General features: G+C 46.3%; 2 protein-coding genes across 4 annotated transcripts in view; both read right to left on the bottom strand.

Annotated features, from left to right (window-relative positions):
* Positions 1-13,464: 13,464 nt before the first annotated feature.
* On the bottom strand, positions 13,465-39,687 carry LOC137545316 (E3 ubiquitin-protein ligase TRIM8-like). Its single transcript, XM_068266429.1, has 3 exons — positions 39,090-39,687; positions 13,638-13,712; positions 13,465-13,517 (listed from the first exon to the last, which is right to left on the bottom strand). The coding sequence occupies exons 1-3, from the start codon at positions 39,685-39,687 to the stop codon at positions 13,465-13,467; spliced, it is 726 nt and encodes a 241-aa protein (XP_068122530.1).
* Positions 39,688-67,794: 28,107 nt separating this feature from the next.
* LOC137545197 (uncharacterized) overlaps positions 67,795-72,089 on the bottom strand; it is an 82,366-nt gene continuing 78,071 nt past the window's right edge. For 2 of the 3 annotated variants that reach the window (XM_068266321.1, XM_068266323.1), the window contains 2 exons: positions 71,471-71,539; positions 67,795-68,576 (listed from right to left, as the gene is read on the bottom strand). In XM_068266321.1, coding sequence (XP_068122422.1) covers positions 68,569-68,576; positions 71,471-71,539 — 77 coding nt within the window. In that variant the 3' untranslated portion in view covers positions 67,795-68,568. Of the gene's footprint in view, positions 68,577-68,635; positions 68,657-71,470; positions 71,540-72,089 lie in introns of those variants that run through there. The other variant, XM_068266322.1, reaches the window with a different exon arrangement.

Below are 72,089 nucleotides of genomic sequence, written 5' to 3'. Positions count from 1 at the left end.
GAACCCTCCTGAGGATGCTAAAGGGTTACCCCACCCGGCCAGGCCGTTAATGTAGGCTTTGGCAGGATGTTTCGTTAGAATCATCTGCCAGCACCATCTGGAAGAGGGGGCGTGTCAGGAATATAGTAACTAGTTATGAGGCTGATGATGTAAGGATAACAGGAACATATTTCTATCATTTTTCTATCTGATGTGTTTTATGTCAGCCAATCTGGTTTTGAAGGTAGTGGGGCTAGCTTCATGGGCTGTTAATGTGATTGTGTGTGTGTGTCAATAGACCGACATTAGCATACAGTTCCTCTGGACAGCCAGAAATAGGTAATTAGGTTCCCTTTTGTCTGCCACCCTGCAAATGTGGGGCATTGCTTTGATCTTTTGTATTAATGTAGAGGGCTGCCTGTTGGTCAACACACTATCCGACTAAGTGAGTCTGCCAAGTTCAAAGTGGACAGGAATGTTTGAAATTTACATGACAGCCAGGAAGCTTCACCCAAACTACAGTCTTTTGATGTACAGACTTTTACCGGCTGAAATGTTGAGGAAGACATAATCAATTGTCACCTGGAGTGGGGGAAGTCCTTTTTGATACCATTTTTTACCTGTGGGAATTGAATTATGTCTGAGATTTAATTAAAATGAGTTCCTCCCCTCCCCAAGGAAGTTGCAGCCTCCAGGCGTATATCACAGTATAAAACAGCAGCTAGGATAGCCACAACTAGTAGCTCTCTGGAGATAGCAAGGACGCTAAGGGCTGCCTGACTACTGGTCGAAGCGGCGTTCTCCAGCCAATGACATTCAAACAACGCGGTAACGTTTATTTTTCCCTTTTATTTCGGCAACCTGTCTTGTGTGTATTTATGTAACTTTCATCTTATAACTTTTACTTTGTAACTTTTTTTTACTTTGTTTTTTGTACATCTCTTGTATATATTAATTTCTGCATTGTTCCATGTTTTTCTGGAATATTTAATTGTTATTTAAATAAGCTTGACTTCTGCTGTACTAAACTAACACTCATAGCCTAGAAGAGACTGACGTGTAACTGTGTATAAATCCATGCCTAATTGTACGTTTGAGCAGCCCTACCGTATGAGATTGTAATTGCATTGTGTGTGGGGGCGTTTGTCATACGTTGGCCTAAAGCGCGCAGCTGACCCAACGTACGAAAACGCCAGTGCGAGTAGCTCGACAGCAGAGTAGCTAAAAGTATCGTCCGGAACGACTGTTAGTGGTTTTGCTTCACTACAGTGTAAGATTGCAACTGTGCGTGTGTGTGTGTGTGTGTGGCGTTTCCATATTCGGCCTAAAGCGCAAAGCTGACCCGAATACGAAAACGCGGATTGCGTGCTGAGCACTCAACAGCCGAGTGGACGTGTCTAGCAAACCGCTAGTGGTGGCAGTAAGAAGCTTTTTAGGGGTCACAGCCTTGTTTGTAGCTTGAATAGTGCTGTCCCCCGCTTGATCTGGTCAAACCCGCAGTCGGGAACCATATACGCAGGCGTGCCGCGGGCCGGTTCTTGACAGCGCTCTACAATAGTACAGAATGTGGCAAGCAGGCATGGCCGGAAGAACCCATTTCCGGGACAATTCCGCATACCGTCATACCGAAATTCCGCATACCGGCACATTCCGGCGGTATTCCGCATGTATTTTCCGTAATTTTTATCCAGACTTTCGTAATTTTCAAATGATTGTGTCTATGTTGTCTATTGTCAATAAAGTTGTTGTATATTACTAAAACGTGATTGAAAAGTGTACTTTTGTAAATTTCAGCCTTTTTTTACGGAAATGCTGTTTTTTTTATATGCGCACTGTTTGGGGAGTGGCGCCCAAGCGGAATTTCGCGTCCATGAGCTTATTGTCATGATTGGTCAACTCATTCTGCATCTCCTGATTGGTCAATTCATTCCGATTCCGATTTTGCCGGAATTCCGCATTATTCCGCATTCCGGTTTGACGTTTCCGGATTCCGCGGAACAATGCGGAAACCCCAATTCCGGCGGAATTTTGGTATTTTAGCTTCTGCGGAATTCGGAAGCTCATGCCCTGGTGGCAAGCAATGGGTTACTGACAAATGACAACTGAAGAGGTCAGCGATGCATTTTACATACATGTTTACACAGCAATGCTAGCGCATAATAAGGTGAAGGAGAGGGAGCCCTGCACTAATGAGATCACAGCCTAAGGCCCGGTTCACATTAGCGTTCACTGTCCGGATTCACCAGGGCCGGATCCGGACCGTATTCTGTACAAACGGAACGGACGTTCGGCATAGCAATGCAAAGTCTATGCGGCCGCGCACACACGCGTCCGTTCCGAACGGACCGGAGCTGGACCGGATCCGGACTCCGGACACTTTTCCAACATGCTCTATTTTTTAGGTCCGGATCATCCGGCCGACGCACCCGGACCGGAGCCTGACTGCACCATCCGGAAATAGAAACCAATGGGGTACGGAAAGCACAGAACACACTGGCTATAAAAACAGGACGTTCTACCCAACTTCCTATGCGTTTTCTTTGGTAATAGTGGCCATTTTGGATGGGGACACATGGGCCCAGCATTGTACGTGGAGGGGTTCGAACACCTGAACCGCAGACAGCAAGTGGCAGAGGGTATGTTGACTACAAGTGTTGTTTTGGGGGGCTTGTGGCTTCTCATATGTGTTTTGTTTGATTGTGATGTATTCCACTTTTATATAGTGTGTAATAGTGTGTTAGTGTGTTATAGTGTGTATCTCTTTAAAAAAAACGGATCCGGATCGCAGCCGTATTCATACCTGAAGAAAAACGTATGCAAACGGACCGGATCCGGATAGGAACCGTACGGGTCTGGTCCGGATCCGGTCCGGACATCCGGTCCGTTTTTTCCTCTAAGGCCCGAGACACACTGCCAAGTGTTTTGCGATGTGTTTGCATTTTGAAAGACACATAAATCTACAGATAAATCTTTGTAAAAAAAAAAAAAGGTCACAAAAGACCTCAAAAGATCCAGACCAAAGATATTTATCTCTCAATCTCTCAGATTCATCCTGGTGGATCTGATCTGCAGATGATTAACTTTTCTTAACTCTTGTGGGCACAGGTATGTGTGAAAAAGAAGGAAGTAAATAGATTATAAAAGTATTTTTGGGGGTCTTTTGCAGGAACTGATCTTTTTGCAGCATCTTTAGAAAGATCAGTCTTTCAAGCCTCCCTGACAAACCCCTGTGACAGATACACTCCTCAGTTTGCAAAGATTTTCATTTGATGGGTGTCCTCAGCATGAGAATAGATTGTGTAGGTGTGGCTCTCATACTACATGGAAGGGGATCAAATTTACGGTGACCATACGTCCTGCTTTACCCGTGACGTGTCCCACCTTCGGGGTTCCCTGTCCCAGGCTGCATGAGGTCCTGGGAAACATCCCGCTTTTAGCCGCGGGACATCCCGGCCTCGGGACTCTGGCCACCATTGAATGAACTGGCAGCGGCGTCTAATAGACGCCGTGCCAGTTCATTGCCCACAGCCCCGCTCCAGCCTGAGCCTGCAGTCTTCCGGGTTCCTGCAGGCAGAGCAGGGCTACGGGAAGATGGCTGCCGAAGCCCTGTACTGGAGACTATTTGTGTCTCCAGTACAGGGCTTCGCGCGCCATCTTCCCATAGCCCTGCTATTCAATTCAGCGCGGGAGAATGAGCAGGAGGATCATCGGGGGAGCTGCGTGCCAGATGCCGGCCAGGTGAGGGGACTTCTGTCAGGTGAGTAAATTCCTTTTCTTGCAGGTGAAATGCTGCCCAAATTGCGTATATTTTCTGCTCAAATGTTGCCCATTGCGTTTATTTTGTGCTGACATGTTGCCTCCATTGCATTTATTTTGTGCTGACATGTTGCCCATTGCGTTTATTTTGTACTGACATGTTGCTCCATTGCATTTATTTTGTGCTGACATGTTGCCCATTGCGTTTATTTTGCGCTGACATGTTGCCCACATTGCGTTTATTATGTGCTGAAATGTTGCCCACATTGCACTTATTTTGTGCTGACATGTTGCTCACATTGTGTTTATTTTGTGCTGACATGTTGCCCACATTGCGTTTATTTTGTGCAGACATGTTTGCCCACATTGCGTTTATTTTGTGCTGACATGTTGCCCACATTGCGTTTATTTTGTGCTGAAATGTTGCCCATATTGCGTTTATTTTGTGCTGACATGTTGCCCATTGTGTTTATTTTGTGCTGAAATGTTGCCCACATTGCGTTTATTTTGTGCTGACATGTTGCCCACTGTGTTTATTTTGTGCTGACATGTTGCCAACATTGTGTTTATTTTGTGCTGACATGTTGCCCATTGCATTTATTTTGTGCTGACAAGTTGCCCACATTGCGTTTATTTTGTGCTGACATGCTGCCCACATTGCGTTTATTTTGTGCTGACATGTTTGCCCCCATTGCGTTTATTTTGTGCTGACATGTTGCCCACATTGCGTTTATTTTGTGCTGACATGTTTGCCCCATTGCGTTTATTTTATGCTGACATGTTGCCCACATTGCTTTTATTTTGTGCTGACATGTTGCCCATTGCGTTTATTTTGTGCTGACATGATGCCCACATTGCGTTTATTTTGTGCTAACATGTTGCCCACATTGCGTTTATTTTGTGCTGACATGTTGCCAATTGTGTTTACTTTGTGCTGACTTGTTGCCCACATTGCATTTATTTTGTGCTGACATGTTGCCCACATTGCGTTTATTTTGTGCTGACATGTTGCCCAAATTGCATTTATTTTGTGCTGACATGTTGCCCATTGCGTTTATTTTGTGCTGACATGATGCCCACATTGCGTTTATTTTGTGCTAACATGTTGCCCACATTGCGTTTATTTTGTGCTGACATGTTGCCAATTGTGTTTACTTTGTGCTGACATGTTGCCCACATTGCATTTATTTTGTGCTGACATGTTGCCCACATTGCGTTTATTTTGTGCTGACATGTTGCCCACATTGCATTTATTTTGTGCTGACATGTTGTCCATTGCGTTTATTTTGTGCTGACATGTTGCCCACATTGCGTTTATTTTGTGCTGACATGTTTGCCCCCATTGCGTTTATTTTGTGCTGACATGTTGCCCACATTGCTTTTATTTTGTGCTGACATGTTGCCCGCATTGCGTTTATTTTGTGCTGACATGTTGCCCGCATTGCGTTTATTTTGTGCTGACATGTTGCCCACATTGCGTTTATTTTGTGCTGACATGTTGCCAATTGTGTTTACTTTGTGCTGACATGTTGCCCACATTGAGTTTATTTTGTGCTTGTGCTGACATGTTGCCCATTGCATTTATTTTGTGCTGACATGTTGCCCATTGCGTTTATTTTATGCTGAAATGTTGCCCACATTGCGTTTATTTTGTGCTGACATGTTGCCCACATTGCGTTTATTTTGTACTGACATGTTGCCCACATTGTGTTTGTTTTGTGCTGACATGTTGCCCATTGCGTTTATTTTGTGCTGACATGTTGCCCACATTGCATTTATTTTGTGCTGAAATGTTGCCCACATTGCGTTTGTTTTGTGCTGACATGTTGCCCATTGCGTTTATTTTGTGCTGACATGTTACCCACATTGCATTTATTTTGTGCTGACATGTTGCCCACATTGCGTTTATTTTGTGCTGACTTGTTGCCCATTGTGTTTATTTTGTGCTGACATGTTGCCCACAATGCGGTTATTTTCTGGTGTCTGGGGTAACTGTTGCTGCATTTATTATTTAATGGTCGTAGTTGGTTGTGTTTGCTGCTTTGGGGTTACGGTATACTATTAAATACCATCACACAGTTTCTGCACACCCATGATGCGAATCCTTATATGACCACATCATGGCGTAAACACTACTTTCTTATGCATCGCTGTTACATCATTACGTTAGCTCCGCCCATACAATGTCATGGCCACGCTCATTTTTCGGCGTGGCGCAGCCCCCCATTTTTCGCCGTGGCGCGCCCCCCCCCCCCCAATCACAGGTTGAACCCACAAAAATCTGGTCACTGTATCAAATTGGCCTTTGATCTTTCATTTTCCAAAGACTTTTATCTCATGTGTGTACCTACCTAGCTTTAAGGAGTCTAGTGAACATTCTGATGTGTGGCCATGTCAATTTTGTCCAGGGGGGGGGGGGGGCACAAAAACTGTCTTTGTCCCCTGGTGCTGAAAACCCTAGCTACGCTAGAGCCCTTAACCAGTACACACTATCCAGCCACTGCTAAGTGTGTAACCTCTGCATAAGCCACTGGGTGGTGCATAGGATTGTCTTCACATTTCTCAGAGCCGGAGTCTTTTTGGTGGCACAACAAAAGCTCTGTAAACTTGAATGCAGCATTTTCAGGACCGGAAAAATGGGCACCAGCGGTACTGAGGTAATGGAGGCTGGCACCCTCCTCCAAAACCAAATCCCCCTTAGGCTGCCTACATCAGGGTTTCCCAATCCTGTTCTCAAGTGTCACCAACATTCCATGTTTTGCAGAAAACCACAAACATACACAGGTGAGGTAATTAGTGTCTCAGCAGAACCTGCATTGTGGGGGGTACTTGAAGACAGGGTTGGGAAATCTTGCCCTAAGTGGCTAGTGTTACGCTTTCAATCGCTATATTTCTTGGCATCAGTTGTCATCATCTTTTCTTTTAGTTCATTTTTATTCACCAACAGCATCTTCTCTGGGAAACCTGAGTAATATTCAGGACCTAAATTGTATAATACGTCAAAGAATTGAAGGTTTAAGATTCTATTGTTTTGCATTTATCTTCCTTTATGACCAGTAATAATCCATGGATTGGTGGTATTTGTCTTTTCAGGTGTCCAGGCAGCACTGGTGACCCAGCATCCTCCTGTCCTCCGTGTGTCTGAAGGCCACGTGGCCCACATGATCTGTAACATAACAGGCATTGATAAGCTGAACATTCTGCATCGGTACTGGCATCTGCAGAGATCCCAGAATCCAGGGGTCCTGGAGAATTCATCTAGAGTGGCCATCACCCACAACTCTCTGGTCATCTCCTCTGTCACTCCTGGAGACACTGGACTCTATATCTGCTCCATGCTGGACATGAGCTTCACTCCATTCATGGGAAGCGGCACGTTTCTGTCAGTGACTGGTGAGAAATGACCAGATTTACATAAAATTGAGGAAGCAATTGTGTTTAGCCAGGGCGTAACTAGAAATCACTGGGGCCCCCTGCAAAACTTTGGAGGCAACCCCTCCTCCCCCCCTCCTTTCTGCACAGGTAAACTGAGAACCAGGGCTGGATTTACCATAAGACAGAATAGGCACGTGCCTACATGCGACTGATGATGGAAAGGCGGCACAATCCCCTCCCCAAGTTCCTCCCTCCCTCCTTTCCTAAGTAGAGTCCTGATGACATAGTAAATAGGAGATTACTTAACCCGCTCTCGGCATTCCACTGACGAGATCTCCCTTCAGTCAGGGGCACCAATAGGTACCTGACACTTGGGGACACTTCTAGCTACTTAATACTGAGGTTCTTTTAGCTTCTTAATTCTTGGGGGCACCTCTAGCTACTTAATGTTGAGGAAACGTCTGGCTACCTAATGCTAAGGGACACCTGTAGCTACCTGTGATGGAAAAGGGAAGTAAGGGAGAAGTGACAGCCAGCACACTTGCGGTGCAGTTTGGTGGGAGTTTGTAGATTCCTAGATGGCGAAGTCTAAGGTGCCAGGACATCTGTGCCTATAGGCTCTTCTAAGGTAAATCCGGGCCTGCTGAGAATCAATGTTATTCAGTTGGCTAGTGCACACTTGAATGTATTTTACCCATGCAGATAAACAGACAGCAGTGAAGCACTAGAAGCATTTTCTCTACAAATTACATTCAGTTCTGTGATAAAACATGGATTCCACACATACAGACACACATGGTGTGCGGAAAATGTACACACATAAAACCGACAGACGAGTGTGCTCCCAGCCTCAGCTTATTACACTCACTCTGTCCATCTCTGCAGACTCCTCCAGCATCACTACAGTACAGAGTACTTGGGGAGGGGGTAGAGAGGCTGGGGGTATAGAAGCACTGTACGCAAGACCCTGCTAAACACTGAATAGGGACTGTCTACAAATCGTTTTCTGCAAAACCTTGTATGATCCCTTATCAGTGGCTGAGCAGATGCAGTCATTAGAACAATTGTGCAGAGAGCAGAAAGTTTTTTTCTCTCCGTGCCCTTAGTTGTCAGCCTCTCAAGACAAGGAAAAGAAACTTCTCCCCCCACTGTGCTCTCTGCGGCTTCTGGGCCCCCTGCAGATGCATCCCTTGCAGGGGGTATAGTTACGCCCCTGTGTTTAGTGAAGCTGTGGTGTCTATGCACTGTCATTCCATGCATTGTGTCCACCGATCTGCATGGGAGAAGGGAGGAGGACATCATCACAACATTTTGCTAGTTGGACCCATAATGTACTGCTGAGTCAGCACGATTCAGACGTATGTAATTTACTGTGATTGTGAATTGTACTTTTCTGTGACTTCCTCTTATCCATGCGTTTTCCCAGCAGGTGTCAGCGCTATGATGGTGGCCCAGCATCCCCCCGTCCTGTACCTGTCTGTAGGGGACACAGCGAGAATGTCATGTAACGTGTCTAGTGCCAGCGGGCAGGAGATCCAGAACTATTACTGGAAAGTGGACAGATTGTGGGGTCCCAGATTCCTGGAGAATTCTACCAGAATGACCGTCACACAGAGCTCTGTCCTCATCTCCTCTGTCACGGCTAATGACACTGGAGTTTACATCTGCTACATTCTGGACAAAGACTTCAAAACACACACAGGGACTGGGACTTATTTATCAGTCACAGGTGAGGTCCGGGCCATTGTTATGTCAAATCCATTGTGTACTATGAGAGGTCGGGCCATAAACGCTGCTCATTGCAGTTTGGGGGCACTGGTTGGACACAAAACAGTGCTTACTGACGAATCACCAAACATACCCGCCGCCCTCCTTGGTAACGCCGCAGGATCCTCTTTCTGCCATCGCTATGAAGGCACAGCTCTGTGCACCAGTCAGGAGCCGCTTTCATTGGTTTCTGATCCTGTCCATCAATGTAAGCCTATGTGATTGGCTCACAGTGATCATGGGGTCAGGAACCAAAATTGCCTCCTACTGGCTCACAGAGCTCCGCCATCATACTGACAGCAGGGTGAGTGATCTGCAGCGGGGGCAGAGCGGTGGGACCGCACGGCAGCAATGTTAAAATCTACGTCCTGTCAGAGCTGTGCAGCCACCAGCAGGATGTAGATTTCAACTAGTGCGGTCCGGGAGCAGTTAATCCAAAGGGCTTGCAAAGGGTGAATATTTTGCCTCCCTGCTGTGTGACTCAGAAGCATGTAATATCGTGTGTCTGTTTCTGCAGGTGGCAGCAGAGTGATGGTGACCCGGAGCCCTCCTGTCCTTCACCTGTCTGTAGGGGACACAGCAAGGCTCTCCTGTAACATTACAGATGTAGACCTGATAGAGGTCCAGCACCACTACTGGCATGTGAACAGATCCTGGAGTCCCGAGATTGTGAAGAACTCTACAAGAGTGACCGCCACACACACGTCTCTCCTCATCTCCTCTGTCACTAGCGGTGACGCTGGACTCTATACCTGCTCTGTGCTGGACCGGAACTTCACACCGTACATGGGGAGCAGCACTTACCTGTCTGTATCAGGTGAGGAACAATATCTCTGCAGCATGTAGAGTGCATTATCTGCTATAGTCTGCAGGGCAGAGTGGTCTGGGGATCAGGAGGTCTGACTAAAGGGCAACTGAAGTGAGCAGACTATAGAGGCTGCAATGTTTATTTCCTTTTGAACAATACCAGTTGCCTGACTGCCCTGCTGGTTTGTTTGGCTGAAGAAGTGTCTGAATAACACCTGAAACAAGCATGCACCTAATCTTGTCAGATCTGACAATAATGTCAGAAACACCTGATCTGCTGCATGCTTGTTCGGGGTCTATGGCTACAAATATTAGAGGCAGAGGATCAACAGGATAGCCAGGCAACTGGTATTACTTAAAAGGAAATACTGTAAATATGGCAGCCTCCATATATCTCTCTCTTCAGTTGTCCTTTAAAGCTAGTCATACACTGGTCGATGTGGCCAACAGATGGATCCCTCTCAGATCATTATATTCTCAGATCACAATGCACACAGATTTTCAATAGATTTCTCGGTCTTTCCATCTATGTCCTCCAACCCCCTCCCTCCTCGGGCCATGCAGTGTGTATAAGCAGCAAAGCTTGCACTCAATGTCTGCTGGTGCTTCCTCCTGTGAGTACTCTTCACCATCAGATGCTCCTCTCTCTCTTTTCCCTTCCCTGTGTCCCGTGACAAACACTGGAGGCCAAACACTAGAGCCACTGTGGTACGTACCATGCAGGACCACTAGAGATGTTTGGCCTCTAGCACTGATCACGTGACAGAGGCGCCCCAGGAGAGAAGACGCAGGAGGCAGCGCCAGCTGACAGGCGAGTGTAAGATCTTGCTGCCTACACCCAATATTGGTCGTCCGGAAATTGAACGCCACTATTGTTGCATTCCCGACCCACAGCTGATTGAGCGGTATATTCCGTTTGGTGCAATTGACTGAATGGATCAATTCTTGGCAAAAATAGTTCAATTAATCATTTCCAGTAGCAATTTCTAGGAGATTCGGTCAAATGATTGAAACAGCAAGATATCAATGGAAAAAAAACACCAGTGTGTAGCCCCCTTAAAGTGTACCTGAAGGGAAAAAAGTGCCACTAGGGGGTACTTACCTCTTGCCTCTGGATCCTAAAGAGTCTTCCCCGGGCCTCCTCAGCAGAGGGGATCCAGCGCTGGGATGCCCGAAGACTTACTTGTCGCCGTTTGTCGGGAGCTTCATGCAGGGGCACTAGCGGCTTGTTTATTGGACTTCGGCGGAAGTAGCTGAGCCTGATAAGGTCCACTCTACTGCGCAGACACCTCATCATAAAAATGTACTTAAAGAGACAGCATAACAGCACAAAGTAGAATGTAATGCAGGATATCCATTTTCATGGTAATAATCGAGGTGTCAGCATCAGAAATATTTCCTATATGTATATTGATATGTAACCCCTCCCAGTGAGGTCACAGGCAGCCTAGGCTATGATGCAGTGGTGTAGCTAAGGAACTATGGTCCCCAGTGTGAGTTATATATTGACCCTCGTGTCAGAGGTGTAAGACGGGGATCGGGGAAGAGCTTGTTAAAGAGACTCTGTAACAAAATTTTCAGCCTTATTTCTTCTATCCTATAAGTTCCTATACCTGTTCTAATGTGCTCTGGCTTACTGCAGCCTTTTCTAGTAGCACTGTCTCTGTAATATATCTAATCTTCTTTGCTTTGTCAAGCTTTGTCGACTCAGGGAGGAATGTGCTGTGATGGGGAGAAGTTAGGCACACCCACTCCACGCCTCCTGCAGGCTCTGTGTGTGTGCTGTGTGTATGAGTCACAGCCAGTGTCTCTGCTCTCAGCCAGCATGTCTGTAACCTTGTGAACAGCTGTGAGTGCAGAAAGATCAGTTCAAAGCCCAGACAAGCAGCTAAGGCAACAAGTGGGAGAAACATTCCAGCAGTCAAGTAAGGCTTGAGAGGAGCCTCTGCAAACAGGCTCTGATGATGTATTTCCTGTTTGGCGGCCATCTTCATTGTTTACAAATTTATCCCCAAGAAAGCTGTGGGGAGCAGTGAAAATGTCACAGAAGGGGGCTAGGAGAAGACAACAAACAGGCTGGTACTTTTATTCATGTAAGATTTTCACACTACAGATTCTCTTTAAAGGGGAACTTCAGCCTAAACATACTGTCATTAAGTTACATTAGTTATGTTAATTAGAATAGATAGGTAATATAATTTTTTACTCACCTTGTTTTAAAAGAACAGGCAAATGTTTGTGATTCATGGGGGCTGCCACCTTTGTCATTTGGGCAGCCATCTTTTTGGTTGAAAGGAGGTGACAAGGAGCAGGAGACACCGTTCCAACTATCCTGTGTCCTAATTACCCCTCCCAGCTGCATGTGCTAGGCTTCAAATGTCAAATTCAAAATGTAAAAAAAAAATTGCACCAAAACAGCAGAACGAGAACAACAAAATCAGAAATCCCATCATGCTTTGCACAGCATCAGGGAAAAAAGCCCGGGCAGTTTTCTTCTCTGCATCTAAAAATGAGGCTTGTATAAGAGAAACAACGTTCTGATGCTGTGAAACTGTTAAAGAAACACTAAGCCTTTTCAGTGCTGCTGAGTAGATTTTTATTCTGGAGGTTCACTTTTACAATTACCAATTTGGAAGTGCTGCCAATATCTCCTGTTGTACAAAAATGATTACCACTATTCAAAGCATGCAAAGTAGTGATAATTACCAACTCAGGACCAATAAAGAGCTAATACTGATGTTGATCGAGGGCCCTAGTGCAGCCACAACCTCTGCATCCCCTATTGCTATGCCACTGCTATGATGTAACCACGCCTTCTCCTGCCAGAGCATTGTAGGAGGCCAGGTATATTTTGTACTGGCTTCAGAACAGTAATCAGTAGTGGCGTCCGTTGCAAGCCTTGCAATCAGTCTTGATGCAGTATATAGATGTTCTCATCCAGGCTTACATGATCTCCAGATGTCAGGCTGGCCAGAGGGGGAGACTCATTACCGCTTTTTTCTTTTATGTCCACCTCCACATGCCTTTTCCTAGAAATATTACAGAGTACATATACAGTCTTCTCCTGGCTGGAGGCCACTGACCCTTACTGCCCCCGCTCTGCAGGCGTTGTGTATTGGGGGTGCCTGGCAATGAGACTCTGTGAAGGTAATGCACTTTCTCCCCAATTTCTGGCTGTTAATTATTGCGCCAGTTGGATTTCTGTACACAAGCTGTCCCTGCTAAGGTGGCAATGTCTGGCTGTCAGCGATGCTGATGTTCTGGCCATAATCTAAGGCAGGCCTCTGACTTGCTCCCTTGTGTACTGCTATAGAGATACCCTGCATTGGTTAAAGACAGTATTGAGCAGTTGTGACAATGAGCAATAGTCACGTTATCTAGTGGCGTAGCTAAGGAGCTGTGGGCCCCGGTGTAGGTTTTACACCCCCCCCCCCCCCCCACCCCAGCTCTCTATACAGAACAATTGATACGGAGCACCAAAACCTGCCAAGGACAACTACAGTGTCAGAGGTGCAAGAAGGGGATGGGGAACAGTTTGTTGATGATTACCACTATTCACAGTATCTACAGAAGTGATTATTACCAGCACAGGACCAACCACTAGAGAGCTGGGAATGTGGTTGAGGGAGGAACTCTCAGGGCCCCTCTGGCCCTAGGGCCCCATGCAGTCACAGCCTCTGCACCTCCTATTGCTACACCCGAGTGTGGATTTACATGGAATGATTCCATCACCTCTGAATCTGCAGGAAGTAAAGTAATTCTATTTCTGTTATTTTAATGTTAGACATCAGTTTTAGTGTGAAAGTGATTGGCAGTCTTTTGTCTCTCAGTAACTATAATAGTGAAGTCATGAATTGAGTCACAGCTTTATGAAATTACATTGCAGACGTGTGCTTTTATTAACTTCTGCATATTGTTTGTGTGTGGCAGATTCCGGGGTTCCCCTTTATCACCGGCTGTTTCCTGTGCGGGTTCTGCTGCTCGTCTTATTAGTGATTTGTCCGGTGTCGCTCCATGTATATCGCCACCTATAGGAGAAGGTGAGATCATTCCTTACACACTTACAGGACTGACATATAAACACATCTTACTGCTCTAATCTAACCTAACCTGCAGAACAGAGGCTGTCACATGGCAACTTTCAGGGCCAGGTTTGTACATTTCAATACCCAAGGCTGCCCCCTCCCCCCCCCCCCCACCCCCCACCACCCACCACCACCACCACCACCACCATCTCTGAGGACAGTCAGTGACATGACTATGTACTCTGTAAAGTGCTGCAGAAGATGTCAGTGCTATATAAATACATAATAATAATATGGTAGGACATTAGACTATGACTATGGTAAGATTAGAGTGTGAGCTCCGCTGAGGACAGTCAGTGACGTGATGACTATGTACTCAGTAAAGTGCTGCAGAGGATGTCAGTGCTATATAAATACATAATAATAATATGGTAGGACATTACACTATGACTATGGTAGGATTAGAGTGTGAGCTCCTCTGAGGACAGTCAGTGACATGACTATGTACTCTGTAATGTGCTGCAGAAGATGTCAGTGCTATATAAATACATAATAATAATATGGTAGGACATTAGACTATGACTATGGTAAGATTAGAGTGTGAGCTCCGCTGAGGACAGTCAGTGACGTGATGACTATGTACTCAGTAAAGTGCTGCAGAAGATGTCAGTGCTATATAAATACATAATAATAATATGGTAGGACATTAGACTATGGTAGAATTAGAGTGTGAGCCCCTCTGAGGACAGTCAGTGACATGACTATGTACTCTGTAATATGCTGCAGGAGATGTCAGTGCTATATAAATACATAATAATAATACGAGAGGACAATAGACTATGGCTATGGTAGGATTAGAGTGTGAGCCCCTCTGAGGACAGTCAGTGACATGACTATGTACTCTGTAATGTGCTGCAGAAGATGTCAGTGCTATATAAATACATAATAATAATATGGTAGGACATTAGACTATGACTATGGTAGGATTAGAGTGTGAGCTCCTCTGATGACAGTCAGTGACATGACTATGTACTCTGTAATGTGCTGCAGAAGATGTCAGTGCTATATAAATACATAATAATAATATGGTAGGACATTAGGCTATGACTATGGTAGGATTATAGTGTGAGCCCCTCTGAGGACAGTCAGTGACATGACTATGTACTCTGTAATATGCTGCAGGAGATGTCAGTGCTATATAAATACATAATAATAATATGGTAGGACATAAGACTGACTATGGTAGGATTACATTGTGGGCTCCTCTGAGGACAGTCAGTGACATGACTCTGTACTCTGTAATGTGCTGCAGAAGATGTCAGAGCTATATAAATACATACTAATAATATGGTAGGACATTAGACTATGACTGTGGTAGGATTATAGTGTGAGCTCCTCTGAGGACGGTCAGTGACATGACTATGTACTCTGTAATGTGCTGCAGAAGATGTCAGTGCTATATAAATACATAATAATAATATGGTAGGACATTACGCTATGACTATGGTAGGATTAGAGTGTGAGCTCCTCTGAGGACAGTCAGTGACATGACTATGTACTCTGTAATATGCTGCAGAAGATGTCAGTGCTATATAAATACATAATAATAATATGGTAGGACATTAGACTATGAATATGGTAGGATTAGATTGTGAGCTCCTCTGAGGACAGTCAGTGGCATGACTATGTACTCTGTAATGTGCTGCAGAAGATGTCAGTGCTATATAAATACATAATAATAATATGGTAGGACATTAGACTATGAATATGGTAGGATTAGATTGTGAGCTCCTCTGAGGACAGTCAGTGGCATGACTATGTACTCTGTAATGTGCTGCAGAAGATGTCAGTGCTATATAAATACATAATAATAATAATAATAGCTGTAATATCTTTCAGAGTTCCAGGAAAGAGAATAAATGTCCAGAGATGTGACAGCGGTGGTGGAGGAGAGCTGGAGATCTCAGATGTCACCACAAGAGACACCCAGCAGCCTCCATCTTTCCTCACATGTTCCACCTTCATCTGTGATGCTGAGAAGTTGTTTTATTGCTTTATTCCACAGACTGTACAGAATTCTTCCTTTATTAAAGCCTAGATCCGCCCACATCATTAATTATATGTGGATTGTATACAGAAGGGAAGGATTAGGGAAGCAGGAAATTTGGACACCTGCGGCACCCAATAAATAGCAGGTTCCGGGGCCACGCGCTATGCAAGCTGCAGGTACAAATAGCGGGCAATAGAGGTGAGGGCCAGTTCACATTTATTCATTGCTCTTCAGGGGATTTTGTTAAACATCTATTATGTAAGATTTTGTAACAGTGAAGCAATCATATGCTGTAAAATCTTAGCTAGTGTCTGGTGATGAGTGCGACTTTCACAGAATCCTAATTGTGCATCATAATTTGCAATTACAATGCAAAATCATAATGTGAAAAATCGGAATTAACCAAATCAGGACTCAGCCTTTACCCCCCCTTAACCCATTCAGGTTCCGTGGTTTTCACGAGAGAAATGTTCACCTCCCATTCATTAGCCAATAACTTTATCACTACTTATCACAATGAACTGATCTATATCTTGATTTTTCCGCCACCAATTAGGCTTTCTTTGGGGGGTACATTTTGCTAAGAGCCACTTTACTGTAAACGCATTTTAACAGGAAGAATAAGAAAAAAATGGAAAAATTCATTATTTCTCAGTTTTCAGCCATTATAGTTTTAAAATAATACATGCCTCCATAATTAAAACTCACGTATTGTATATGCCCATATGTCTCGGTTATTACACCGTTAAAATTATGTCCCTATCACAATGTATGGCGACAATATTTTATTTGGAAATAAAGGTGCATTTTTTCCACTTTGCATCTTTCACTATTAACAAGTTTAAAATAAAAAAAAATATAGAAATATTTCATCTTTACATTGATATTTAAAAAGTTTAGACCCTTAGGTAAATATTTACATGTTTTTTTTTTTTTTATTGTAATGGTTTTTTTTTTTTATAGTAAACATTTTATTTGGGTAGTTTTGGGAGGGTGGGGGGTAAACAATAGATTTATAATGTAAATGTGTGTTGATTTTAATTTATTTTTATTTTCAGTTGTAGTATTACTTTTTGGCCATGAGTTTGTTTACATGACGTCACTCTAAGCGTAACACACGCTTAGAGTGGCGCATCGGGAAGGGAACGGCCAGAAAAGGCGCAGCTTCCGAGAGAAGCTGTCGCTTTTTCAGCGGGGGAGAGGAATCAGTGATCGGGCACCATAGCCCGATACATTGATTCCCTGGCTACCGAATCCGCGGCCGGGAGTGCGCGTGCACGCGCGCGATCGGCCGTGGGGGCGCGCGGTAGCGCACATGGTTCCTGGACGTAGTTTCTACGTCCAGGAACCAAAATAGGTTAAGGACCAGCGCTGATTTCGAAGATCTGTGCTGGGTGGGCTCTACAGCCTTCAGCACAGATCAAATAACAGGCAGAGCGACCAGATCGCCCCCCTTTTTTCCCCACTAGGGGGATGATGTGCTGGGGGGGTCTGATCGCTCCTGCCTGCGTGTAGGTGGCGGGGGGCACCTCAAAGCCCCCTCCACCGCAGGATTCCCCCTCTCCCTCTCTTCCCTCCCTTCCCCGGAGATCGGAGGCTGCACAGGAACGGATCTGTCCTGTGCAGCCTCTAACAGGCTCCTGCCTGTAATGTGACAGCGATCCCCGGCCGCTGATTGGCCAGGGATCGCTGATCTGGTACAACGCTGCTACTGTTAGCAGCGTTGTACAAATGTAAACAAAGCGGATTATTTCCGCTTGTGTTTACATTTAGCCTGCGAGCCGCGATCGGCAGCCCGCAGGCTATTCACGGAGCCCCCGCCGTGAATTGACAGGAAGCAGCCGTTCGCGCGAGCGGCTGTTTCCTGATTAATTAGCCTGCAGCCGGTCGCTGGTCCTGCAGCTGCCACTTTGCCGACGCGCGTTATGAGTGGGCGGTCGGCAAGTGGTTAATGTTGTTTGTAACCGTAATCAGGAACTGTAGTTTCACAGTTCTGTGCCGACTTTAGCTGTGCTAATAGCAAAACTGATAGCAGGAAAAAAGGGCGCCAGCTGAGGGTGGACAAAAAGGGCGCCGCCATAAACTTTAACGCAATTATCGTTAATACAGCAAAAAAAGAAGGAAAATGGGCGCAGCGATAAACAACATTAGAACATTAAAGTTTTTGAAGTAGGTTATCGTTTTAGAAGCTTGCAACGTTATCGTTTTTGTTATCATATTATTTAGTTTGTATGTACAGATTTTACATTATCAAAAATATTATCGTTTCCATGTGGAAAAGGGTGTTTCTGCAGAGGGAGTGGTTAGGGTTAGGCACCACCAGAGGGGTGGTTAGGGTTAGGCACCACCTGGGCGGCGGTTAGTTTTAGGCAACACCAGAGGGGGTGGTTAGGGTTAGGCACCACCAGGGGGTTGGGGTTAGGCACCACCGGGGGGGGGGGAAGTGGTTAGAGTTAGGCAACACCAGCACCACCAGGGGAGGGTTCTGTGTAAGAGAAGGGTTGGGTTAAGCTGTATTTTTGAATTACGTAACGATTTTTAATGTTAATATCTTTTCGTTATTATTTCCCATCTGTTTTTACAATGGTATTTATGGTTAACCAAGTCTGACAACAATGTTTATCGTTATCAGATGTTGTTATCCAGCCACGCCATTTCGTTATCCAGCCAGGCCCTTTTTTCACTGTGCCCTTTTTTTCATGCATGCGCAAAACCTCTGTACATGCTATCATCACTGAAATTGCTACATACCGTACATACTCGAGTATAAGCCTACCTGAGTATAGGCCGACCCACAGCATTTAACAAAAAGACAGGGAAAAAAAGGATTGACCCGAGTATAAGCCGAGGGTAGGAAATGCAGCACCTGCTATCCCCCATTCCTCCTCCAGCCCTATAATGAGTGTACTCCCACTGACTACAAGGCACAGGGGCGAAAGCAGAATGGTTCAGGAAAAGCACCAAACGGCCACAATAAAGAAGGTGAGCAGAAAGAGAACACCCTTTGGACCCCTCAATGCTGAAAAGAAAGGTCTGTGGCGCTCTCTGCAAGAAATGCCACTCATAGCAGCTGACTGCTGCTGTCACTAGGTAACTGTACTGAGATTCTTAAATGACAACTGAAGTGAAAGGTTGATGGAAGCTGACATATTTTCTTTCCTGTTAAACAATACCAGTTGCCTGGCAGCCCGTCTGATCTCTCTGGCTGCAGTAGTGTCTGAATCACACCAGAAACAAGCATGCAGCTAATCTTGTCAGATCTGACAAAAATGTCAGAAACATCTGATCTGCTGCATGCTTGTTCAGGGGCTGTGGCTAAACGTATTAGAAGCAGAGGATCAGCAGGACAGCCAGGCAACTGGTATTGCTTAAAGGACAACTGAAGTGAGAGTGATATGGAGGCTGCCATATTTATTTCCTTTCAAACAATACCAGTAACCTGGCAGTCCTGCTGATCTATTTGGCTGCAGTAGTGTCTGAATCACACACCAGAAACAAGCATGCAGCTAATTTTGTCCAATCTGACAATAATGTCAGAAACACCTGACCTGCCGCATGCTTGTTCAGGGGCTATGGCTAAATGTATTGGAGGTAGAGGATCAGCAGGACAGCCAGGCAACTGGTATTACTTAACATGGCAGCCTCCCTATCCCTCTCACTTTAGTTGTCCTTCAAATGCACTTAAAGGACAACTGAAGTGAGAGTGATGTGGAGGCTGACATATTTATTTCCTTTTAAGCAATACCAGTTGCCTGGCTGTCCTGCTGCAGGCAGAAAGCTGAGCAGGGCTGCCAAGCAACTGGTATTGTTTAACAGGAAATAAATATGGAAACCTTGATATTCTTCCCACTTCAGTTTCCCTTTAAAAGGAAATAAATATATCAGCCTCCATATACCTCTCACTACAGTTCTCCTTTAAGTTCAGCCTTCCTGAGGTCCTAATTGCGTTACAAGTCTTAGATGTTCTTGTTCATGATGAGTATAATTTGGAATGTCACATTCAGATTCTGCAATGTCCTCACCAAATGGCAGCAGTTCCGCCTTATCCCTTCGGCTAGGTTTCCTTTGCTGCGAATCCGGGTCGATTCCCCGCCCACGAATACGTGGCTGAGAAAAAAAATCTGAGGCCCTGCAGCACAGGACCGTTTCTTGGGCAGTGCCGGCAGGGCGACCGCCCTGGGTTCAGACTGGCAAGTAGAAGAAGGGGGGCGCGGGCAGAAGGACATAATCGCTAGGGAGCTGGTGACGCGTGGTGCAGCCAAATGGAACAAGAAAGAAGATTACCAGTCCTATTACCTCCTTTGACTCCTCCTGGGCTGCCTGCATCCAACGTCAAGTCATCATTACGTCAGCACCATGTGATGACACCTGATGTCCTGTAGCGGTACTGCAGGCTGTCAGCACCATGTGATGACACCTGATGTCCTGTAGCGGTACTGCAGGCTGTCACCACCGTGTGATGACACCTGATGTCCTGTAGCGGTACTGCAGGCTGTCAGCACCATGTGATGACACCTGATGTCCTGTAGCGGTACTGCAGGCTGTCACCACCGCGTGATGACACCTGATGTCCTGTAGCGGTACTGCAGGCTGTCAGCACCATGTGATGACACCTGATGTCCTGTAGCGGTACTGCAGGCTGTCAGCACCATGTGATGACACCTGATGTCCTGTAGCGCTACTGCAGGCTGTCACCACCGCGTGATGACACCTGATGTCCTGTAGCGGTACTGCAGGCTGTCACCACCATGTGATGACACCTGATGTCCTGTAGCGGTACTGCAGGCTGTCACCACCATGTGATGACACCTGATGTCCTGTAGCGGTACTGCAGGCTGTCAGCACCATGTGATGACACCTGATGTCCTGTAGCGGTACTGCAGGCTGTCACCACCGCGTGATGACACCTGATGTCCTGTAGCGGTACTGCAGGCTGTCAGCACCATGTGATGACACCTGATGTCCTGTAGCGCTACTGCAGGCTGTCAGCACCATGTGATGACACCTGATGTCCTGTAGCGGTACTGCAGGCTGTCAGTGCGCGGCGCCCATGGAGGAGTCGGCTTTCCGGGCTCTCTTCCCCTGTGTGTTCTCCTAGTCCCTGCTTCCTCCTGGATGAGCGGCTGGTCACTACTAAGTTGGCAGATCTACTTGTGACCTGTGGCTGTGTGACTGTCCCTAAAGAGTAAGGGTTCGCGTGTCCATGGGGGGAGGGGGCACAATTTTCACACACTCGCCCTGGGTGCAATTTAGCCTAGAAACTGCCCTGCTGCAGCATAATGCTGTGAGTGACTGTCTGAATCGCAAGAAACATGCCGCGCACAAGTCGAAACGAGCCCTTAATAATTTTTCTTTAGTTTCTGTTTCCTACTCCTCTTACCTCTGCTTATTCATATGACAGCATCCCCCCCTCCCCCCCTGGCTTGTGGCCCCTGCTGGAGGGCTACATGCAAATTACACCGTCCCTCCGCAGTGTGTCCCCTGAGCAGTGGCATAGCTATGAAGCAGTGGGCCCTGGTGCAAGTTTTACATTGGGGCCCCCCAAGCACTATATACGTAGCAATTGATACGGCATACTAGAACCAATCAAGAACAACCCCAGTGTCAGAGCTGCAGGAAGGGGATGGGAAACTGTGTGTTAATGATCACTACTATTCAAAGCATCAATAGAAGTGATTATTATCAGCACAGGGCCAATCGAGAGCTAATACTGTGGGTGAGGGAGGGTCCCACGGGGCTCCTGTAGCCCAAGGGCCCCGATGTGGTCGCAACCTCTGCACCCCCTATTGCCCGAGTGTCTGTGTCACTGTCCCGCCCCCCTTCCCAGGCACTTGCAAAGTCTTCACCCACCATCAGGATTCATCTTCCGCACGTCTATCAAACTCTCATGTCGATGACCACTTGCAGCGGCACTCGTAATGCAAAGCAATTTACAGGATGTCATAGGAATGAAACTGACAAAGATAAGCTGAAGAAGAATCCCGTTGTTGCAGATCGATAAGTGAATGCTTCACTGAGCAAAGGCTTAGCAAATGCCCATGGGCACCAGGCGAGGAGTGGGGAGGGACAATCATTTGCATATACCAACCACTCCAGCAGGGGGAAGGGGGTGGAGATACTGTCATAGGCATTTAACGCTCCAGTGGGGGGTAGAGCAAACATTTAATATCCGATATCACTGCTGCATGTGGCAAGGAGGGGGACACGGACATCGTTGCTGAGGGCTCGTTCACACCTAGGGCGTTTTGTGTTTGTTTTTTTTAAGCGCCTGTGATTTTCAAAATCGCCCTGAAAGCGCTTGTGCAATGAATTCCTATGAGCGTGTTCACATCTGAGCGGTACGATTCCGATCCCCTCAGCAAAGCTTGAAAAAGAGCTTTATGTAGCGATCTCCCCGGCGCTTTCATGAATAAATATATTGTATTTATTAATTTCCGGGTCAAAGAGTGCACTGACTTCAGGAAGTGAAAAAACAAATCGATCTGCAAAAGCGCTTTGAAAAACGCTTTATACGAAACCACAGCGTACAGCTAAGCACTTGGAGGAGAAAAAAAAACGCACAAAAAAAAACAAATCAAAAATCGCTGCCGTCAGCGATTTCAATTTTAGATGTGAACAAAACTTCACCTCTGAGTGAATCAACATGACTCAAGTATAAGCCGAGACCTCCACTTTTGGGCCATTTTTTTGTGCGAAAAAATACGGTTTAAACTTGAGTGTTTGTAGTATGTTAAAGAGAATCTGTGCTCTAAAATTCTTACACTAAAAAGCATACCATTCTATTCATGATGTTCTCCTGGGCCCCTCTGTGCTGTCTCTGCCACTCCCTGCTGCAATCCTGGCTTGTAATTGCCAGTTTTAGGCAGTGTTTACAAACAAACTAACCAGCTTGTGACAGGCTCAGAAAAGCTCAGTCTGTGACTCACAGAGCCTGGAGGGGGCTTGGAGAGGGTGTGTATAGCGTCTGCCTATAACAGCAGATGGCACATTCCTGCCTGAGCCCAACAAAGCCGTCAAAGGAAAGGAGATTAGATTAGATAACAGAGATATTGTAGCGACTGTGCTACTAGGAAAGGCTGCTGTAAGCCAGAGCACATTAGAACAGGTATAGGAACTTATAGGATAGAAGAAATAAGGCTGACATTTTTGTTACAGAGTCTCTTTAAAGGGAATAGTGGGAACAAGTAAAAAAAATTCAAAAAGACCTTGTAGTTTTTAAGAAAATCGATTTTTAAAATGCAAAGGAAAAATGTTTTGTAAACTGTCAGTTTTCCAAGTTTAAAAAAAAGAAATTTTGCTTTGTATATTTTAAATTGATTTTCTCAAAAACTACAAGGTCTTTTTGAATTTTTTTTTTTTACTTGTTCCCACTATTCCCTTTAACATACCTAGCTGTTGTGGTGACAATAGCATGTATGGGAGCTTTGCTGTTAACCGCTAAAGCTGGCGCAAAATGATGTCATTATAAATGAATTACGCAAAATCGACTGGACTTCCAAATTGTAATTATGTGAAGTTGAAACTGCTAATTTTTATGTGAAATTTCATGTAATCATAATTAGCATATTACAATCCTCACTACTGGTCTCTGGAGAGCTGGCTGTCCAATGATTGCAATAAGCCAGGGCCATTTCTATGGTGAGTATTTCTCGGCACAGTTGTGTAGCAATGTTTAGTACATGGAGGCCAATGTGTTGTGTGCCATTGACAGAGGTGGATTAACCCCCTTGGCGGTCTGATTCTATCCCCATCTTAGGGATTAAAAGCAGTGCAATTTTTTTGCATCCTTTCAGACCCCAAAAGCAGGAAAAAATGATACTGCTAGAGAGCTGCAGCAGCCCCAGCACTCACTCACCTCCCTAAGCTCCAGCACTGCAGTTCTCCCTTCCTCCTCCGGGTGGCGCTGTAACCCTGTGGTGAGATTGACGGCTGTCGTCATGATGACAAATGGCGATCTCACCAGGAGGAAGCAGAGCCTCGGAGGAGAGGAAGAGGAATGGCTGCCGATGTTGGGATCCCCCGCGAGGTGAGTGAGAATGCCCGCTGAGCGCATTTCTCTGCATAGACCTCTGGTGGCTACCATGAGTTCAGCTCGGGGTTACCGCTTTTTCCACCCCGAGCTGAACTCGGGATAACCACTAAGGAGGTTAAGATTTAATGGGGCCCTAGGCAAGGCAGTAGATTTGGCGCCCCCTTGTGGTTTTTTGGTAAGTTAAAGTGGAGAGACAGAGAGGGTGGCTGGTGGACCCCTTGACAACCCCTAGGCCCCGAGCACCTGCCTAGGTTGCCTGGTGCATGATCCTGTTTTGGCCATCGAGGTATATTACAATGAATACACCCATCTCCTTTATCTGTAATAGACAAACATCTGTAAAGCAGAGAGCAGCTCTGAGCAGACATCAGCCCCAATGACGAGAAAGTTCTGGGGCCCAGTACAGCTGCAGACAGAATCCCTGCCAGCCACCCACTGTCCTCAGAACAGCCCATAACTGGTCTGTCCCAATGCCCTCTGCCACCCTTAATGTGGCAATACACTTAACAACGTTTCCTGTTGATAACCTGCACATTCAATCACGCTGTTCAAATTTGCTAGAAATCGATGCAGCAACAAATGCCTCTAGATTGTAAGATCACAAGGGCAGGGTCCTCCTCCTACTGTTTCTCATACTGCTGTAATCTGACATATGAACATCTACCAACTTTAGAGATAACTCATATTAACTATGTATGTATTTGTATTTCTACTATTGAATGTCATGACTGTACAGAGAATTTCTTATGTATATTTGTTCCCAATATATGTTCTGTACTATGTACAGCGCTACAGATGATGTTGGTGCTATATAAATACAAAAATAATAATAAAATGCCTGATCAATCAATTCCCAGGTGAAACCAAATAAACTGGTCAATCGCCCCAGATGGAAGATATGATCTCTATCGGCATTGAGAGCTTATTAATTCCAACATTTCTATATTGCTTTTCTCCTGTTCGACTCAAAGTGATCACTCTGTGATTTTTAATTTATCTGGCAGTAAAGTCTGCTTTCCAACTAAGGGTGGCCATACACTGGTCGATTTGCCATCAGATTCGACCAACAGATAGATCCAAACCTCTGCTGATCTCCGCCTCTCCCCACCCCTCTCAATCGTCCTTCACAGAGAGGGGTGGGGAGAGGCGGTTTACCGCACATAGATTGACTCCAGTAGAGGCAGAGCTACAGAGCAAAGCTCTGCCTCCCCTGGCAGCAAAATTCTCGACTTAGAAAGTCATGGATTTTTGCCCTGGGATTTGGGGGTATAAAGCCCTCATTCTGCCACTGGACTGCGGCATTTCAAGACTGCTGCTGAACATAAGTAGAAGGTAAAAAGAAGTATTTTATTAGGCTTCAGACTAAGCCAGGCTTAGCAAGGTTAGACACAGTTGTGTCTGTAATGGATGCATAAGGGTCTGCCTCAGAGGCATGTAGATTGTACACACGAGGTGAGTTGAATTGCAGTTGATGTGGTGAGCAACCCATGTCACATTCATCCTAGGATATCCCTGCTTGGGAGCAGTGGCGTAGCTAAGGGACCCAATGCAAGTCTTACATTTGGGCCCCCCAAGCACTCTATACAAAACAATTGATACGGCGCTACTAAACCTGCCAATGGCAACTACAGTGTCAGAGGTGCAAGAAGGGGATGGGAAATAGCTTGTTAGTGATTACCACTGTTCAAAGTATCTATAGAAGTGACTATTATGAGCACAGGACCAATACAGAGGTAATACTGTAGTTGAGGGAGGCCCCTCTGGCCCAAGGGTCTCGAAACGGTCGCAACCTCTGCACCACCTATTGCTACGCCCCTGCTTGGCAGCTGAATTGGGCCCAAAGATTGACTGGTTCTATAGACAGGAGTGCACTCCTATAGGAACCTAGATGAGGCATCTTTGTCTTATGTTTTAAATGGGGGTTTGTTTGCGTGTGTCAACATTGTCCTTGTTTTTTGATATATAGTAACATTAGTAAGCCATTAATAAATATTTGTTTGTTCATAGCCCTTGTGTTATGTATTTTTCCTCTATGGTTTATTTTAAGGTGAGATGGGCATAAATTGTGTTTGTGGAGGTTGATATCCTGTAACTTTATTGGAGGTTGTGCACTAGTTTTTTACGGTTGATATTCCTCTATATATGTGTATTTATTCCAATAGCTAGGATGACTTATGTACCTATATTTGAAGTTGATCAGGAAATGCAGGATGCCAGGGGCATAGCAATAGGGGTTGCAGAGGTTGTCACCGCATTGGGGCCCTTGGGCCTGAGGGGCCCTGAAGGGCCCTCCCTCAACTGCAGTATTAGCTCTCTATTGGTCCTGTGCTGGTAATAATCACTTCTATAGATACATTGAATAATGGTAATCATTAACAAACTGTTCCCCATCCCCTTCTTGCACCTCTGACACTGTAGTTGCCATTGGCAGGTTTTGGTGCGCCGTATCAATTGTTATGTATAGAATGCTTGGGGGGCCCCATTGTAAAACTTGCATCGGAGCCCACAGCTCCTTAGCTACGCCACTGCTTCGAATGTTGCCGGACTGGGAAACAGAATGTAAGGCCCACTGTGTAAAAATGATGAAGATTTTTGTAAAGGAAGAGAAGATTCAATGTATATATATTGAGAAAGAGCTAGAAATGAGTGCCCTGAAATTATATGTATATAAGGATAAGGACGATAAACTTAATAGCAGTAGAAAAAGAACAAGAGAGACTCAGGAAAATTAAAGATAAGAAATTCTCCCTGGATGTTGAAGATTATAAGAAGGGTGATATTTTTCATTTAAGTGGTCGTAAGTATGGCTCTAGACCAGGCATGGGCAAACTTGGCCCTCCAGCTGTTAAGGAACTACAAGTCCCACAATGCATTGCAGGAGTCTTACAGCCACAATCATGACTCATAAAGGCAAATGCATTGTGGGACTTGTAGTTCCTTAACAGCTGGAGGGCCAAGTTTGCCCATGCCTGCTCTAGACGGAGGGATGGGAGGAGAGTCGGCTGGGGTAGCACCTTAGAAGAATCTGAGGGTGAAGGCGAATCATCTGGTAGTGAGAGAGGTGCATCAAAAAATTGAGGAATATTAAAAGATAAAAAACAGCAAAGAAAAGGGAGAAGCAATAGAAATAAAATAAATAATCAAAACCAGGATGTTTTAGAAAGAGGCAGAGAAAGAGAGGAAAACGAGGAAGGAGAAAACGGTATGCAGACGAGGTCGAGGAGCCAGTCTCGGGCACAGAGTCAGAGGGGCACCTGACCTCTATGGATGTCATTAAGCTGACCAATGAAAAGTTTACAAATACTCAGCTTTCGCTCCTGCGCCATGGTCTAAGCTTCTGCCCAAAACAAAATGGAGGTGTATTTGACACATATAAAGATGTCCAACTATTTCTAAGATAGGTTCTAGACACATGTACCTTCTCAGTGCTGTGGAGATGTCCCAGATGGACATAGGGAATTCTCCTCCTGGATCTCCCCAGGATGTTGATGAATTGGATCTTGAAGTTTTGTTTAATGATGTTAATAAGGGTTCATTGGATATTTTCCCTACACATACTAAATTGCGCCCAAAATTAACCTTTATGCCACCTCTTAACTCAAATCGATATGTACAGATGTTTATGGACTTGGTGGCGGAAGATCTAAAAAAGTCAATAGGAAAGACAGAGGTAGGGATAACCTCTTGGGAGGGGAAAGATCAGCCCTAAAAGATCTTCAACAAAACCCTAATATTGTGATGTAAAAGAGTGATAAGGGCAGTAATGTAGTCATTATGGCTAGGGAAAATTAGGAAAAAGAAGTCAGGAGACTCTCAATGATCCATAAACCTATGAATGTGTAAAAAAAAGAATTCTTTCCCAGATTTGGTAGAGAGGATTCACTTAAACCTCCAATAGGGGTACCTGGAGGGAGTATTAATAGAGACAAAAGTAAAATATTTGACTGTAACTGAATATACTATCCCCACGTTTTATATTTTACCAAAAACTGAGTTTTTAAAATCGATTTTTTTTTTTTTTTTTTTAAACTACAGTCTTTTTTGAAAAATTATTTTTTTGACTTATTCCTAATATTTTCCTTAAAGGGGTTCTGTGGAGGCTTTCAAAAAACAAAAACTGGGGCTTCTATTGGCCCCCTGCAGCTATCATATCCCGCGCCGTCCACGGTTCCTCGCCACCGGCACCGGTCTATTATTCATCTATTTTAATAGACAAATAGTGCTCGCTCCCGCGTGCGTCATCAGGAGTTTACTGCGCATGCGCAGTACAAAGTTTTCCTGTAAGCTCCCGATGACGCGTGCGGCCATGGCCACGCAGCCGCAGTTGGACCAGAACCAGCGGCGGTGGAACAGTGGATTGTAGGAGGATGGTGGGGACATGACAGCTACAGGGGGCTGATGGAAGCCCCAGGTAAGTCCGTTTTTTGTTTTTTAACCCTCACAGAACCCTTTAACCACTTCAGGACCACAAGCATTACCCCCCTCCCCCCATTGTAAAATAAGCCACTACAGCTTTAAGGCCAAGCTACAGGGCCGCACACCACAGTACACAAGCGATTCCCCCCCTTCCCTTTTCTCCCCACCAACAGAGGTCTGTTGGTGGGGTTTGATCGCTCCCCCAGTGTTAGTTTGCTTGTTTTTTGTTTTTTTTTAAATAAATATTTGTTTATTTTTCTAATAAAATTGTGCATCGTCTCCTTGTCTCTGCACCTTTTTTCAGCCTTAAACTCAAATGTCTGACACTGTCCCCTCCAAACAATTTCTGGAGGTCCACATGGTGGTCGTCCCAAATCCTGGGAAAGACCCACAGTCCTGTGCATGCTACCGGACCATCTCTCTGTTCAATACTGACTGTTTGCTAAGATTTTGGCTGCATGTCTCCTTTTTATACTTGAGGCCAGCATACACACCAATGAGATATGTTTCATGTCTGGGAAGGAGGCATAGCCCTATGAGGGCAATTTATATTCATGCCTGGCTTTCTCTCCATTGGACAGGATTGTGGGGACTTCCTAAAGGCTTGCTTGACTCACATAGAGTTAGGACCCCAAGTGTTACATCGGGTATTTCCATTGTACTCCAACCACTCAGCCAAGGTTTGGGTGAATGGACTCTTCTTGCAGCCCTGATCTGGCTAATGGAACCTGGCAAGGTTATCCATACTTGCCCTTATATTTATTCTGCTCTTGGAGGCTTTCCTACCTTAACCACTTAAACCCCCCAAAAGACTAGGCCCTTTTTTTTTTTGCTTTAAGGCCTTGCTGCAGGGCCGTACAATAAGCACTCAAGTGATTCCCCACCCCCCCTTTTCTGCCCACCAACAGAGCTCTCAGCCTATGACAGCCGATCACTGCTGTCTCCCCCAGGGGTACTGTTGTGTCACACGGCTGTCCCCGGTACAGCGCTGCTGTTGATTGCTGCGCTGTACAATGTTAATAAACGGTGGTTTCGCCGTCTAACAGTCTGCTAGCGGCAATCGCCGTTGGGAGACTGATGGCGAAGCGGAGCTCCGTCATCCAAGTGGAGATAACATGCCTTATCAGAGTAGCATAACAAGTGCTATGATTGATTGGCCCGATAGGCTGTCTGTCAAGTTTCCTGTAAAGTGACAGGCAGCCTATTGGGCCTATCGGGCCAATCAAAGTGCGGGGATAATGTCCTTTAAAGTGATTGGACCCGCAGGGGCTCAGGGTAGGACGAGTGGAGCTCTCGTCATTGCCAATTATCAGGCATAAGTTTGTAGCGCTCACTATGCTACTCTGATAAGGCGTGTTACCTCTGATAAGGCATGCTATTTGTCTTAATGAATCAAGCCCACTGTGTCATGGTTATATAGTGCTGTGCACTTATGAACCTGGATGCACCTGAGCAACTCTCGTTTCAAAATAAATAGGAAAGGGATCTAGGTAGGACCCTGTCAGATGAACAATGGGAAAATGTCTTTATGAACATACACAAAGGCTCCCTGATTGCTAACACTCAAGAACTGGGATATAAGGTACTCTCCCATTGGTACAATACACCTGAACAATTACACAAGGCTTCTCTTGTTACTAATGATCCCTGTTGAAGGTGTTGCAGACCTGGGAGAAGTCTGTTCCACATTATCTGGTCATGTGCCCCAAGAATCAGCCTTAATTACAGGAGGTTCATTGTTGGGCTCAGAATATCTCATCCATAACACTTCTTTCTGCTCCTGAGGTGTTCCTACAGCACCTCATGCCCTTCTCAAGATCTTACAAGTATTGGGTGCTGCTCATCCACCTTATTAATGCAGCCAAGGCTCTTATACTTTTGTGGTGGAAATATGATAAGCAGGGCCGGGCCAAGGCAGAGGTGAGATGGGCTCCTGCCTCAGGGCGCAGTGTAGGAGGGGTCGCAGGGCAGGGCAGAGGTGAGAGGCTCCAGCCTCAGGGCGCAGTGTAGGAGGGGGCGCACAACTCACTCAGCTATTATTCCCATCACCCTCCTCCCTCCCAATAACCTCACACACCATAATACTGTACAGGGCGGGGCAGAGGCGAGAGAGACTCTAGCCTCAGGGAGAAGTGTAGGAAGGGGCGCACAACTCACTCAGCTATTATTCCCATCACACTCCTCCCTCCCAATAACATCACACACCATAATACTGTACAGGGCCAGGCAGAAGCGAGAGAGGCTCCAGCCTCAGGGCGCAGTGTAGGAGGGGACACAGGGCGGGGCCAGGAAGAGCTGAGAGGCTCCAGCCTCAGGGAGCAGTGTAGGAGGGGCTCACACAAGGCTGTGCAGAGGAGAGGCTCCAGCCTCAGGGCACAGTGTAGGAGGGGGTGCAGGGCCGAGGCAGAGACTAGATAGTCTCCAGCCTCAGGGCGCAGTGTGGGATGGGGCGCAGGGCCGGGCAGAGGCAAGAGAGGCTCCAGCCTCAGGGCGCAGTGTGGGAGGGGGCGCACAACTCACTCAGCTATCATACCTCTACTGTGTTTGTACAGAGAGAAATAAGAAAAGGGGATACATGGCAGTGACTGCAAGCCAGATAATTAGAGATTAAGGTGTTGGGCAGGGGTTGGGGGCCCTGGGGCGGCTCTTAGTGTAATAGCAATCAGTGTATGACGGCAGTGGTGGAAGGGATGGAGGGGCGCACTTTGGTGTCTCAGCCTTGGGTGCCGGAGGATCTTGTCCCGGCTCTGCTGATAAGGCTCGCACAGTGGTCGGCCTGAGTTAACAGGATATGTGATATGAATGAGATTATTCTGACGGCTCACCACAAAATAGACTTATATGTCCAAATCTGGTCTATTTGTTGCGGGTTTCAGGACTCCCGGCAATATAAGAATATGATATCTCATTAATTGCAGTGGTAGCCTCAAGCCCCCCTTTACTGGTACTCACTTCTTCCATTAAGTTTCCCTTCCTGATGTTTCTACTCTCTTGCTTCCTTCACACCATGGCCATTGAGGCCAATGGGTGATAGCTGCATCTGAGTATAGGCTGGATCGTATGTGTGATTTAAATATGGAAGTGGCTTTCACTGAAACATCATATGCTTGTGCTGGTTCTGCAGACAGGTTGAAAATAGGATATGTTACTTTATCCTCAGGCATGTCTAGCTTAGTGTTGGGCGAACACCTAGAGGTTCGGGTTCGCGAACGTTCGCCGAACATCGCCGCGATGTTCGGGTGTTCGCGCCAAACTCCGAACATAATAGAAGTCAATGGGGACCCGAACTTTCGTGCTTTGTAAAGCTTCCTTACATGCTACATACCCCAAATTTGCAGGGTATGTGCACCTTGGGAGTGGGTACAAGAGGAAAAAAAATATTTGAAAAAGAGCTTATAGTTTTTGAGAAAATTGATTGTAAAGTTTCAAAGGAAAAACTGTCTTTTAAATGTGGAAAATGTCATGTTTCTTTGCACAGGTAACATGCTTTTTGTCGCCATGCAGTCATAAATGTAATACAGAGAAGAGGTTCCAGGAAAAGGGACCGGTAACGCTAACCCAGCAGCAGCAGCAGCACACGTGATGGAACAGGAGGAGGCGCAGGAGGAGAAGGCCACGCTTTTGGAGACACAACAACCCAGGCCTTGCATGAGGACAAGAAGCGTGCGGATAGCATGCTTTTTACCGCCATGCAGTCATAAATGTAATAAAGATGAGAGGTTCCATAAACAGGGACCGGAAACGCTAACCCAGCAGCAGCACACGTGATGTAACAGGAGGAGGCGCAGGAGGAGAAGGCCACGCTTTGAGACACAACAACCCAGGCCTTGCAGGAGGACAAGAAGCGTGCGGATAGCATGCTTTTTACCGCCATGCAGTCATAAATGTAATAAAGATGAGAGGTTCCATAAACAGGGACCGGCAACACTAACCCAGCAGCAGCAGCAGCAGCACACGTGATGGAACAGGAGGAGGCGCAGGAGGAGAAGGCCACGCTTTGAGACACAACAACCCAGGCCTTGCATGAGGACAAGAAGCGTGCGGATAGCATGCTTTTTACCGCCATGCAGTCATAAATGTAATAAAGATGAGAGGTTCCATAAACAGGGACCGGCAACGCTAACCCAGCAGCAGCAGCAGCAGCACACGTGATGGAACAGGAGGAGGCACAGGAGGAGAAGGCCACGCTTTGAGACACAACAACCCAGGCCTTGCATGAGGACAAGAAGCGTGCGGATAGCATGCTTTGTACCGCCATGCAGTCATAAATGTAATAAAGATAAGAGGTTCAATAAACAGGGACCGGGCGGCAACGCTAACCCAGCAGCAGCAGACGTGATGGAACAGGAGGAGGCGCAGGAGGAGAAGGCCACGCTTTCAGGCGCAACTCAGGCCTTGCATGAGGACAAAAAAATGCGTGCGCAAAGCAATGCAATGAGTAGTTTTCAGGACACAATGGGCTATTCGGAGGAGCTATTCCCACCCCCACAATCTTCTACCTGTGAAAGGTCAATGGAACAGCCACAAATGTTGTGCCCGGATTCACAACCTTTTTCTGTGGAAAATGCACCTCGCACTGAAATGCAAGGCGAGGCCGAGGATGAACATGACGTCAACAACTCAACAAGACGCAAAATGGGGGCGGAACAGAAAGCTGCTTTCAATGTTTTGAAGGCCTTAATTGCCTCCGGTGGCCAGTTAGATGCATCATTCATCACACCCAAATCCCAGAGCAATGTGTGCAGGAATTTGAATCGCAGGAGGTGTACCGAGATCATCTGGACAAGTGACCAAGTGACAAGTGACAAAGTGAAAAGTGACAGAGTGACCAGTGACAAAGTGACAAAGTGACAAAGTGACTGACAAAGTGACAAAGTGACAAAGTGACAAGTGACAAAGTGACAAGTGACAAAGTGACAAAATGACAAAGTGACAAAGTGACCAGTGACAAAGTGACAAGTGAGAGGTTGTTCTGGGGAGCTCTACTCCACTGCACACAGTCACATATGAGGAGAGGTCTCGTCGGGACTGCTGATCCTCCTCAGCTTGCTCAAAGCCTTGAGGGTTCCTGAAGATCCTCTGCTTGGAGTTCGCCGGGGTTCAGCTTGGTGTCGGGGTCGGCGGCGTCCTCCTCACTCCAACGTGGCAGATCTTCTGCTGAAGGAAAAAAAACAAAACATTTTTTAAAGTCCAGTACCGCTTCTGAAGGACTCACCAAGAGATGCAGGAGCGCTTCAATCTAGCGCACCATCGCTCGCTGGGTGATGTCCCTCCCTACGCGCTGGAATTCTACGCTGCACATGCTAGCACGCTTTTGCGCAGTGCCGAGGCGCATTCCAGCAGCTAGCTACCAAGCTTCTGTGGATCTGATTGGGCCACCATGTTGGATCTCTGCCAAGTCCTCCAAAATTTTGAGCAATCCACGTTGCTTGTGACTGAGCAGTGACAACTCTACAGTCAGCATTACAATACCACTGCTGTGTTTACTGAAGAAATCAATGTTGAAGATGGAAACCGCTGGCATGATGCAAGTGGGGGATTCTGAAGATGAAAACGATCAGCGTGATGATACCAACATCAGGCAACCTGCCTCAGGAAACGCTGGTCCCAGCTATGACAAAGAACAGGACGAGGAACAGCTGGAGTTGGAGCAGGAATTGGATGCCCCCACTGCCGAGGGACAGAGCGGTGCACGTTGGACTTCCACAATTTAGCGGGAATGGACAGCAGAAGAGGAAGAAAGTGATGCTGGTGACGAATATGGTGCATCACAACAATCACAACGCTCACAAGAACATGAAGACAGAGGAGTCTGGCAGGACTCTCTGGCACACATGGCTCAATTCATGCTAGACTGCATTGAACGCGGCCCGCGCATTATTCACTATTCATTATTATTCATTATTCTGGACAACACCAATTACTGGGTTTATACCCAGTTTATACAAACACAATGTTAAAAAACTGATTGAAGAAAGTGTCAGACAGGTCAAAAATGGAACAATTCCAGCAGGACCTTGAGGATGGAGACTTTAGAGAGGAGATTGACATCCTCCTCCTTCTCTAGCCAGTTGTACGCCGACAGACTGACTTCAGCAAACCCAGGAGGACCAGGAGGGCAGCAAAGAACACAAGCTGCTGCTAGTGCCCAAAAGGGAATGGTATTGGCAGTGTCCTTGGAGTGGGAACATTTTCTGACACCCATGCAGCAGCCCACAGAACAGCAATCGGACAGTTCCACGTCCTCCAACACCAATCGCCTGGAGAAGATGGTCAAGGACTACATGTCAGATGGCGTAGCTGTGTTGAACAATCCATCTGCAGACAGACGGTGAGTGTGACAGGCAGCACAGAAGGACCATGGCAACTCACTCATAGTACCACAGTTTGATAGTGCTGCCCAAAAAATTATATGGATCCGTGGACCCGGGCAGTACTGGGAAGTGGGAACGCAGATTTTAGTACCTAAACACACGATACAACATGTTTTCCGGGGTCGGACTCTGAGGCACATACAGATGGTCCCGATCATCATCCTCATCAAACAACTCTTCTCCTGAGTCTGACCCACCCACCACCTCTGCCACCCCAACATCCCCAGACACAGACCCCTCATCGTCCTCAACATTAACTTGGGATGCTGGCCTGAGCCCGACCTCCTCCTCCACATCAGGCCCCATCATCTCCTCAATGGCAGCCCTCATTAATCGCTCTGGCGCCGGACCGATGGACACAACCTTCTCCTCCGGGGAGGGCTGCTGCTGACCACTGGCTGCTGGGGTGGATGTTATAGCTTGCGTGGGGCGTTGGCTGTTGCTGTTGTTGGGAGTGCTGCTCACAGCGGAGGTCTCTGAGGAACTCATGGTGAGCTCATATAGTGGTTGACGGTGAGTGGAGTATTACTGATCCCAGCAATATACACACTGACTGGCAGAGTACGCAATGCTATATAGTGTGGCTGAGCGGTGTACACAGAGTGGCAGTAAACACAATGCTATATAGTCTGGCTGAGCGAGCGGTGTACTACTGTTCCCAGCAGAATCAGAGTGGCAGTAAACACAATGCTATATAGTGTGGCTGAGCCGTGTACACAGAGTGGCAGTAAACACAATGCTATATAGTGTGGCTGAGCCATGTACACAGAGTGGCAGTAAACACAATGCTATATAGTGTGGCTGAGCCGTGTACACAGAGTGGCAGTAAACACAATGCTATATAGTCTGGCTGAGCGAGCGGTGTACTACTGTTCCCAGCAGAATCAGAGTGGCAGTAAACACAATGCTATATAGTGTGGCTGAGCCGTGTACACAGAGTGGCAGTAAACACAATGCTATATAGTGTGGCTGAGCCGTGTACACAGAGTGGCAGTAAACACAATGCTATATAGTCTGGCTGAGCGAGCGGTGTACTACTGTTCCCAGCAGAATCAGAGTGGGAGTAAACACAATGCTATATAGTGTGGCTGAGCCGTGTACACAGAGTGGCAGTAAACACAATGCTATATAGTGTGGCTGAGCCGTGTACACAGAGTGGCAGTAAACACAATACTATATAGTGTGGCTGAGCCATGTACACAGAGTGGCAGTAAACACAATGCTATATACTCTGGCTGAGCGGTGTACACAGAGTGGCAGTAAACACAATGCTATATAGTGTGGCTGAGCCGTGTACACAGAGTGGCAGTAAACAATGAAATATAGTCTGGCTGAGCCGTGTACACAGAGTGGCAGTACACACAATGCTATATAGTCTGGCTGAGCCGTGTACACAGAGTGGCAGTGAACAATGCTATATAGTGTGGCTGAGCCGTGTACACAGAGTGGCAGTGAACAATGCTATATAGTCTGGCTGAGCCGTGTACACAGAGTGGCAGTAAACAATGATATATAGTCTGGCTGAGCCGTGTACACAGAGTGGCAGTAAACAATGCTATATAGTGTGGCTGAGCCGTGTACACAGAGTGGCAGTAAACAATGCTATATAGTCTGGCAGAGCCGTGTACACAGAGTGGCAGTAAACCATGCTATATAGTGTGGCTGAGCCGTGTACACAGAGTGGCAGTAAACAATGCTATATAGTCTGGCAGAGCCGTGTACACAGAGTGGCAGTAAACCATGCTATATAGTGTGGCTGAGCCGTGTACACAGAGTGGCAGTAAACAATGCTATATAGTGTGGCTGAGCCGTGTACACAGAGTGGCAGTAAACAATGCTATATAGTGTGGCTGAGCCGTGTACACAGAGTGGCAGTACACACAATGCTATATAGTCTGGCTGAGCTGTGTACACAGAGTGGCAGTAAACAATGCTATATAGTCTGGCTGAGCCATGTACACAGAGTGGCAGTAAACAATGCTATATAGTCTGGCTGAGCCGTGTACACAGAGTGGCAGTGAACAATGCTATATAGTCTGGCTGAGCCGTGTACACAGAGTGGCAGTAAACAATGCTATATATAGTCTGGCTGAGCGGTGTACACAGAGTGGCAGTACACACAATGCTATATAGTGTGGCTGAGCGAGCGGTGTACTACTGTTCCCAGCAGCGACACACAATGACTGGGGGGACCCTGGCTAGCGTGGCTGGAGCGCGAACTACCCTGCCTGCCTACCCAAAGCTAAACCCACAGACAAATGGCGGAGATATGACGTGGTTCGGGTATTTATTTACCCGAACCACGTGACCGTTCGGCCAATCAGAGCGCGTTCGGGCCGAACCACGTGACCCGTTCGGCCAATCAGAGCGCGTTCGGGGTCCGAACCACGTGACCCGTTCGGCCAATCACAGCGCTAGCCGAACGTTCGGGGAACGTTCGGCCATGCGCTCTTAGTTCGGCCATGTGGCCGAACGGTTTGGCCGAGCACCATCAGGTGTTCGGCCGAACTCGAACATTACCCGAACAGGGTGATGTTCTGCAGAACCCGAACAGTGGCGAACACTGTTCGCCCAACACTAGTCTAGCTATGCGGACAAAGTGCTATGCTAGTAAATAAAGCTGTTGTTTAATATCCTTGTTGGTCTTATCTTATCTTATTATGAGTGATGTTAGGCACTTTATGCTACAAAAGCTGTTTATAATTCTTTATCAAAGACTCTGTATCTTTGTACATTAATATTGGCTTCTCAATAAAGCTTGAATGTGAAAAAAAATATTTGTGCTAATGTACAGAACCAAAATTAGAAAAAATAATAGTCGCTGTCCATATACCTGTATGTGTCTAGGAGGCTGAGCTCCTTTTTCTCCTTATTTCTTTCATTAAAGGTTCCTTATAATGAGTGCCTTGCAGAAACTAATATTGGTAGGTGGGGGGGGGGGGGGAAGTTGCCCGGCTGTATGCTTTTTATGGGTCACTAAGAAGTGAGGCTGGAGGATGAGTATGACAGTGAGATAACAAAAATGGCAGCCTCCATATTTCTGGCATTACATGTCCCCTATAATGGGGTCTTGCAATAAATAGAGGGGGGTTACCTGGCTGCATTTTTTTTCCAGGCCACTATTGAGGCCAGAGGATGAGTATGACAGCCGGGGAGATAACAGCATTGGCATCCTGTGGAGACATATCTGGAACAAGTATGCAGATCAGGTATTATCCCTCCCTCTGGCTTCTCTGCATACCTGTTCTAGGCTGGTGAGTCAGGAAGTATTACAGCCAGAGGATCAGCATGACAGCCAGACATGCAGCACTGTCAGGGGAGGCCAGGAATGGCAGCCTTTATGTATCAACAAGGAAGAAAAAATGTTTTCTGCTCAGTTTAGTTTTAGGTTTATTTTCATTTTACAATCTGGTATTTATATCATCATGTAATTATAGAAATATTACAGATAAGCAATTCAGACAGGTTGCAGCCATGACACTCAATTTATAAAGCACTCTGGATTTTCCCGTCATATTGCCCAGCACTGCCTGCATACCAGGAGGCACCTCTGCAGCTCTGAGGACTTAGAACTGGAGGACCATCTAGATTTCCATGCTGGGGGAGGGGAGAAGGGCGCCCCTCCTGTGTGAGTCAGGCTGCAGTGCAGTGTAATATGAAAAGCTAATCAACACAACTGCTATAAAGCTAGAGGAATATTCAGAGCTGATGCTGGGATGTCCCTGGAAATCACAGACAAGTAATTACTGGCAGGACTATGAGCCAATCACAATTCTCTACTTGTGATGTCACCAAGGGGCAGATCTCTCATACCCCTCGACTCCCCCCAGATATCTTTATACAACCATCTAGCCCTACATATAACACAGCATGGAGGGGCTCAGTGAAGGTGGCAGTGAAGGTGTGGAGGTGTCTGATGGGGTCACACAGGGCATAAAAGGAGATCTGCCCGGCTTCATAATCCAGATATACCCTGAGTCTGTCGCTGTAGATTTTGTTAGGCAATTTGATTGCCATAGGCATTAAGAGTTGAGGCACTGGGAATGAACCCCTCCGTTGCCTGCGATCATTGTTCCTATGCACACCCCAGGACTTGTTATTCCATCCAATCCCTGACTCACAGCCTCCCCTGTCCATACTGGGGTAACACATCCCGACACTCCATACATCTGATCTCCCAACATCCACTTCCCAGTAATGTCGCCCTGAGGAGAAGCTCTGGATGCTTAACACCTGAGGCCAATACTAAAATCTCTCTGGTGTTTCTGGGTGGTTCTGACTTGTGTTTAACCAGGATGCAGTTTTCCTGTCATCCGATATATGTAGCTTATTACTAGCTGTGTTTACATCCAGTAATATGTCTGCAGGCTGTCCATAGATCCCCCCAGTTACCCCAGCCAGGATATCAGCCAGTCCTGTGTGTAATGTGTGTGAGATGCCGGCCACATCCAGATCCCCTCCATCATGGAGCTGCTTATCATATCTGTCCTCCGTGTCACACGAGTCACCTGTGTCTGATTCCTGTAGGACAGTCAGTCGGTCAGTCATGTGACACAGCTCCTCAATGTGACGCATCTTCATGGACAGCTCCTCCTTCTTTATCTCCAGCTGTCTGATGACTTTTCCGTCAGTCACAGTGTAGGACACAGTGACACATGAGGCATCCTCAGTGCTGTAATCCTGAAGGTTCTTCTTATGTACGGAGCATTTCCTGGTCTCCGGGGAGGTGGTGGGGGCACATAAGACGTGTTCTGGTGCCTTGCTGTGGACTCTCAGGTGTTTATCACACAAAGAAGCGTCACAGTGCAGACAGGACATAACAGCAGGTACAGGAGAGTCCACACAGTAAGTACAGCGGACTATTACTTTCTTCAGGAAACGCTCTGCTATGTTCCTCAGAGCAATGTTTGTCTGCAGTCCGGGCCGCTCCTTGTACTCCTCTCTACATTCAGGACAGGAATAACCTCCAGACCTTTTTTGTAAGTCCAGCACACGATCAATACAGACCCGGCAGAAGTTGTGGCCACATCTCAGGGTTACAGGATCTGTATAAATAGCCAGACAGACGGGACACTCCAGCTCCTCGCTCAGATCAGCAGACGCCATGGCTGGCAGCAGGAGAGAAAAATGAAGTGAAGGAATCTGACTCTCTGTATTTATCTGTGTCATTATTTCTGGGCGAGGCTGAGCTAAAGTCCAACATTCCTGGATCTGGCAGTTTTTAGATAAGGCAAGAGGTGGATATCTGTGAAGGTGATGGTTGTCCATAAAGTAGATAAATAAGAGAAATCAGCAGAATTTCAGCCAGACACTCCGCTCATGTCCCTTCTGATGCCCCAGAAAAGACCCTTCCCCCCAACCCCACTTAGTGGTCTGTCACCCAAGTAATGCATGTACATTAGAACTCCAGAACAGGGCAACAGGGCAATTTCTGGCCTATTTGGCACCCCAGGCAATGCAATCTTAGACACCTCACACATTACACACATAGTACACACACAGACACACACTACACACACAGACACACACTACACACAAACACACACACTACACACACACACACACACTACACACACACACACACACACACACTGCACACTACACACACACACACACACACACACTACACACAGAGTACACACAGAGTACACACACACACACACACACACACACACACACTGTACACACACAAACACACATACTGCACACGCACACACTGTACACACACAGCGCACACACACACTACACACACAGTACACACAAACACACACAGCACACACCCACACTGTACACACACACACACACACACACACACTACACACAGAGTACACACACACACTGTACACACACACTACACACAAACACACACACACACTGTACACACAAACACACACACCTACACACACACACACACACACACACTGTACACACACATACACACACACACACACACACACACACACTGTACACACACACACACTACACACACAGACACACACACACAGTACACACACTGTACACACACACACACACACACACACACACACACACACACACACACACACACAGTACACACACACAGTACACACACACACACACTACACACACAGACACACACACACAGTACACACACTGTACACACAAACACGCACAAACACACACTACACACACAGTACACACAACACACACAGCACACACAGCACACACACACACAAACACACACACTGTACACACACACTGTGCACACACACACACATACACTGACATACACCATAAGCTATCACTATACATAAATATATCAAAGATTAGCTTAATCAAATCAAATTATTTCAACATTCTATCCTATAGAACTGGGTAGTACATTGTCCAGTGTAAGTGTAGCCTTTGCCTCTGAAGGATGGACAGGGCTGTTGTGAGGCACCTCTGGAGCGAAGGAGGGATTCTCAGTGCACACAACGTGCTGCGTAGCTCCTGAGTTCAGCGCCGCTGTAGCAGCAATGCCATAGACCACACCCCGCATTTGGGTTATTCGGGGATCCATTGATTCCCGGACCCCTTCTCCTTCTGACATATTTCAGCAGCTGCAGAGTTAGCCATCATTCGGCCGCTCACCCTGCTCCAAAAAGACCGGGCAGCCAAAATCGATGTACAACTTCTAGACACACCAAAGAGGATGTAGATTTGTGGCGTGCATAGTGCGCTGCAGTGAAAAGTGGGCGTGGTTACAGCAGATTGTGGGAGGGCCAAATGCTGCGCATAATATAATACTGAAAGTGATTCCAAATTGGTTATGCCCCTAAAGATGCTCTAAAGACAACTTTTATTAAGTCACTTAAAAAATATTTATGGAGCAACATCACATAAATAGAGACCATGAACTAGTGATTTTGTGTCCTGGGTACTCAGTAAATACACTGCGCCCCCAATAGTCACAGTGCCTCCATGTATTGTTTGCTATCAGGCCTCTGTGTAACACAATATACCCATAGGGGTGAGATGAGAAGGGGTGAGTACAAACGGAAGTAAGTAGCTAGGGGTGGCTTGTCAAAGACATATTATACACCACCAACATTTCTCTTAAAGTGGACCCAAACCAAACATTTTTTTAATTCAAAATATTTGGTTGCACCCCTCTGACACATACAAATATAAATAAACACTCCTTCAGGCCTATGAGCATTTCAGTGCATGCTTTTCACCCTTCTTTTTTCATAACTAGGGTTATACAGGTGGCAGCCATTAGCAATTCCTCCATTGCTGGACACCACCTACTCCACCAGTCTGCCGGATTCTGTCCCGGCAATATGAAAGGAAGGGAGGGGTTCCTCCAATAAATGTAAATATTTTATATTTGTCATTATGCAGCTGAAAAAAGGCTGCTATTTATTATAATTTAGACAATAGATTTTATTTCTGAAATCTTGTATTTTTATTTTGGGTCCACTTTAACTCAGTAATCCCATAGATGACACTACTAGCAGACAGTAAGTGAGGTTCAAGATTCACCACTCAAAATGTTACTCCACCCAAGGAGTGCTTTGTCAGGGATACACATAATATATACAGTGCAGGGTGCAAAATAGGAAAATAATAACACCCCCCAAATACAGAAAAAATGAAAACACTGTCAGTAAATAGCCAAGTCAGAGCTAAGCACTGCCCAGATCACCGTGTTTAAATATCAGGATGTAAGGATGTCTGAGTGTGTGCAGGCCCAAGAACTCCATCCCCATTATTAGGCCTCATTCACATTACACTTGTTGCTGTCTGTGTCTGTATTTTGGCAACACGTGTAGGAGTCCGACACGCACAAACATCACAAGTGCATAGACTGCACTGTCTGATGCTCACATTGCATGCGTTCCATACCAGTGCGGTGCGCGAATGCATGCTGCACACATTATATAGCAAAACGCGCGTCTGACCCTTCACTACAGTGAATGGGATCAGCCACGTAATGCATGGAAACACAGATGGCCTACAATCGTACACGTTGCGTTCAAATCGCATGGCCATCTGCATGGGATAATGTGAATGAGGCCTTAGGGATGGCCAAACACTGTGAATATTACCCCAACTGTTTGCGAACTGGAAGTTCGAGGTGAGCCTTATTGACTTTATTGGCAAAGTGAACTTCAGGGCATCTCCTGTACCCACAATTTCTTTACAAAGTGTACCATAACCAGGGCAATATATTCGACCAAAATATGTATTTTATGTAGAGGCTCTATTTCAAGCATAAATGACCAAAATCACATATAGTTTCTAGATTTCTCAAATAAAGGTCACAGCGGTTACCTAACTAAAAATTGTTAGCCACATAGGGAGAGACCACAGATGCGTGCCATTGCAAATCTATCTATTACATTTTGAAACTTTTTGTCACCTAAAATTTCAATGTTTCAAATAATGCAACTCAACGTGCTACATTTCCAGTGACTCCACTTTATCGCCACACGCACCATCATTCCTGCCCGACTGAAAAGAAGGCCAGTCTTCAAATAGGCCTAAAGGAAAGAAAGAACACAATGTTACTGAAAGAACAATGCTTACAAACTAATCAAACGTTTGATTGTTCTTCGCCAGAAATAGAAGATCCACCAGGACAACTTACTACCAAAGTATTACTAACTTCACTGAGACCCACACCACAGGCTAAGAGATCCATTCAGAGGAAATCTTCAGCCGGACAGACCACTGACTACTCCGCTACTGCCAGTCCTCCGACTAGTACAGAATCACTTCAAAGTACTGTTTTTTAGAGCTTCCCACCAATCAAACCACGATGACAATACACAAAACATTAACATGAAATCTAAAGGTGATAACACTTCAACCCACTTTGAACCATCCATCAACCCAGAACCTAGCCCTAAAAAGAGCAAATACAAGCCCAGAAAAAGAGGACGTGGAGGCTACAAAAAGAATAGACCTAAGAGAATTCACCCACATGACTCCAAGTATATACAACTAAAATTATTTTTCCTTCTGTCCAAACAAAACAGCTGATTTATTTGAGTTATTTGGGGATTGGGGATATTTTCACTAGAAAACTGATACTCTCAAAGTGAACAAGCTCAGTGGGCCCAACATAAAACCCATCGTCACAAACACTGAAAATGATACAACAATATATGGGAACAAGGATGAAATAGCATTGGAGCACTTTATACAGACTGAACTGAAAATTAAATCTACTTTTTATCCAACTAGCCAGAGGAGACCTAATATATAAAGTTTTTATACAGCTGTTTTAGAAGATTTTAGAAAAATGTAAAAAATCGATGCTTCAATCTGACCAAAGAGGAACAGCTATCGCTAGATTAAAGAAGAACGAGTCTTCAGTCATTAAACAAGCGGATAAGGGAGGAGTAATCATTCTTAGTAGAAGTGACTACCTCAAATTAGCTTATAGAATACTTGGGGATACAGAATATTATCTGCAATTAGAGGATGATCCTACAGAGATGTACGAAAAGGAACTACAATAACTAAATAATGGAGCTCTAGAAGAAGGCATACTCACCAAAGATGAAAAGGAATACAGTGGTGTGAAAAACTATTTGCCCCCTTCCTGATTTCTTATTATTTTGCATGTTTGTCACACTTAAATGTTTCTGCTCATCAAAAAACGTTAACTATTAGTCAAAGATAACATAATTGAACACAAAATGCAGTTTTAAATAATGTTTTTTATTATTTACTGAGAAAAAAAACTCAAAACCTACATGGCCCTGTGTGAAAAAGAAATTGCCCCCTGAACCTAATAACTGGTTGGGCCACCCTTAGCAGCAATAACTGCAATCAAGCGTTTGCGATAACTTGCAACAAGTCTTTTACAGCACTCTGGAGGAATTTTGGCCCACTCATCTTTGCAGAATTGTTGTAATTCAGCTTTATTTGAGGGTTTTCTAGCATGAACCGCCTTTTTAAGGTCATGCCACAACATCTCAATAAGATTCAGGTCAGGACTTTGACTAGGCCACTCCAAAGTCTTCATTTTGTTTTTCTTCAGCCATTCAGAAATGGATTTGCTGGTGTGTTTTGGGTCTTTGTCCTGCTGCAGCACCCAAGATCGCTTCAGCTTGAGTTGATGAACAGATGGCCGGACATTCTCCTTCAGGATTTTTTGGTAGACAGTAGAATTCATGGTTCCATCTATCACAGCAAGCATTCCAGGTCCTGAAGCAGTAAAACAACCCCAGACCATCACACTACCACCACCATATTTTACTGTTGGTATGATGTTCTTTTGCTGAAATGCTGTGTTACTTCTACGCCAGATGTAACGGGACACGCACCTTCCAAAAAGTTCAACTTTTGTCTCGTCAGTCCACAAGGTATTTTCCCAAAAGTCTTGGCAATCATTGAGATGTTTTTTTTAGCAAAATTAAGACGAGCATTAATGTTCTTTTTGCTTAAAAGTGGTTTGCGCCTTGGATATCTGCCATGCAGGCCGTTTTTGCCCAGTCTCTTTCTTATGGTGGAGTCGTGAACACTGACCTTAATTGAGGCAAGTGAGGCCTGCAGTTCTTTAGATGTTGTCCTGAGGTCTTTTGTGGCCTCTCGGATGAGTTTTCTCTGCGCTCTTGGGGTAATTTTGGTCGGCCGGCCACTCCTGGGAAGGTTCATCACTGTTCCATGTTTTTGCCATTTGTGGATAATGGCTCTCACTGTGGTTCACTAGCTTTTGAGGTGCTTTTGGTCTACTTCTCTGTGTCAGATAGCTCCTATTTAAGTGATTTCTTGATTGAAACAGGTGTGGCAGTTATCAGGCCTGGGGGTGACTACAGAAATTGAACTCAGGTGTGATAAACCAGTTAAGTTATTTTTTAACAAGGGGGGCAATCACTTTTTCACACAGGGCCATGTAGATTTGGAGTTTTTTTTCTCACTAAATAATAAAAACCATCATTTAAAACTGCATTTTGTGTTCAATTATGTTATCTTTGACTAATAGTTAACGGTTTTTGATGAGCAGAAACATTTAAGTGTGACAAACATGCAAAAGAATAAGAAATCAGGAAGGGGGCAAATAGTTTTTCACACCACTGTATATCGTAATACCACATCCAAAAACCCCACATTTTTATTATCTTCCCAAAATACATAAGTCATTAGAACATTCCTCAGGATGTCCACTCATATAGGGAAGGATAGTAGAGAGAAAAAACACAGAGAGATCCGGGAGCCCAATCTGGTGCAATATGGTTAGTGGATCTGGATGTAGCTATTTAAAGCAGTAATTATACTCACAAACGTGGGTTGCAGTAAAGGCAACCACTTGTGTCCGCAGGTGGGGAAGTACCGTCCCCACTCGGCCTTTAGGTCCTAGGTGGTCGCTGCTCCAAAAAAAACCATTTAACGGTCGACTAAAATCGGCCTAATCTCCCCTATTGACAAGAGGGGTGTAAACTTGCTGGGTACAGGTAGGAGGCGCCCGGGAAAGGATGTTCAATATAATACTCTATATGGCAGTATTTGGATACTACAAAATAGGTCGTCCTACCTTATAGGTGTCCCTTTAGGAAATAGAGACAATCAGAAGTAAGAAGAGAATAATTTTAATGGTGCACTAGATGACAACGCGTTTCACGGTCACAGCCGCTTCATCAGGTCAATAGCAGTGCCTTAAAATACAAATTGGCAGCACTCAGAAACCGAACAATAGATATAGTATATACATGACATCATGTCAAAAAAGAAATAGGCATAAACATATTAGATACAATTGCAATCAACAGTATCTGAAAAATTACTGTATAGCCATTACTTTTATACTAGAAAAGCTCACAAACCCCTCCCCCACATTGTGGAGGGAAGTATAGGTCTAAAAAATATAACAGAGAAAACTAAAAAAATAAAAATAATTGAAGAACATATAAAATATATATATACACAAGGCATGTGTGTGCACATAGATCTGTCCCTCTCTCTATAAAGATGCAGGGGACTGGCAAAGTATGCTGTAAAATATATATATATATATATATATATATACACACACGTATATACATGCTTGTTAAAACAACAGATTTCCATAGACATATAAAAATACACATAAAGATATGCACATATGTACTGCCTATTTGAAATTACGTGTAAGAATTAAGATACCATATGTGTACCTATGTTGGGGAACACCATAGGATTTCTATTGGCGGGGAATGAAGTATTTTAATTAAGAAAGCATCCTGGGTTTATAGGGGGGATGCTGTGTGATACGGGTTGGTAAAAGGATATAGTGACAGCTTGGGTAAAGCTGAAGTCCAGGTGGGTACAATGGAAGGATGTGTAAGGTGGTAAGATAAATTGGGGTGTGGGGCGGCTGGTCTCCCCAATAACTGAGAAATTAAAGGGAAGGTCCAAGCAAAATAAAAAAATGAGTTTCACTTACCTGGGGCTTCTCCCAGCCCCATGCAGCCATCCTGCGCCCTCGTAGTCACTCACTGCTGCTCCAGTCCGACGCTGGCAGCTTGCCGACCTCGGAGGTCGGCGGGACGCATTGCGTACATTTTTACGCATTCCCGCTAGTGCAGGAACATTAACACATACATTTTTACGCATTACTGGTTCAATGCGTAAAAATGTACGCATTGAACCAGTAATGCGTAAAAATGTATGTGTTAATGTTCCTGCACTAGCGGGAATGCGTAAAAATGTACGCAATGCGTCCCGCCGACCTCCGAGGTCGGCAAGCTGCCAGCGTCGGACTGGAGCAGCAGTGAGTGACTACGAGGGCACAGGATGGCTGCAGGGGGCTGGGAGAAGCCCCAGGTAAGTGAAACTCATTTTTTTATTTTGCTTGGACCTTCCCTTTAATTTCTCAGTTATTGGGGAGACCAGCCGCCCCACACCCCAATTTATCTTACCACCTTACACATCCTTCCATTGTACCCACCTGGACTTCAGCTTTACCCAAGCTGTCACTATATCCTTTTACCAACCCGTATCACACAGCATCCCCCCTATAAACCCAGGATGCTTTCTTAATTAAAATACTTCATTCCCCGCCAATAGAAATCCTATGGTGTTCCCCAACATAGGTACACATATGGTATCTTAATTCTTACACGTAATTTCAAATAGGCAGTACATATGTGCATATCTTTATGTGTATTTTTATATGTCTATGGAAATCTGTTGTTTTAACAAGCATGTATATACGTGTGTGTATATATATATATATATATATATATATTTTACAGCATACTTTGCCAGTCCCCTGCATCTTTATAGAGAGAGGGACAGATCTATGTGCACACACATGCCTTGTGTATATATATATTTTATATGTTCTTCAATTATTTTTATTTTTTTAGTTTTCTCTGTTATATTTTTTAGACCTATACTTCCCTCCACAATGTGGGGGAGGGGTTTGTGAGCTTTTCTAGTATAAAAGTAATGGCTATACAGTAATTTTTCAGATACTGTTGATTGCAATTGTATCTAATATGTTTATGCCTATTTCTTTTTTGACATGATGTCATGTATATACTATATCTATTGTTCGGTTTCTGAGTGCTGCCAATTTGTATTTTAAGGCACGGCTGTTGACCTGATGAAGCGGCTGTGACCGTGAAACGCGTTGTCATCTAGTGCACCATTAAAATTATTCCCTTCTTACTTCTGATTGTCTCTATTTCCTAAAGGGACACCTATAAGGTAGGACGACCTATTTTGTAGTAGTTGGATACTGCCATATAGAGTATTATATTGAACATCCTTTCCCGGGCGCCTCCTACCTGTACCCAGCACTCAGATAGGGAATATCTTCAATCATCTCTACCCTATCAATATTCCTAGATGAACACCTACAAAGATATGTGAAAGCCCTACCCTCTTATTTGAGAGACTCCATCCACCTGATGAAATTGTTGATAAATCTCATTTGGCAGGATGATTACAGGTGTATTACGATGGACGTCACTTCTTTGTACACTAACATAAAACATGAAGTGAGACTAAAATCGCTACAACACTGCCCCCTAAACAATCATAATTTTTATTTGCTGCTAATTTTATTTTAATGCATCATTTTATTTTAATGCATATTTGAACGCATAATTTTACACAAAGTTTTTACAAATAGACCGGACCATATGGTGTCCAGTTTTGTGCCAGTATACGCTAATCTGAGAATAGGTAAATTTGAACAATTATACTTGGACCAGGATAATTCCCTGTCCAAACATATTATTGCATATTTTAGGTACATCCACAATGTAATTTTTGAGTGGGAGGGCAATGAATATTCAGTTCAACAGTTAGACTAAAACCTCAATTCAAATGACTGGTAGAGATTAGAGATGTCGCAAACCTCCGATTTTCGGTTCGCGAACCCCGTTCGCGAACCTTCGCGGAAGGTTCGGTTCGCGGAAAAGTTCGCGAACCGCAATAGACTTCAATGGGGATGCAAACTTTGCAAAATAGAAAAAATTATGCTGGCCACAAAAGTGATGGAAAAGATGTTTTTAAGGGGTCTAACACCTGGAGGGGGGCATGGCGGAGTGGGATACATGCCCAAAGTCCCGGGGAAAAATCTGGATTTGACGCAAAGCAGCGTTTTAAGGGCAGAAATCACATTGAATGCTAAATTGCAGGCCTAAAGTGCTTTCAAACATCTTGCATGAGTATACATCAATCAGGGAGTGTAATTAGAGTTCTGCTTCACACTGACACACCAAACTCACTGTGTAACGCACTGCAAACAGCTGTTTGCGTAGTGACGGCTGTGCTGGACTGGTGCGCACCATGGCGAGAGTGTAGGCCGTGGCGGTTTTCAAGCCCATATGGTCGCCGGGCTGTGGTAGCTCAATGATAGAACAACAGTGACTGTCCAGCTGATCAAATTTGGTATGACCACAATAAAGCAACGACCTTATTATCTTTTGTTTGCCACCCCCACCCGAGACACTCAAATAGCCGGCGTTCATTGCTTCATTGTGATACGCAAGCCCCTTCTCCGCGGCAAGGTAATGATCACGAAGGGGGGTGGGCACATGTACATGCCTTTTGTTTTTTTGTTGCAGCCGCCCACAGTGTACACGCACAAGAAAAATTAGTGTAGCGGCCGCTGCTAGCATTCAAAATTCATGAATCCGCCTAGAGTCCTGGACCCTGTTGGTGGTGGCGGAGAAGGCAAGCGGCCTGCAGGCAGAGATGCTGTGTGTGGGGACTGACTTAGTTTACAGTCGTGCAGTAGCCCTCCGTGATCCATTCCTCATTCATTTTGATAAAGGTCAGGTACTGAACACTGTTGTGACTTAGGCGACTTCTCTTCTCAGTGACTCCAGCTGCACTGAAGGTCCTTTCTGAGAGGACGCTTGCGGCAGGGCAAGAGAGAAGTTGAATGGCAAATAGGGACAGCTCTGGCCACAGGTCAAGCCTGCGCAACCAGTAGTCCAAGGGCTCATCGTCGCTGCGCGCAGTGTCTACATCCACACTCAAGGCCAGGTAGTCGGCTACTTGCCGGTCCAGGCGTTGATGGAGGGTGGATCCGGAAGGACTATGGCGAGGAGTTGGACTAAAGAATGTCCGCATGTCCAACATCACCTGAGATCGCTGGAGCCTCCTGTCCTTGCCTGCGTGGACTTGGGAGGAGGAGGGTTACTGCCAGTGGTACCTTGATTGCGTTGTGCAGCCACATCACCCTTAAACACATTGTAAAGCATCATTGACAGCTTGTTCTGCAAGTGCTGCATCCTTTCCGCCTTCAGTTGAATTGGTAACAGGTCCGCCACTTTGTGCCTGTACCGAGGGTCTAGTAGCGTGGCCACCCAGTACAGGTCATTCGTCTTGAGTTTTTTGATACGGGGGTCCCTCAACAGGCTGGACAACATGAAAGAGGACAGCTGCACAAAGCTGGATGCAGACATACTCTCCATCTCCTCTTGCTCTTCCTCAGTGATGGGACGCAACTCCTCCTCCTCCCCCCAGCCACGAACAATACCACAGGAACGTGGAGGAGCAGAAGCCCCCTGTGACGGCTGCCGCGGTTGTTCTTCTTCCGCCGCCTCTTCCTCCTCCACAGAAACACCTTCCTCATCACCATCATCAGAGTCGGACTCCTCTCCTTCCCCACACGACTCCTCTTCTTCCTCCTCCTCCTCCTTCCCCCTCTGTGCTGCCGCAGGTGTTGTGGAAACATCTGGTTCGGATGTAAATTGCTCGCACGACTCCTGCTGCCGTAACTGTTCTCGTTCACACTCCTCCACAGCTGTATCCACCACTCTACGCACGGCACGCTCCAGGAAGTAGGCGTAGGGGATCAAGTCACTGATGGTGCCCTCAGCGCGACTCACCAGTTTGGTCACCTCCTCAAAGGGCTCCATGACCCTGCATGCATTTCGCATCAGTGTCCAGTTGTTGGGCCACAACATCCCCATCCTCCCAGATTGTGTCCTTGTTCTGTAATTATACAGGTACTGGGTGACGGCTTTCTCCTGGTCTAGCAGGCGAGAGAACATCAGCAGGGTGGAATTCCAGCGAGTCGGGCTATTGCAAATCAGGCGTCTCACCGGCAAGTTGTTTCTATGCTGAATGTCCGCAAAGCGTGCCATGGCCGTGTAAGAGCGCCTGAAATGCCCACACAACTTCCTGGCCTACTTCAGGACGTCCTCTAAGCCTGGGAACTTGGACACAAATCTTTCCACGACCAGATTCAGCACATGTGCCATGCAGGGTACGTGTGTCAGCTTTCCTCAACGCAGCAATGAGATTGCTGCCGTTGTCACACACCACGTTGCGGGGTCAGCCATTGCTCCACCTGTTTGTTAAGAGCAGCCAGGAGAGCTGCTCCAGTGTGACTCTCCGCTTTCAGGCAAGACATGTCTAACACTGCGTGACACCGTCGTACCTGGCATGCAGCATAGGCCCTGGGGTGCTGGGGCTGTGTAGCTGGAGAGGAGATCGCGGCACCAGCCAAGGAGGAGGAGGAGGATGACGACAGCGAAGAGGTGGTAGCAGGTGGAGAGGAGGTGGCTGGAGGCCTGCCTGCAAGCCGTGGAGGTGTGACAAGTCGGTCCGCTGCGCAGCCACGTACTCCCTGCTTGCTGCCATCGGTCACCAGGTTGACCCAATGAGCTGTGTATGTAATTTAGCGGCCCTGCCCGTGCTTGGCAGACCAGGCATCTGTGGTCAGGTGGACCCTTGACCCAACGCTCTTTGCAATAGATGACACCACTTGCCTCTCAACTGCACGGTACAGTTTGGGTATGGCCTTTTGTGAAGAATAATTGCGGCCTGGTATCTTCCACTGCGTTGTACCAATGGCCACAAACTTACGGAAAGCCTCCGACTCCACCAGCTTGTATAGTAATAGCTGGCGAGCTAATAGTTCCTCCACGCCAGCCGTCAGACGCCGGGCAAGAGGGTGACTGGCAGACATTTGCTTCTTACGCTCAAATACTTCCTTCACGGACAGCTGGGTACTGCTGTGGGCAGAGGAGAAGTAATCGCTGAAGGGAAGAGGCGGTGTGGAGGTGGGTGGCTGTGAAGGCGCAAGGGAGAAAGCGGATGAAGACGATGCACCTGAAGGAGGAAGAGGAGAAGGAGGGTGGCTTGTCTTTTGAGGGGTGCTGCTTTTCCTCAGGTGTTCTTGCCATAGCTGTTTGTGCCTTCTCTCCAGGTGCCTTCGTAAGGCACTTGTCCCTACGTGAGAGTTGGCCTTTCCACGGCTCAATTTTTGCTGGCAGAGACAACAGATGGCTTTGCTCCGATCTGAGACACACATGTTAAAAAATTTCCAAACCGCTGAGCCCCCCTGGGGTGATGGCGCTACAGTAGCATCAGCAGCTGACGTTGAAGGGCATGTTGGCTGGCTGTCCATAGCTGGCGAAACATGGCGCCGGACACTGCCCCCAACTGTTTCTGAGGATGAGCTCCCTCTGCTTCTATCATGGAGTCGTCTCCTCCTACTCCTCTCTGACTCCCCCTATGAACTGTCCCCCTGGTCATCTCCTCTACTGGGAACATACGTGGCATCCGTATAATCGTCATCATAATCCTCATGCCCAGCTTCGCTTTCCTCAGACACCTCATCAACTGCACCAACTTCAGGTGGTTCATCATCCCCCTCCTCACACGTTACGTCCATACTATCGCCACCTAACTCAGACGTATGAGGTGGTGTACCTGTGCATTCTTCTTGTTGTTGCAGTAGTGGCTCGGAATCAGTGATTTCACCACCACCACCAAATAACTTCTGCGAAGTGTCAAATGCAGCGGATGTGGTGCTTGTTGTAGCGCTGGTGGCTGCGGGAGATGAGGTGTTCTGTGTTAAATAGTCAAGCACGTCCTGATCTTGGGAAGTGATGGTACGTGCCTTCTTCTGAGCACTGTATTTTGGGCCAGGTCCGCACGAAATCACAGCAACACCACCTCGCACAGACCTGCCAGTGCCTGGTGGCCTTCCTCTGGGTCTGCCTCTACCTCTTCCTCTACCTGGTTTGTCCATTTTGTCCATCTCGGGGGGATGCTAGGTATATGCAGTGAGCTGGGTTCACTCAACACAACAGGTAGTTATATGCAGTGAGGTGGGTTCACTGAACAGTAAAGGTAGTTAGATGCAGTGAGGTGGGTTCACTGAACAGTAAAGGTACTTAGATGCAGTGGGGTGGGTTCACTCAACACAACAGGTAGTTAGATGCAGTGAGCTGGGTTCACTGAACAGTAAAGGTAGTTAGATGCAGTGAGGTGGGTTCACTCAATACAACAAGTGAGGTGGGTTCACTGAACAGTAAAGGTAGTTAGATGCAGTGAGGTGGGTTAACTGAACAGTAAAGGTACTTAGATGCAGTGAGGTGGGTTCACTCAACACAACAGGTAGTTAGATGCAGTGAGCTGGGTTCACTCAACAGTAAAGGTAGTTATATGCAGTGAGGTGGGTTCACTCAACACAACAGCTAGGTATATGCAGTGAGGTGGGTTCACTGAACACAACAGGTAGTTATATGCAGTGAGGTGGGTTCACTGAACAGTAAAGGTAGTTAGATGCAGTGAGGTGGGTTCACTCAACACAACAGGTAGTTAGATGCAGTGAGCTGGGTTCACTGAACAGTAAAGGTACTTAGATGCAGTGAGGTGGGTTCACTCAACACAACAGGTAGTTAGATGCAGTGAGCTGGGTTCACTGAACAGTAAAGGTACTTAGATGCAGTGAGGTGGGTTCACGCAACAGTAAAGGTAGTTATATGCAGTGAGGTGGATTCACTCAACACAACAGCTAGGTATATGCAGTGAGGTGGGTTCACTGAACACAACAGGTAGTTAAATGCAGTGAGGTGGGTTCACTGAATATTAAAGGTCGTTATATGCAGTGAAGTGGTTTCACTCAACACAACAGCTAGGTATATGCAGTGAGGTGGGTTCACAGAACACAACAGGTAGTTAAATGCAGTGAGCTGGGTTCACTCAACACAAAGCTAGGTATATGCAGTGATGAGGTGGGTTAAGTAAACACAACAGGTACTGGGTATATGCAGTACTGGGTAGTACAATGTGCAGCTCCCTGTCACACACACAGGTAGTCACTGAATGTGCTGGGCTGCTGGCAGTGGCACACACACTATGAATTAGCAAGGCTGTGCATGCAACAAAAGTGTCAGTTTGACACACAGGAAAAAAAAAAAAAAAAGTACAGGATGAGCTCTGAAAAGAGCTGTTGAGGGGTGCTATAAAAGCAATAATAATCAGCCAGGAGCAAGCTAAGCAGCCAAGAACCTAACTAATCTGTCCCTAGAAGAACAAGTCTGCAGCAGCTGTCCCTAGTCTGTCTCTAGCAGGCACACGAGTGAAGCTAATGGCCGCCGGAGCCTGACTTATATAAGGGGGGGGGGGGGGGGCTCCAGGGCTTAGTGTAGCCTGAATGGCTACAATGTGCCTGCTGACTGTGATGCGGAGGGTCAAAGTTGACCCTCATAGTGCATTATGGGGCGAGTCGAACTTCCGCAAAAGTTCGCATGGTGCAGGCAAATGCGAAACACCAAAGTTCGCCTGGAACCGTTCGCAGGCGAACCGTTCGCGACATCTCTAGTAGAAATGGCCCGAACCTCCGATTTTCAGTTCGCGAACTGCGTTTGCGAACCTCCGCAAACGTTCGCGAACATGCAAACTTTTGCGAACCGCAATAGTCTTTAATGAGGAGGCGAACTTTGAAAATTAGAAACATTTATGCTGGCCACAAAAGTGATGGAAAAGATATTTCAAGGAGTCTAACATCTGAGTTTTTGCATGGATGAGTGGGATAGACGCCAAAAATCTGGATTTGCAGTGTTTTAAGGGCAGAAATCACATTGCATGCTAAATTAGAGGCCTAAAGTGCTTTAAAACATCTTGCATGTGTATACATCAATCAGGGAGTGTAATTAGTGTACTGCTTCACACTGACAGACCAAACTCACTGTGTAACGCACCACAAACAGCTGTTTGTGTAGTGACGGCCGTGCTGGACTGCTGCGCACCATGGCCAGAGTGCAAGCCATGGCAGTTTTCAACCCATATGGTCGCCGGGCTGAGGTAGCTCAATGACAGAACAGTGACTGCCCAGCTGATCAAATTTGGTATGTCCACAATGAAGCAACGACCTTATTATCTTTTGTGTGCCCCCCAAGACACTCATTCAGCCGTCGGTCATTGCTTCATTGTGATACACAAGCCCCTTCACCATTGCAAGGTAATGATCACGAAGGGGAATTGACACATGTACATGCCTTTTGTTTTGTTGTTGCAGCTGCAGTGCAGGCAGAAAAATTAGGCAGGCATGTACACGCACCAGAAAAATTATTATAGCGGTCACTGCTAGCAGCGGCCTAAAAAATTCAGGAATCTACCTGGAGTCCTGGTGGACCCTGTTGGTGGTGGCGGAGAAGGCAGTCAAGCGGCCTGCAGGCAGAGATGCTGTGTGGGGACCGACTTGGTCTTGGGGCAGGCAGTCACACAGCATGCAGGCAGAGATGCTGTGTGTGGGGACTGACAGTCTTTGGGCAGGCCTGAGCGTGCTTAGCAGACCAGGCATCTGTGGTCAGATGGACCCTTGACCCAACGCTGTGCACCTGCCAGAGATGACACCACTTGCCTTTCAACATCACGGTACAGTTTGGGTATCGCCTTTTTTGAGAAATAATTGCGGCCTGGTATCTTCCACTGTGGTGTGTGGCTTTGCTATTGTGTGCTTCTTTTCCTCAGGTGGTCATCCCATTGCAGTTTGTGCTTTGTCATCATGTGCCTTCGTAAGGTAGTTGTCCCTACGTGGGTCTTGGTCTTTCCACGGCTCAAATTTCGGTGGCAGAGAGTACAGATGGCATTGCTCTCATCTGAGGCAGACACACACAAAAATTTCCACACCGCTGAGCCAGGGCCGGATTTGTACTTTTTACCGCCCAAGGCCCACTAACACCAGCCCCCCCCCCCCCTCTTCCCAGACAACAGTGGGGTTAGAAAAGGTTTAACAAACAAGGAAAAGTGGAGAGGTTAGGGATATAGAGGAGTTAAAGTAAGGTAAGTAACAAAAAGGCGGTAAGGGGAAATTAAAGGCTAGGAACTTGGGAAAATTAGGGTGAGGCTATGAATTTGAGAATGGGAAAATGGATAACATTAAGTATCAAGTTAGGGTTACAGATCAAGAGATTAGGGTGATTAAATTGACTAAGGACATTTAAGGTAGCTATACATTTAGCAATTTGCTAAACAATCAACCATTTGATTCCATCATTTTATAGAATCGAAAGAGAGTCGATCGAGCAGGATGTGCAAAATATCAGTTGTTCGCACAGGGATCAGCTACCGTTCACCTATCATTCAGAGCATGGTGGTACAACATCGGTCAGATCGACTAGTGAAGGTGAATCCCATAGAATATCGCTTGTAGTGTGTGGGTCACTAGTCAATTGACTTTCGATCAACCACACTCAAGTTGATCGCTTAATACATTTTATTGCTTTATCGATTGAATCAGAATCACTTGATGTATGTACCTTTAGTGACATGACTGTGTACTCTGCAGCACTTTACAGGGCAGTCAGTGACATGACTATGTACTCTGTAAAGTGCCTCAGATGACAGTGCTGTACACATACTTATTAAAGTGGTTCTGTGGTGGTCTGGTGACATGACTATGTACTCTGTAAAGTGTCTCAGATGACAGTGCTGTACACATACTTATTAAAGTGTTTCTGTGGTGGTCTGGAAAAACAAAAAGTGTCACCTACCTGGGGCTTCTAACAGCCCCCTACAGATATCCTGTCCTGCGCCATCACTGACGAATCCTCTGTTTCCCACCGCAGGTCACCGTCTCATGCGGGTATTTGTCTAACAAGACAAATGTCAAAGCGGCTGTGCAGCCATGGCCGCGCGCGTTCTTTCTCTCGCTTGCGTCTCCAGGAGCTTACTACGCAGGCGCTGTATGAAAAAACTTCACAATGTCACAACGACTGCGCAGCCGTGGCTGTGCACATCCTCTCTCCTGTCTCCGGGAGCTTACTGTGCATGCACAGTACGAAGTTTTTTCATACAGCGCCTGCGTAGTAAGCTCCTAGAGACGCAAGCGAGAGAAAGAACGCGCGCGGCCATGGCTGCACAGCCGCTTTGACATTTGTCTTGTTAGACAAATACCCGCATGAGACGGTGACCTGCGGTGGGAAACAGAGGATTTGTCAGTGATGGCGCAGGACAGGATATCTGTAGGGGGCTGTTAGAAGCCCCAGGTAAGTGACACTTTTTGTTTTTCCAGACCACCACAGAACCACTTTAATAAGTATGTGTATAGCACTGTCATCTGAGGCACTTTACAGAGTACATAGTCATGTCACCAGACCACCACAGAACCATTTTAAAAATATGGTAGGACATTAGACCATAACTAGAAAGTAAAACTAGTGAGAAAAGTGTAAAGTACAGAGGGGGAGTGCAAGATGGGAGACAGGGGCTCAAAGCACAACCCCATGACGAATTGCCAGGCACCAATGCTGAATGCTTTTCTTCTGCTTAGTAGCAGAAAAATGTTTTAACACAAGCTAACATAAGATAAACGAGCTGCCACCAACCATCCACAGAAACTTATCTGAATCATCCCTTCTCCTGCCTCACTGCCTCTGTAGCATCCGCAATAATATCTCCAGTTTAGCTTTGTGTAAGATGTGAGATTAGATACAGACATTACTTAAAAAAAATTGTGGATTTCCCAAAAGACAGTCATCATAATTTTCTACAAAGCAGAACATGATTAACTTGATGTAGTGGTGGCCAGCACTGTGTAGGATTGCAGCACACTTCATATACTTTGTGTAACCCCATTCAAAAGACTAGTTTAAAAAAATATGCCCCAGCATGAGCATGGTACCTTAGCACACCACTGTGCAAGTTCACATCCCCGCCCCTTGAAGTAGCAAAGAAGTCTCCGCCCTAGTCCCCGGCCTCGGGGGCCTGCTCAGAAATCCGGCCCTGCGCTGAGCTTTGGGGTGATGGCACTTTGGTGGTGGCGGCCGACTGAGTGTTAAGTGGGGTGCCAGAATCAGAGCAGGAGGAGGAAGATATGTCATGCTTCCGTGCCAAAGCTGAGAAAGATGAGGTGTTCTGTGTTAAATAGTTAACTACGTGCTGACAATATTGGGGGTTGATGGCACGTGCCTTCTTCTGAACACTGTACTTTGGTCGCGGGCCGCACGAAGTCACGACAGCGCAACCTCGAACAGACCTGCCAGGTGGCCTGCCTCTTGCTCTGCCTTTTGTTTTGTCCATATTGGGGGGATGAAGTGAAAGGCATGCACTGACTTGACAAATACAATGTACGGTTACACAGGTGCAGTGAAAAGGTTGCAGTGACTGCTTGTACAACAATTTGCAGTTACACAGGTACACTTAAAGAGGAACTCCAGTGAAAATAATGTAATAAAAAAAGTGCTTCATTTTTACAATTATTATGTATAAATGATTTATTCAGTGTTTGCTCATTGTAAAATCTTTCCTCTCCCAGATTCACATTCTGACATGTATTACATGGTGACATTGTTACTGTGGGCAGTTTATGTAGCTGTTTCTAGCTGTTTTGGCTGTTAGAGACAGCTGTAAACAGCCATTTCCTGTCTGTGAACATTGTTACATTGTGGCAGTTTGCCCAGAGTACCGCGGTACTCAGAGCTTCTTGTGGGAGGGGTTTCAGCACAATATCAGTCACACAGCGCCCCCTGATGGTCTGTTTGTGAAAATCATTATATTTCTCATGTAAAAGGGGGTATCAGCTACTGATTGGGATAAAGTTCAATTCTTGGTTGGAGTCTCTCTTTAACAGGTATGCACGGACTGGTATATAAAACAGCGTGCGGTCACACAGGTGCAGTGAACAGGTATGCAGTGACTGCTGGTACAACAATGTGCGGTTACACAGGTGCAGTGAACAGGTTGCAGTGACTGGTATTACAAATATGCAGCTGTCTCACACACAGGTACCGTGAACAGGTGCAGTGACTGGTGGTGGTATATAAAACTGCGTGCGCTCACGTAGGTAGGTAGGTGCACTGAACAGTGAACAGGTGCAGTGATTGGGATTACAAATGTGCAGCTGCCTGTCACACACACAGGTACCCTGAACAGGTGCAATGACTGGTGGTATTAACAATGCGTGCGCTCACGTAGGTATAGGTAGGTAGGTGCACTGAACAGTGAACAGGTGCAGTGATTGGGATTACAAATGTGCAGCTGCCTGTCACACACACAGGTAGTCACTGAATGTGCTGGGCCTGGCAGTGGCACAGTAGGAATTACCAAGGCTGTCTATGCAACACAAGTGTCTGTGGGACACACACAAAAAAAAATAGATCACAAGAACAAGATTAACTCTCAAAAGAGCTGTTGAGGGGTGCTTTTTTTAGCAATAAGAATCAGCAAGCAGCAAGCTAACAAGCCTACAAGAGCCTAACTAAGCTTTCACTATACGAGTCTGCAGCAGCTCTCCATTCTCTAATTACTGCAGGCACACGAGTGAGTCCAATGCCGGATGCTGCCTGCCTTTTATAAGGAGGGGGGGGGGAGTGGTTCCAGGAGGGAGTGTAGCCTCATTGGCTACAATGTGCCTGCTGACTGTGATGTACAGGGTCAAAATTGACCCTAATGATGCATTATGGGGGCGAACCGAACTTCCGGAAAAGTTTGCGGTTCTCCGCGATTGCGAACCCCGGAAGTTCGCCGGTTCCCGTTAGCCGGCGAACCGTTCAGGCCATCTCTAATGATTGGGGCTTTTCCTTTCCAAACAGACCAATTCTATAAGATTAAATATCTGGACTTGACCTTATTCCACATTAAAGGAGAGATCAACACAAAGAACTTACTTAAGAAGGTGAACACTAACTTTTATATAGATTTCAAAAGTTGCCACTTACGATCATGGAAGAATAACATCCCATTTGGATAGTTTAGGAGAACCTGGAAAAATTGCACAGATCTGAATACCCAGGACAGCCAAGCAAGTACACTCAACAGGAAATTCAAACAGTGACACTTGCCTACTAGTCTTATCAAGTCAAATTGCTCAAGGGCAAGATCTCTAGAAACAACAGACCTGCTGTTAACTAAGAACAAAGATAATTCTTCTTCAGAACTGAAACGTAATTTCCTTACTAGATACTCCACAGTTCAAGCACAGATAAAAAAATATCTTGACGAAACATTGGATCCTACTCAACAATGACTAATTTTTCAGGCAACGAACTGAACCAAAACCCCAATGCACATTCAGACTAGTGATGTAGCCAATGCGAATGCAAATTTTCCGCAAAAGTTTGCGAACAGCCATAGACTTCAGTGGGTAGGTGAATTTTAAAACCTATCGAAACTGTTTCTGGCCACAAAAGTGGTGGAAAAATAGTTTCAAGGGGTCCAACACCTGCAGGGACGGATCTAGGGGGGGCAGGCGGGTATCTTGCCCCAGGCGCAGTTTGTTGAATTCTTAAAAAGGCGGCAAAATGAATGGCAGTTTAGGTGCCAAAACCTGACCTTTAGGCACCAAAACCTGACCTTGCCCCAGGCTCAACTTGGTCTAGATCCGTCCCTGAACACCTGGACCATGGCATGCCAGAGGGGGATCTATGCCAAAAGTCCTACCAAAAATTACGTAGTTGATGCAGAGTCAGATTTTAATCTCTAAAGTGCAGAAACCACATTACATTCTTAAATTTATGGATTTAAGCTCTTTAAAATGTCCAGCATGCGTACACGGCAATAAGGTAGTGTAAGGATTAGGCCCGGTTCACGCTGACAGAGGAAACGCCGCGTTTAATGCACCACAAGCAACTGCAAAGAGCTTTAGTGATAACGTCAGGTGAGCAAATCATTATTTTTGCTATTTGACACCTCCAGGACATAAATGTTAGTCCTCTCGGTGACAATCTTTGTGTAGTGGTGTATAGTGGCCGCCATGCTTCTGCGCACGTTCACAGGAGTTCAGGCGATCACGGTTCTCCAGCCCCTATGGTCAGGCTGAGGTAGTTTAATGACAGTTAAAGAGAAACTCCAACCAAGAATTGAACTTTATCCCAATCAGTAGCTGATACCCCCTTTTACATTACAAATAGAATGCTTTTCACAAACAGACCATCAGGGGGCGCTGTGTGACTGATTTTGTGCTGAAACCCCTCCCACAAGAAGCTCTGAGTACCGCGGTACTCTGGGCAAACTGCCACAATGTAACAATGTTCATAGACAGGAAATAGCTGCTTACAGCTGTCTCTAACGGCCAAAACAGCTAGCAGCAGCTACATAACCTGCCCACAGTAACAATGTCACCATGTAATACATGTCAGAATGTGAATCTGGGAGAGGAAAGATTTTACAATGAGCAAACACTGACTAAATCATTTATACATAATAATTGTAAAAATGAAGCACTTTTTTTATTACATTATTTTCACTGGAGTTCCTCTTTAAGTGACCAAAAAAACACTGATTCTGCACTGAGGCCTTATACAGGGGGGCAGTAGTGGATACTAGATGCCAGTAGTAGTGGTGAAGGATTATTGGGTTATGGTCGGTGCACTAGTAGGACCAGCAGACTTGTCTCCAACAGCTAACATGTGCCCTGGAAACACAGAAGTGCAATATAACAATAGCAAGAAAAAGAATAACAGCCCTTACAAGGGTAATTGGTTTATCAGGTCGATGCACTACTAGGACCAGCAGACCTGTCTCCAACAGCTAATGTGTGCACTGGACACACAGAATTGCAATATAACAATAGCAAGAAACAGCCCTTAGAAGGATGTAGCACTAAGCACTGACTGCATCTGTCTGCAGCAGCTGTTGGACACACTGAACAGCAATATCACAAGATATAAACACAGCCTTTAGAAGGGCTCTGGGGATATGTAAATGGTGGATTGGTATTGTAGCGGCAAGAAACTCCACTGGGGACACAGAACACAGGCCTAACTAACGCTCTCCCTAGGGGGGGGGGGGGGTCCAGGTGGGAGGGATAGCTGATTGGCTGCCATCTGTCTGCTGACTCTGGGGTGAGGGCATACCTCCCAACTTTTTGAGATGAGAAACCGGGACACTTCAGCCACACCCCTGACACACCCCCCAACACACCCCTAGTTAATTATATATATATATTTATATCTCTATATCTATCTATCTATCTATCTATCTATCTATCTATCTATCTATCTATCTGCAATTGTCAGGGAGTGGGGAGAAGGGGAGGGTGCCCATAGCAGCGGAGGGAATAAAAGGATCGAGGCACCAGCCGCGGCATCTGTGTGCGGGATGCGGGTCTGCGATAAGATTGTCCCTCCCTCCCTCCGAATGTGCCCCCCAGTGTCCCCCTGTATGCAGAGATAACAGCGCAGCGGAGCGGGCAGTCTTACCATCTTCCTTGCGTACCGGGCATCTCTCGTCTTCTCCGCTTCCTGCTTCCTGTGTCACAGGAAGCGGAGAAGACGAGAGATGCCCGGTACGCAAGGAAGATGGTAAGACTGCCCGCTCCGCTGCGCTGTTATCTCTGCATACAGGGGGACACTGGGGGGCACATTCGGAGGGAGGGAGGCAGGGACAATCTTATCGCAGACCCGCATACAGAAGCCGCGGCTGGTGCCTCGATCCTTTTTTTTTCCTCCGCTGGCTACCGGGACACAAGGGGGGGTATCCCGGGACAGCGGGACCCCTCCCCCAACCCGTGACCGTCCCGGCGAAAACGGGACGGTTGGGGCCCCTGTGAGGGGTCAGTTTTTAGGTCCATTATAATGTATAGGGGACGAATTGAACATGCCATATGTCTGCAAATAGACACGAACACGCCTTGTTCACCGTGAACTATTTGCCGGACGAACAGTTCGGGCCATCTCTAATTCAGACTTGCAAGAAATCTGAAAAGCTTAGTAGCTCCAAGGAAGATGTATCAAAGCGTGACTACTATGGTAGAAGTCGAGTCATCCAAACAACTGGGGTGTTTTAAATGCAAAGTACGTTCCTGTCTCTGCTGTAGTTTCTTAGTTGATGATTCAAACACCTTCACCTCAAATATTACCCGAATAAGTTATCAAGTTTCACAACACATGATATGTGAGTTAGCAGACATTATATATCTAGTCACATGCCCATGTGGTCTCCAATACGTCATCCGGACCACCCAACAGTTGAGGTCCATGATTGGACAACACAGACGCAACACCCAAAAAGGTTTTGAGAAACATGGTTTATCTAGACATTTCAATGAAAAACATAACAAAAATCCTGGAAGCCTGATAGTCCTTTCCCTGGAACAAATCCCTCCTCAAGAAACTGGAAACAGATTTGAAAAACTTAGAGCACAAGAGATGTACTGGTGTTCATTCTAAGAACACTACAACCGGAAGGACTAAGTTAGGGCTGGGCAAACTTTGAGTGGCCCGGGCCGCATGCTGCGGACCATGGCCCTCATTTCTAAAATTTCTCCCCTTCTACCTCCTCCCTCCCTGCAGAGTCGCGAGTGGAAGAATATGGAGTGTGAAAACTCACCTACTCGCCACTTCTTGCATCGGGTCTCCATGGCAATATGGCGTCACGTGACACGCGTCACATGACACGCCAGCATACTACACACTGGCATCCAGCGCGTAATACGCTGGCACGGAATAGGCAACCAGGTGAGTTTTAACTTCCTGTTATTTCCCGCTCGCAACTCTGCAGGGAGGGAGGGGGGAAAAGAGAGGAATCCGGCCCCTAATGGCGGGCCGGATATGCAGCGCACGCGCGCCAGTTTGCCCAGCACTGGACTAAATATATGTCTGGAATATAATTATTATTATTATATTGCCTTTATTACGCTTGTTCAGATTAAACTATAGCCTAATTGCTTTTCTAAAACAATAATACGCTGTTTACACTTTTTCACCTTTCCTGTCTTCAGCCTTCAGCCTAACTTGTCCCCCTCATTCACTGTCCACATATCCATTATAAACCCCCCTTCCAGCCTATCAGGATTTCAGTTCCCCACATTTAGTCCACATCTATTAAGTTAGATCACCATTCTTCCCCCCCCCGCCCCCCCCTAATTCAGACTCACATACCCATTGCATCCCTGCTTTCCTCCTATCCCTTTCCCCGTCCGTATTACTAGCCGTGAGGAGAAGAGAAGCAAAAGGGATGACGCTCCAATCGTGAAATAAGTAATGTTTGTTCAGCAACACAAAAAGCATCATTGCACTTACATGATATAAAAGACATACAGTAAAAGCTTATCAGGGACTGAGCACTTAGAACGTCATTGGAGATGCCTGTGAGAACGCTGTGGCCAGCAATAAATCTGATCCCTGGTGGAGGAGGGCAGCAGGCTGTCTCACTGTCGCTAGCATACCAGTGACATCACTATGCGTTTCAGCATATCCACGCCATCGTCAGGTGCGCCACTGGCACACACACTAGCTGTATAAATGCAGGGGCCACTGGCCACAGTGTTCTCACCCACCACCTAGTTCCACCCTACGGCACTCTCCCACACAGCTCTATCCTACAGAACTCCACCACCCAGCTCCATCCTACAGTACAACTCCACCCAGCTCTATCCTACAGAACTCCACCACCCAGCTCTATCCTACAGAACTCCACCAACCAGCTCCATCCTACAGAACTCCACCCAGCTCTATCCTACAGAACACCACCCAGCTCTATCCTACAGAACTCCACCACCCAGCTCCATCCTACAGAACTCCACCACCCAGCTCCATCCTACAGAACTCCACCACCCAAGTTCCATCCTACAGTACAACTCCACCCAGCTCTATCCTACAGAACTCCACCACCCAGCTCCATCCTACAGAACTCCACCACCCAAGTTCCATCCTACAGTACAACTCCACCCAGCTCTATCCTACAGAACTCCACCACCCAGCTCCATCCTACAGAACTCCACCCAGCTCTATCCTACAGAACTCCACCAACCAGCTCCATCCTACAGAACTCCACCCAGCTCTATCCTACAGAACTCCACCACCCAGTCCCATCCTACAGAACTCCACCCAGCTCTATCCTACAGAACTCCACCACCCAGCTCTATCCTACAGAACTCCACCCAGCTTTATCCTACAGAACTCCACCACCCAGCCCCATCCTACAGAACTCCACCACCCAGCTCCATCCTACAGTACAACTCCACCCAGCTCTATCCTACAGAACTCCACCACCCAAGTTCCATCCTACAGTACAACTCCACCCAGCTCTATCCTACAGAATTCCACCACCCAGCTGCATCCTAAAGTACAACTCCACCCAGATCTATCCAACAGAACTCCACCATTCAGTTGCACCCTACAGTACAACTCCACCTAGCTCTATCCAACAGAACTCCACCACCCAGCTCTATCCTACAGTACAACTCCACCCAGCTCTATCCAACAGAACTCCACCACCCAGCTCCATCCTACAGTACAACTCCACCCAGCTCTATCCAACAGAACCCCACCACCCAGTTGCACCCTACAGTACAACTCCACCCAGCTCTATTCAACAGTACAACTCCACCCAGCTCCATCCTACAGCACCCTCCACCCAGCTCCATCCTACAGAACTCTACCACCCAGTTCCATCCTACTGCACTCTCACACCCAGCTCCATCCTACAGTACAACTCCACCCAGCTCCTTCCTACAGTACAACCCCACCCAGCTCCATACTACAGAACTCCACCACCTATTTCTATCCTACAGTACAACTCCACCCAGCTTCATCCTACAGTACAACTCCACCCAGCTCTATCCCACAGAACTCTACCACCCAGTTCCATCTTAAAGTACAACTCCTCCCAGGTCTATATCAAACAGAACTCCACCACCCTGCTCTATCCTACAGTACAACTCCACCCAGCTCTACCCTTCAGAACTCCACCACCCAGCTCCATCCTACAGTACAACTCCACCCAGTTTTATCCTACAGAACTCCAAACTCCACCACCCAGTTCCATCCTACAGTACAACTCCACCCAGTTCCATCCTACAATACAACTCCACCCAGATCTATCCTACAGAACTCCACCACCCAGTTCCATCCTGCAGTACAACTCCACCCAGCTCTATCCTACAGAACTCCACCCAGCTCTATCCTACAGAACTCCACCCAGCTCTATCCTACAGTACAACTCCGCCCAGATCTATCCTACAGAACTCCACCACCCAGCTCTATCCTACAGAACTCCACCACCCAGTCCCATCCTACAGAACTCCACCATCCAGCTCCATCCTACAGTACAACTCCATCCAGCTCTATCCAACAGTACAACTCTACCCAGCTCTATCCAACAGAACTCCACCACCCAGCTCTATCCTACAGAACTCCACCCAGCTCTATCCTACAGTACAACTCCACCCAGCTCTATCCTACAGAACTCCACCCAGCTCTATCCTACAGTACAACTCCACCCAGCTCTATCCTACAGTACAACTCCACCCAGCTCCATCCTACAGAACTCCACCACCCAGTTCCATCCTGCAGTACAACTCCACCCAGCTTTATCCTACAGAACTTCACCACCCAGCTGCATCCTACAGTACAACTCCACCCAGCTCCATCCTACAGAACTCCACCACCCAGCTCCATCCTGCAGTACAACTCCACCCAGCTCTATCCTACAGAACTCCACCACCCAGCTCCACCCTACAGTACAACTCCACCCAGCTCTATCCAACAGAACTCCACCACCCAGCTCCATCCTACAGTACAACTCCACCTAGCTCTATCCTACAGAACTCCACCACCCAGTTCCATCCTACAGTACAACTCCACCCAGCTCTATCCAACAGAACTCCACCACCCAGGTCTATCCTACAGAACTCCACCACCCAGCTCTATCCTACAGAACTCCACCACCCAGCTCTATCCTACAGAACTCCACCACCCAGCTCCATCCTACAGTACAACTCCACCCAGCTCTATCCAACAGAACTCCACCACCCAGCTCCATCCTACAGTACAACTCCACCCAGCTCTATCCTACAGAACTCCACCACCCAGCTCCATCCTACAGTACAACTCCACCCAGCTCTATCCTACAGAACTCCACCACCCAGCTCCATCCTACAGTACAACTCCACCCAGCTCTATGCTACAGAACTCCACCACCCAGCTCCATCCTACAGTACAACTCCACCCAGCTCTATCCAACAGAACTCCACCACCCAGCTCCATCCTACAGAACTCCACCACCCAGCTCCATCCTACAGTACAACTCCACCCAGCTCCATCCTACAGAACTCCACCACCCAGCTCCATCCTGCAGTACAACTCCACCCAGCTCTATCCTACAGAACTCCACCACCCAGCTCCACCCTACAGTACAACTCCACCCAGCTCTATCCTACAGAACTCCACCACCCAGCTCCATCCTGTAGTACAACTCCACCACCCAGCTCTATCCTACAGAACTCCACCACCCAGCTCTATCCTACAGAACTCCACCACCCAGCTCTATCCTACAGAACACCACCACCCAGCTCCATCCTACAGTACAACTCCACCCAGCTCTATACTACAGAACTCCACCATCCAAGTTCCATCCTACAGTACAACTCCACCCAGCTCTATCCTACAGAACTCCACCATCCAAGTTCCATCCTACAGTACAACTCCACCCAGCTCCATCCTACAGAACTCCACCAACCAGAGCCTCCATCAGAATCCAGAAACATCTGATGTGTCCAATAGAAGGTAAAATTCTGGGTTCTTCTTGGGCTACCGTGAAAGATAAAATTCGCGTTAGTGTCGTGATGGACTATTTTTATTTATTTTTTTTCTTTTATTTTTATTTAAAAAACAAAACAAAAAAGAGGGTCTTAAAATTACAAGATTACAAAAAAATATAAAAAGTTGTGTAAAATGGGAAAGGAGATAATCGACGAGTATCATAGAAGAGGAAATATGTCTTCTGTAAAATTAAAGTGAGACAGAGGTGGAGAGAGACAATACTGGAGGGTATAAGTGCAGGGGCTCCCTTTCATGGGCAGTCAGTGTGATCTCACCCTCATCCCATAGTGGTGCCCACAGCTTATGTGCCAAGATGCCAGGATCTCATAACCTGTGTGGCCATCATGATCCTCTCCTGCACCAGCAGTGTGGTCACCATAACTGCCTCCACCCATATCGAGGGTAGCCTTAACGACTCCTGGCATGGAGCCAGCCTCCTGTATGGGTGGAGGGAGTGTGAGAAGCTGGGACTCACTGCCCACAGCTCTAGTGCCCTTCCCCTTCCTGTGGCTGCAGGGGCTTCTTCCTCCGGAGTTACCCCTCCACAATGTCGGCTTTCATGGTGGAGATGTAAAGTGGCTTTTCCAGTTATCATTGTGTTTTACTCTCTGTTGAGACGCAGATGAGCGATTGCTGGAGATAGGATGGAGGATTATCTTCACCCTCGGAGTATCTCCATCCACAGACGGCCGTTATAAGGAAGATTTTATCTGGGGGGATGGGAGGGGTCATATGATGTCACATGACTTCTTCATCACACAGGCGGAAGGTCCTGCAAGTCACAGAGACGTCACAGTGCTGCGGAGAGACAACGCAGGATTCACAATCTATACAGAGCATTATATATCTATGTCACATGTCACAGAGACGTCACAGTGCTGCGGAGAGACAACACAGGATTCACAATCTATACTGAAGTAGCATCTCTCTGGAGATGTATGCATTACCTGAGCAATGGGTGCTACCTGTTAGAAGCTGTGGTGGCACTACACTGGGGCATGCTGGGGCACTGCCCCTCCCCAGTAATCACTGTACCCCTCTTAGTGCCCCCCTGCTCAGTAACATGCAGTTGACTGTTTCCAGCCTCCAGCAGCATACAGTGATCTAGATAGGGTCTGTAAAAACTCTCCATGTCAGCCTGAGTCTATGTAGGCATTAAGTTGACCAAGAGTCTTATCTATTTGTCATGAATGCCTCACAATCCTTGCAAGATCCCCTGTAATTAAAGAGGATCTCCAGCCTAAACAAACATACTGTCATTAAGTTACATTAGTTATGTTAATTAAAATAGATAGGTAATATAATCTCTTACCCACCCTGTTTTAAAAGAACAGACAAATGTTTGATTTCATGAGGGCAGCCATCTTTTTGGTTGAAAGGAGGTGACAGGTAACATGAGACACAGTTCCAACTGTCCTGTGTCCTGAGCACCTCTCCCAGTTGCTAGGCAACATGAATAACAACATAGGAAATCCCATCATGCTCTGCACAGCATCAGGGAAAAAAAGCCCAGGCTTTTTTTCTTTGATGGGTGGAGCTTAGTTAAAAATGCAGCTAAAAATGATACTTTGGTAAGAAAAACAAAGTTCTGATGCTGTGAAACTGTTAAAGAAACACCAAGCCTTTTCAGTTCTTTTGAGTAGATTTTTAGTCCGGAGGTTCACTTTAATGTATGGGTGAAAAAACGTCTCTTCTGATTGTATGTTCTAAGATTGTCAGTCAACAGGAATATAGCCTGAAGAATGTTCACAAGCTTAAAGTTTACTGTTTTTCTTTTAAATTAGCCAATCAATGGTATTATCCTGATTCAACATTTCCTGTCTGTAAAATACCAGCTCTAGTCAGCAGCAATGCAAAGCTACTAAGATAAGGAATTACACACACTTTGTCTCTGTCCCTCTTGCTTCTTCCCCCTTCCCTTGCTTGTACAGTCCTCAGACACAGGCTGAAGGGTATGGAATGATTTGTCTGTGATCTGTCCACACAGGAGCAGCTTGCTAGCAAGTAAGGAATAAAGCATCAGAAAAAGGAGAGAGAAGAGAGCGCCTCTATGGTGAAATACCTTTAACCACCCTGGCGTTCTGATTAAATCGCTAGGGTGGCTGCGGGAGGGTTTTTTTTAAATAAAAAAAAAACTATTTTATGCAGCCAACTGAAAGTTGGCTGCATGAAAGCCCACTAGAGGGCGCTCCGGAGGCGTTCTTCCGATCGCCTCCGGCGCCCATAATAAACAAGGAAGGCCGCAATGAGCGGCCTTCCTTGTTTTGCTTATATCGTCGCCATAGCGACGAGCGGAGTGACGTCATGGACGTCAGCCGACGTCCTGACGTCAGCCGCCTCCGATCCAGCCCTTAGCGCTGGCCGGAACTGTTTGTTCCGGCTACGCTGGGCTCGGGCGGCTGGGGGGACCCTCTTTCGCCGCTGCACGCGGCGGATCGCCGCGCTGCAGCGGCGATCAGGCAGCACACGCGGCTGGCAAAGTGCCGGCTGCGTGTGCTGCTTTTTATTTCATTAAAATCGGCCCAGCAGGGCCTGAGCGGCAGCCGCTGGCGGTGTTGGACGAGCTGAGCTCGTCCAGACCGCTCAGCTGGTTAATTCAGTTTGTAAATTGCAAAAGAAATGCACGTGCAAAATTGCATACATTTGCTGCTTCTTTGTCAGCTGACTTGACAAAGACGCTCTGGCGCGTTGAAACGCATCGTCATTGTCACTCGGCACACGGAGCTTGCCTGGACGCAAGACCTGCCACGTACCCTTGTTGATGTCCCCCGTTGGCCACGGACAAGTCCACGTCCGAGGAGTGGAACACTGAGCATGTGAGATATGCTTGCAAATTTATGCGATCTCGTACATGCATTTCTTGTGCAATTTGCAAACTGAATTAAAGGTATTGTTCCATAGAGGCGCTCTCTTCTCTCTCCTCTTTCTGATACAGACACCAGTCACATCCCACCGCTGAGAGAGCTGCACTGGATGCTGCCTTTCCTCCTTTCATTGTCTGGTACTGGCATTGGAGAACGGATTCACTTTGGACATAATATTCTTCAGTTCTGGTTGTAACATGCAGCGCGCATATATCTGTCTATTAAGGATTAACGCATGCCAGCCAACTAGCCAAATACATCTGTAGGTAACTTTTCTTCAATAATAGCACCATCATTTGTACAATCTGCTCTGCTCAAAAAGTTATGTTTGTGATGTTTACATTTGGTTCCTATCATTTCTGAACAAGTTAGACTTAATTTTATCCCCTTAGTTAGGCAAGAAACATCTGAAGCTCATCAAACAATCATCGATTTTGATCACCCAAATGGGCACCAGCCATCATGCCCCCTTTGTGCCTCCCAAAATAAACTGAAGCTGGAGCCACCACTGGTTGGAAGTATTGGTAAAGTCGCAGTGCATTCTCTGCTCATGGCAGTTTTAATGACATTTAGTGAACACACCCCACTGTAGGGTCCCAGATTCCAGATTGCTGTTTGTCACTGAGGATAATGTCATCATACAGAAGAGAGGATTATGGGAATACTGGAATAGAGATTACCCATTGCACCCCTACCCCACCCCCTTTCATGTTACCTCATTTCCCCTTGCTTTGGCAATACCTGCAATTCTTGGTCATGCCAATAAAGCTATTTTTGTACTCTCAGTTGAACTAGAGACACACATTGTACACAATTCTCAAACCTCACCTGTGATCTCATCCAGCTTTCCTGTGCGCTCAACTTCTGTCTCATCTTCCAAAGCAGGAGCAGCAGATCCTTTCAGCGGGAGGAAAGGGAGAAATGTTACTTCAAAAACTGATATCTTAACTTAAAAACTAAAACTAGGACTTACTGAAGTAATAGGGGTGTGATGTGTGTCATGTGACTGCACAGCATGGAGCGGGGAATATGAGAATAGGGGTGTGATGTGCGTCATGTGACTGCACACTATGGACCATTGGACCAGGGAATGTGAGGAGTAATAGGGGTGTGATCAGTGGTGCACTGTCCATGGTACTGGCAATGTTTGAATCATGATCTGAATCTCAGTGTTGTCAGTTCAGACCATCATCTTTATTCTTCACACTGATGTCTCCATTAGTGATGGTCATGTCTAGGAGAAGTCATGGAGAAGCATGTGATCAGTTTGGTCAGGTGATAGATATGTAAGTCTCTGATCAGTGATAATGGTGTCTAGGAGAAGTCATGGAGAAGCATGTGATCAGTCTAGTCAGGTGATAGATATGTAAGTCTCTGATTAGTGATGGTCATGTCTAGGAGAAGTCATGGTGAAGCATGTGATCAGTTTGGTCAGGTGATAGATATG

The sequence above is a fragment of the Hyperolius riggenbachi genome, chromosome 2, assembly GCF_040937935.1.
Source record: "Hyperolius riggenbachi isolate aHypRig1 chromosome 2, aHypRig1.pri, whole genome shotgun sequence".
NCBI lineage: Eukaryota > Metazoa > Chordata > Amphibia > Anura > Hyperoliidae > Hyperolius > Hyperolius riggenbachi.
The sequence above is the reverse complement of the archived record's forward strand: the minus strand, read 5'-3'. Positions and strand labels throughout refer to the sequence as shown.

Excerpts from the sequence above, each read along its gene's own strand:
- LOC137545316 (XM_068266429.1), bottom strand. The coding sequence starts at position 39,687 with ATGGCGTCTGCTGATCTGAGCGAGGAGCTGGAGTGTCCCGTCTGTCTG. Across the intron at positions 13,713-39,089 it reads CCTACAGGAATCAGACACAG|GTGGCGATATACATGGAGCG; the intron begins GTGACTCGTGTG and ends CTTCTCCTATAG. Across the intron at positions 13,518-13,637 it reads ACCCGCACAGGAAACAGCCG|TTACTGAGAGACAAAAGACT; the intron begins GTGATAAAGGGG and ends TCACTATTATAG.